Source organism: Equus przewalskii, chromosome 22, assembly GCF_037783145.1.
Source record: "Equus przewalskii isolate Varuska chromosome 22, EquPr2, whole genome shotgun sequence".
In the NCBI taxonomy this organism is placed as follows: Eukaryota; Metazoa; Chordata; class Mammalia; order Perissodactyla; family Equidae; genus Equus; species Equus przewalskii.
Window position 1 is genome coordinate 50,745,906 of NC_091852.1, and position 71,714 is coordinate 50,817,619.

The 71,714-nt window shown below is 49.0% G+C and overlaps 2 long non-coding RNA genes across 3 annotated transcripts; both read left to right on the forward strand.

Annotated features, from left to right (window-relative positions):
- Window positions 1-28,967: 28,967 nt before the first annotated feature.
- LOC139078566 (uncharacterized) lies at window positions 28,968-30,840 on the forward strand. The gene is made up of 3 exons (XR_011531578.1): window positions 28,968-29,212; window positions 29,915-29,970; window positions 30,597-30,840. It is a non-coding gene; the product is annotated as an uncharacterized lncRNA (long non-coding RNA).
- A 7,799-nt stretch (window positions 30,841-38,639) lies between these two features.
- On the forward strand, window positions 38,640-54,173 carry LOC139078442 (uncharacterized). Of its 2 annotated transcripts, none has more exons than XR_011531378.1 (4): window positions 38,640-38,929; window positions 44,424-45,465; window positions 50,994-51,233; window positions 52,360-54,173. It is a non-coding gene; the product is annotated as an uncharacterized lncRNA (long non-coding RNA). The 2 variants fall into 2 exon arrangements; XR_011531377.1 differs by having other exon boundaries at window positions 50,998-51,233.
- Window positions 54,174-71,714: the final 17,541 nt, after the last annotated feature.

Sequence of the window (71,714 nt, forward strand, 5' to 3'; positions counted from 1 at the left end):
TGTTGGATTCAATTTGCTAATATTTTGTTGAAGACTGTTGCATCTATGTGAGAGATATTGGTCTGTAGTTTTCTCTTCTTGCACTATCTTTTTCTGGTTTTGGTATCAGAGTAATGCAGATCTCATAGAATAAGTTAGGAAGTATTTCTTATGCACCCATCCTCTGGAAGAGATTGTAGAGAGCTGGTATAATTTCTTCCTCAAATGTTTGGTAGAACTCACAAGTGAGCCCATTTGGGCTTGGTGCTTTCTGTTTAGAAATTATTAATTGCTGATTCAATGTCTTTAATAGATAAGACTCTTTAAAGTGTTTATTTCTTCTTGTGTGAGTTTTGTCAGGTTGTTTCTTTCAAGGAATTGGTCCATTTCAGCAAGCATATCAAATTTGTAGCCGTAGAGTTGTTCATAGTATTCCTTAGTTAGCTTTTAAATGTCCATGGGATCTGAGTGATGTCCAAGTGACTAGCAATTTATGTCTCCTCTCTTTTCTTTCTTTGTTAGCCTGGCTACAGGCTTATCAATTTTACTGATCTTTTCAAAGAATCATCTTTTGGTTTTGTTGATTTCTCTAGTGATTTCCTGTTTTTAATTTCCTAGATTTCTGCTCTAATTTTTATTATTTCTTTTCTTCTGCTTGCTTTAGATTTAATTTGCTCTTCGTTTCCCAATTTCCTAAACTGGAAGCTTAGGTCATTGGCTTTAAATCTTCTTTTCTAATATCTGCATTCACCACTATAAAATTTTCCTATAAGCACTGCTTTTGGTGCATACCATGAGTTTGGATAAGTTTTATTTTCATTTTCATTTAGTTAAAAATATTTTTAGGGGCTGGCCCCCTGGTCGAGCGGTTGAGTTCGCGCGCTCCGCTGCTGGCGGCCCAGTGTTTCGTTGGTTCGTATCCTGGGCGCGGACATGACACTGCTCGTCGGGCCACGCTGAGGCGGTGTCCCACATGCCACAACTAGAGGGAGCCACAGTGAAGAATATACAACTATGTACCGGGGGGCTTTGGGGAGAAAAAGGAAAAAATAAAATCTTTAAAAAAAAAAAAAATTTTTAGATTTCTGTTGAGGTTTCTTCTTTGATCCATGTGTTATTTAGAAGTCTGTTCTTTGATCTCCACACATTTTTCAGCTGTTTTTCTGTTATAGATTTTTAATTTAATGCCATTGTGGTCTGAGAGCATGCATTGTATGATTTCTATTCTTTTAAATTTGCTAAAATGTGTTTTATGGCCCAGATTTTGGTCTATTTTGGTGAATGCTCCATGGGAGCTTGAGAAGAATGTGTATTCTGCTGTTTTTGGATGAAGTAGTCTGTAGACGTCCATTATATGCAGCTGTTTAATGATGTTGTTGAATTAAACTATGTCCTTACTGATTTTCTGCCTGCTGGATCTGTCACTTATTCAGAGGGGGTGTTGAAGTCTCCAACTATAATAGTAGATTCATTTATTTCTCCTTGGAGGTCTATCTGGTTTTGCCTCACATGATGTTCTGTTGATAGATGCATAAATGTTAAAGATTGTTATTCTTCTTGGAGTATTGACTTCACTAGGTAATGCCCCTTTTTATCTCTGATAACAGTCCTTACTCTGAAGCCTGCTCTGTATGATGTTAACATGGTCACTCACACTTTCTTTTGACTTGTGTTAGCATAGTATATCTTTCTTCATCTCTGTACTTTTAAGCTATATGTGTGTTTATATTTAAAGTGGGTTTTTTGTAGACAACACATAGTTGAGTCTTGTTTTTTGGTCCACTCTGTCTTTTAATTACTGCATTTATAACATTGACATTCAAACTGATTATTGATACAGTTGGATTAATAGCTACCATATTTTTTACCATTTTCTATATGTTACCCTTGTTCTTTGTTCCTGTTTTTGTCTTCTGATCTTTTTCTGCCTTGTGTGGTTTTAATTGAGCCTTTTATATGATTCCATTTTTTCTTTGTTCTTAGGAAATTAGTTATATTTCTTTTTTTCCTTTTTAAAATGGTTGTCCTAGAGTTTGCAATATATGTTTACAACTAATCTTAGTCCACTTTCAAAGAACAGTATACCATTTCATGGATAGTGTGCATATCTTATAATAAGAAAATAGCCCTAATTCCTTCTTCTCATAACTTGTATCATTGCTGTCATTCATTTCAAGTGTATATATAGGCAGACATAAGCATATACACACTCATAAGATACATACATAAGCATACATAATTGAATACATCGTAGCCATTATTACTTTGAACAAACTATTGCCTTGTATCAATTAAGAATAAGAACAATGAAAGTTTTTATTTTACCTTAACTTATTCCTTCTTTGATGCTCTCCCCTTTTTTACATAGATCCAAGTCTCTGACCTATATTATTTTTCTTCTCTCTAAAGAATTTTTTAAACATTTCTTGAAAAGCAGGTCTACTGGCAACAAATTCCCTCAGTTTTTCTTTGTTTGCGAAAGTCTGTTTCTCCTTCACTTCTGAAGGATAAGTTCACAGGGTACAGAATTCTAGGTTGGCAATTTTTTCCCTTAATGCTTTAAATATTTCACTCCACTCTCTTTTCACTTGCACAGTTTCTGAAGTGAAGTTAGATGTGATGTTTATCTTTGATCTTCTATAAGTAAGGTGTTTTTTTCCTTCTGGCTTCTTTCAGGATTTTTCTTTATCTTTGATTTTCTATAATTTGAAAATAATATGCCCAGGTGCAGTTTTTTTGGCATTTATCTGCCACTTAGAGTCTGCTCCCTGACTGATGCCATTCGGCCCACCTTGTGTTTTCAGATGTTGGACTGTCTTCTGGGCTTGGGTTCTCTCGTATGTTGAGACTAGATGGTGTCTCCAGGTCTCTCCCATCTGTGCTTTTCCCCTGGGCACAGACACCCATCCTGTGAAGCGCTGGGAGGGGGAGCATGAGACCCAGGCCATGTGCGCAGCAGCCCCGCAGTCAGCACCCATCCATGTGCAGGGGTGCCATCGCCCCTCCCAGAAGGCTCTGGCTCCCTCATCAGTGTGCACCAACAAGCACTGGCCACTCTCAGAAATGTTTTCATTTTAAGTGCTCACAGATCTGAAATAACAGTGTTAGAACTCCAGACACCACTAATGATCTAATGTGGGATCTAATGCGGAAGATATTTGGTGAAAAGAGGGCTGTGTCAATGACTTTAAAACAATTCTGTGTAACCCGTCAGCTCCTTAGACAGAGATCTCAACAAATGCCCAAAGATCACGGACTCTTCCTGCCACTATTGGCCTGTTTGGTCAAAAAAGTCAGCAGAGTCCACATCTGAAATATCTCCTACCAGAACCTCCTAGGTGTGGACACCTTCATCTCCTGTCAGGGGTGCTACGGTGGCCTCCTGACAGGTTCCCTGGACATGCTTAGCTTCTCTGAACATGTCTCTAAATGCAGAACTGGTCACACCCTTCTTTAAAGTCCTTAAAGTGACTCCCATTGCAACAAATTCCAGACTTCTGAGTGGAGGAAATGAGGCCCTTCAAGTTTCAGCCTGTGTCTGCAGCCCCCCTTTCCTCCACATCAACTGGACCTCAAACTGAATCTTGAGGAACCACCATGTGCCCTAAAACACGCCATGCTCTGGTCCACATCTTCACACACAGTATTCCACAGACTTGGAACCCCCTGACCCCACCTGGCCTTTTGCCCATCTGACTCCTCTTCAGCCTCTGAGAATCAACGCTGCAGCCCGTCTGGAGGAAGCAAATGGGAAGCACAGGAGTCCTGCACTGGTCGACCTTCATCTGTGTTCCTGCAGCTCTCTGTGCAAACTTCCTTCACACCGTTATCACAGCTCACGGATCAAATGGAGATTCCCTGATAGAACAAGGAGCTCAGCAAGGAGAGAAAATGTGGGCTTTCATCTTTCTTTCTCTGGGGCCCAGCATAATACGGGCATATAAGACATACTGGTGGAAGGAAGGAAGGAGGGAGGGAGGAGGAATGGGAGGGGGCATAGGGATAAAAGGAAGAATGGTAGATGGCCTAGGGATGGAGCAAAGATACTAATTTGGTACCTGAGACTACAGCTGACAAATCCCCATTGTCCTAGTGATGGATTTTGGAGCCATTATTTTGTGTATTTTCCAGACCAAATGTTTGAGGCGTGTCTAATTCTCTAATTCTTGCCTAGATGCCAAACAAGGGAAGAACAGCTACCAGTTCAATTGTTGGCCCAACTTAACAAGCAAATTATTCACAGATTCTAGAACGGAACATGTCCCTAGTCTTATTTAGAACCACTGAAGGCTGGTAGGTTTAACTATCGCATTTGGCTTCTTGAATGAGGTGATGCTGCCCTGCACCAGTTCTTCCATGTGGCCACAGCCTCACTGATGCTGTGTTTAGAAAAGAAAGGGAAAATCAGCTGCTTGTGCTCAAAGATTAAGGGCTCCTCCTGCAAACTGACTCCATTCGGGAGACCAAGGCCACACCTGGGAGGATTTTTGGCAGAGTCGGCGTCTACCCTGGAGGACAGCCTCCTAATGGGCTGTGGGTTCACATCTCATGCAGAAAGGCGTGACTGCGATAGCAGTGCCACCCATAACGAGTAGTCCCAGTGGGTCAGCTGCACAACAATGCAAAATGTGTCACCTGTGACCACGGCGGGAGAAATACGGTTCCCACAGCAAAAACCGCAATGGACTCTGCTTTCTCGTTTCAACTAAAATCCAGGCCTAGAATTTAGGATGCTAGAGTGAGGACATGTGTACCGACTTTCCTGTCTTGGCACTGTATGTTGACCATCAGAAAGGTTGGTTTGGCAAGCTTTATCAATAAAACTCTCTGAGACCAACATGGAGGCACTATCTCCCTCCCCAGGCCTCAGGCCAATAGCCACATAAATGGCCTGGGCAGCGTGTAATTGCTGAAAGGAACCCAAGCGGGAAGGCAGGAGGAGGGAGAAAGTGCGGCTTTGAAGCAGGAAGGGGTATAGTCCTGTGTGAGGGCCATTTGGAAAGTGCAACGGAGGGTATTATACAAATCGGAATTTTGCTTTACCAGCCGATGGCCAAGGCCCTGATGCTCCCGACTCTCCTTTCCTCCCCTCTGAGCCAGCTCCTGGCACCCTGCTTCTGTCTGGGCACTGTTCCTGCAGCCCATGTGGCAGCTCCCCATCAGCTCCCCATTGGGACGGAACCATGTAGTGAGGGAGGCAATGCGTCACCTACTCAAGGCAAAACCTCCCAGAATCTTCTAGACTCAAATGAGTGAGATGGGTAAGGAGAGAAGTGGTTTTGCTGGGACAGAGATCTCCAGATGGGACTTTCCTCCTTCCATTCCTCCTTCCACATCAGTGCGGCCACATCACACAACTTAGCAGTGGGACGGCCTTGTTCCAAGCACAGTGTGGTTAGACACCTGAACCCAGGAGACTTACGTGCTCAGCTTGCACCCGAAGGATTTTCACACACCCCAAATACTGGCATGAAACAGAAAGGTAATCTGTCAAATTTGTACGAGTCCAAAAGGAAATGAAATATATAAAACTGAGACTGCAGCCCGTGGGCCTCGACAAAGCGGCACCTTGTCAGCCTGTCTGAACACAGCGTGCTGTCCTCACAGTGACGCTAGAGATTCTCTACCACTTACAGCCCAGGACTCATCGGGAACATGGGAGGAAAGACACCACAGCGAAAGGAGAAAGGAATGCAAGTTAAAGGGGACCAGGAATGCCAGGCACACAGCGAGGGATCGCTCACTGGTCCGTCTACTGTTAGAGTGATTATACTCATTCTTAGTGCTCTAGGTGCCAAGTGGAGAGCTCACGGACTGTCCCAGTCAGCTGGGGCTGCCATAACACAGCACTGCAGAGGGGGCGGATTCAGCAAGACATTTATTCCTCACAATTCTGGAGGCTGAAAGTCTGAGATGAAGGTGCCTTCAAGATTGGTTTCATTCTGAGGCATTTCCTCTTGGATTGTACGAGGCCACCATCCCCGTGTGCTCACATGACCTCCTTTTGTGTGCATAGAAGAGAGAAATACCTCACTAGTGTCTCTTCTTAATGAGGACATGAGTCCTATTGCCTCAGGGTCCCATCCTTATACCTCCTTTAACCTTAAGTACTTCTGGAAAAGCCCCATCACCGGATATAGTCACATTGGGGTTGGGGTTGAACATATGGATGGTGGGACACAAATATTCAGTCTATCACATGTGGCACAGTCCAGGGGCACCATCTAAAGTTATCTGATGATGGGTATCGTTGTCTATATGGTGACATCTCATTGACAACTTATCCCAGGACTCAAGGCCAACTAGGCATGCATTATTGGAAACAATCTGCCTGCTCAGTAAAATCTGAGGATATGACGGGATTCGGTGGGAGCTATCAACTGGATTTTGATTTCAGAGCCATCTTTTAAATTTGTAAAAGGTAGTACAGGAAAAAATGTAGGAAACAATCTTTACATGAACTCAGGGGATCCTTTGGAGACCCAGGTTACAGAGCATGGTTCGTAGACATGACTTCGCTCTGCCCATAGGTGCCCTTGGGGGAGGGGAGTTGGGGAGATTCTCTGTCCTGGGGACACTCAGTACCTGGTCCTCTGGGCCCCATGTCCCCTGCTTGGTCACTGTAACTGGAAATTTCCCGGGAAAGGCAGGGCTGAATGAGGTGTGCCCTGGCTCTTTCTATAGACAGATCTTCAGGTGCCCAGGCCCGTCTGCTGGAAAATATCTCGCCCTTGCCTCTTGGTCATTTGCATCGAGATTGTGTTTTTCTGAGAGTGAAGGCCCAGAGATAGACATTCTGTACTTCAGGTGTGTTTTGTTTTTGTAAGTCCTAGCTGTCCCGGGCCACAGCACAGTGAAACCTTCACCATCTGACTCTGCGAGCGTGCCAGCCGCTGTGAACGCCCCCAGCACGAGGAAGGCAGCAGCTCACTCGCTTCCCTCCCAACGTGTCCCCTGGAGGCAGCTTAGATGAGCGCTGGCCCCTGGCAGGACGGAGACCTGGGAGCATGTGACACCCTAGAGCCTTTCCTCCAAGCCAGAGTCCTTGAGAGAAGAGTAATGCTACTGTTGGCACCTCTCTTGAAATAATGTCCTGGACTGAGGGCCGAGAAGGGCCTGCAGTGCTTTCTACAGCGCAGCACGCTCTCGGGTCATGAGGTGTTCAGAACCGATAGTGTCTCCCCTGTATTCTTAGGGCTGTTTCCATGACCTGGTGAGGGGTCAACGGGCAGCTTCAGTAGGAAACTGCATGTTTTCTTCCTCCGGGGTAATTCTGTTTCCATATTACTTTGGATTTATTTTGATCGCACACGCCTACCTTGAAAGCCTGCTCTGTTGTCCTTCCAGATGGTCACCCTAAAACCCCACTGCTGCGTGGTGCCTCTCTTGCTTCCACGTCTATCCATTTGCCCACCTAAGCAGTTAAAACCTGCAAAAGTTGACAAAAACATAAAAAGGAACAGCAAACATCAAAGGGCAATCTAAAGAGTGAAACCCTCCCGAAAACCATGCAGAACAGAACTCAGTTTTTATTGCGTTTAAGTATAATTATGTCCACGGTTAAGAATGTCTTTCTCCCCCTTTGGGTCTCGATGTTGAATAAACACATTACCAGCAGACCTTTAAGAATTTTTAAAGAATCCTGTTGTTGATTTCCCTAAGCACTCCTGTGAATACTCCTGGTTGACTCTGCTGCCGAGAAACAAACACAAGACACACTTAAAATAGAGGCTCTGGCGAACTGGCGGGGCAGCGTGTACCAGCGACATGTGAGAGCAAGGTCCTCAGAGGTGACAGAACTTCCCGTCACCTGGCGTGACACAGTCACATTTCTCCTTGCCCTTGCAGAGAACACCACTAGGCACACAATTTAACAAAAATCTTTTCACTCTGATTCCTGAAAGGAAGAGCAACAAACCCCAGGAGCCGCAAACTCGGTCTGTGGCAGGAAGTGCGCGTGCGCGGTTACATAACCCTGGGCTCTCCCAGTCACATTCCGGCTGCGCTGTGCTGAGGGTGATCCGAGCTGCCCACAGCGGGCTGCGTACGCGGCTTTGCTGATGCTGCAGCGCTTGCAAAATGAGAAGGAAACGGAGCCACCGCCGGGAGAGGTGCCCTGAGGTCACGGCCCGTCTCCGGAGGCTGCTGCTGAGACTTGAGGAGAGCTCTCAGACGGCCCTGGAGAAGAGCCGACTGCTGCCTGTTAGCAGCATGGCTGAATGTATTTGGACACAGATCCTTCCCTTTCATTTTCTAAAACTCCTGTTGCCTCCTGTGAACTCGAGTCCCTGGGAACACAGAGAGGACTTCTTGCACTTTGTCATCTTGAAATCCTCAAACAATAGTCAAGTTCTCATTGAGCAGGAAGCAAGAGTCCTGAATTTGCCTGTGATTTTTTATTTAGTTTTTTCCTTTTTTAAGGAAAGCACTAAACGTGTGAGGTTTAGTTTTATAGAGGGTGACAATAGAACTTAGAAATTTAAATATTCCCCCTCAAATGTTGTGGGGAGTGAAGTAGGGTCTGGCTGATGCAGGTCTGGTATTACATGCTAACCTCTCAAGCAGCTGCTCTGCTCCTCTGGGAGGCAGGTGCCAGGATGGCATGCGCAGCGCCGCAAATGATCCAGAAGGGCGGCCGCCGTCCACCCAGCACATGACTCAAGTCTATCCAGGGAGACTGGGGAGATGTTGCCTTGGGGACATTACCGGGCAGGATTTATGGCTTCAGTGGGGTTCCCTGGAAAAGAACTCAGAGATGGAGGTTCACATGCAGGCAGTTTATTGAGGAGTCTCCTCGGGAATAGCAACTGTAAGAGAGTGCAGGAAGCAGGACTGGGTGTCTGCACAAAGACCCCGCCAACCGAAAGGGCGTCACGTAACTGACATGGCCCTTTAGAGGCCATCCCAAACAGAAGTCAGGGACTGAGGCACTTTCCTCCTGCATCTAGACTCTGATGTGGGCTGTCTCTGGGGTGCAGGCACCACCGGCTATGTGACCCCTTTCCTGGGAGGGACTCAACTGTGAGCCATCAGCAGCAGGACCACCAGCAGCCAGGGAAGGAGCACCTCAGTCCTGAAGAGGATGTCCGGGTGTCATACCATGGCCCTCCACAGTGTCTCCTCGCTCTGCTCCGATTCACTTGCTTTGTGTAGTAAGCTCACCCCATCCGGGAGCACTGCCTCTGATATTTTGGCTGGTTTTCTTCCTGGGAAAACAAGCAAAGAAAATTGGTGGAAGGTGGTAGAACCCCAGCCTCTTGTCTCCAGGCCACAACTGATACTCGTCATCTCCCTCCCCCATCATCCACCCTAGATTCTCCTCACTCTTGGCGAGCACCTCTGCTGGTCCAGGGGTCACACCTCGTGTGGTGACCCCAGACCCTCCTCCCTGAGGGTGTGCTTCTGCCTGCCAAGCCCTTCTCAGACTATGGTTGCAGCGTTTGTCTATTTACCGTTAAAGTTAGACAAGGGAGTATCAAGTGGTACCCAAGGATTGCCTAGTTGCACACATTCTTACTCCCTGCCCCCTGTTGTGTGAAGCAGACCAGCATCCTCTCTCCAATCAGGGCCAATCACCCTGCCAGGATGCTGACTCCTCTTCTTGCCTCCTGTTCTCTTGGCATGAAGAACTCAAACTGACCAGGCAGAAGCAAAGCTTAAGTTTAATGGGACTCTTACCATGAGCCCTGGTGGAAGCATGCCCTCTGGGAATAAGATCTCTAGATCCACAGAACCTAAAGTTGCTGGAAGGAGAAACAAGACTATTCCCCAAGTAGGCCATTGGAGTAAGGGCAAGCACTTCTCGGTTCCAACACACATATTCCACCTGTTGGGGACCCGGCACCATAAAATGATCGTGCGTCTGGAGGACGGTGCCCCATCCCTGCAGAGAATCATCTTCAAGCTGGCACCACCGCTGGGCTTTCTCAAGACTTTTTAATGGTTCCATCAGGTCATTGGTGATATGGTAAGTGAAAAGACCAGAGGATCTCATGTGCATGTGCCCACTGCCACCAAACATCCTTTGCTGTAAAGTGGGTTCCTTGTAAGTCATTTCCTGTAAGTCATCAAAGGCTGAGACTTTACAGGCAAGAGAGTCAAACCCTCAACTAGAATACAAATCAATTCCAGTTAAGATAAATTTCTTCCCTTCTAGGGTGGAAGGGATCTGATATAATCACTTGCCACCATGTGGCTGGTTGGTCTCTTGAAGGATGCGCTGTGTTCAAGCATCAGGTTGGTGTGTGGGCAGCGATGGAAGCTGGTCAGCCTTGGTTAGTGAAAGTCACTGCCATTAGGCTCATACTCAAGCTCGTTCTTGCCACCACGGCTACTCCCTCTGTGAACTCAGTGTGCCAACACGGGGGTGGCCCATATCAGAGGCTGGCTGATGTCAGCTGGCTAATCCTCTGTCTAATTGGCCATTTATGCCTTTTATGTGATGAGTGCTCTCTGCTGGGTGTTAGCACGGGATTCAGAGATTTTCATACTTCGTGCTTGTACCCACAGATCTGTCCATCTGTCTGTCCTCCAGACCTCCTTGTGCCCAGTGATCTATTCACCCTCCCTCGAGCCTCCTGATCAAAAGCCAGGTCATACAAAACTGCCATGAGTCCATGTATATTTTTATGTTGAGCTACTTCTTTCTCCACACAAGGTTTGATTTCCAAGGAAACCACTCAAAACTCTGACCCCTGGGAGAATTGCCACCCACCATCCACCAGTGTCTTTCAGGGCCACCCTGATGAGGCTGTGGAGCAGCAGTAGCCCAATTTTGGCTTGAACTCACATACCAAGTGAACCTCTTCATGAACCAAGTTCTTCCTCCTGCATCAGCGAATCACAGGAATCTCCCATTCGGTCATGGGCGTGAGCCGAGGAGGAGGTGCGCGTGCAGCAATGAGAGTAACATGGGGGTGAGTCGTGGCAGAGCTTTCCCCTAGGCTTGCCCTACATGGTAGCGCTTATACCACAGGCCAAGGACCTAAGATGAGGATGTGCCAGCCAGCCATCTCAAAACTATACCTTCAGAGGCCTGAGAAATGCCCACCAAAGAGATCTGCAGATGCAGTGGACCCACCATGAGACTGACTTGGGTCAGGAGTCCTTTTATTTACCATATCCTCCCACTCTGATGGGAGGGTCATGAACATGCTTCAGATTTAGGTTATTGGTGTCAACTCAGGTCCCGTGTCCACAAGTCTTTAAAATGACCAGGACTTCTCTTTCCTCAGAGTAGAATAAACTGAGTAAATTGCTGCAGGTCACTTTGGGAAGAACTAGCGCAGGGGTCAGCACCGCTTTTCTGTAAAGGTCTGGAGTGTACTTATTGGCTTTGCCGGCCCCGTGATCTCCGTGGCAACTGTTCACCTCTGCCATCATAGCAGGAGGTGGACGTCGGTGACACGTAAATGGTTGGGAGAGGCTGTGTTCTAGCGTTATCTACAAAAACAGGCAGTGGGCTGGATTTGGCCGCCAGGCCATAGTTTGCCAACCCCCAGACTAGGAGAACAATTACTCCATACACTTGTTGTAGCGTTGTGGGGCCCTTCCGTTAGTGGATGTAGGGTTGCGGTCTGGCTCAGATCCGGAAACCAGACAAGGAATTGTGACTTATTGGTCAGCTGCCTTCAGTCATGTACTTATTCATCCTTGATTTCTTTGGCTTAATGAGGCAATGCATCGTCGGCTGCCCATCTGTCTTGTCCCCAGGAACACTGTGTTTTATGAATCATCTCCACAGTTCTCTGCAGGTCAGGTCCCCCGGCTGCCATTCCAACCTTGTTGTTCATTATGGTAATTGCACCCACTTTGACTTTGGCAGTTCGGCGCCTCCACCTGGTCTCAGTTATTTCTGGATCCTGTCACTTCTATTGCTATCAGAGAGCTCAGTTCTGTAACAGCATCTCCTCTCCTGGGCCCCAGACGACAAGGATGGCCATCTCTGAGCTCCTCGATGATGCCCTTTCACCAGGGCATTTCTTACTGCTTTTGAAAATGGGGTTCTTTCCAGACTTTGCCATGGCACACACTTGGCTGGTGACATTCTCAGCCACATATCCACTGTAGTATGTGACTTCTGCCAGCCCCTTGATCCCTTCTTCTGCTTCCTGTCATGGCAGGTCTGGCATTTCCACTTCTTGTAGTGTGAGCAATCACTTTTTCCAGGCTTCCAAGGGACCTCCTACAGAAGGTCAGCACCATACACCAGTGACCTTTGCCGGGCCATTAGACCCTGGATGTGGGGAGAATATTTCTCTATCAATAAATTCCTTTTATCCAACTTTGTGTGCCTCCTCCTTGAGCCAACACACTCAGGATCCACCTGCGTACTTGCTCTTCCATTCCTGACGGTCCACACTGGCGAGATCCCCAGCTCCTGCAGCTCACAGCCTGTTTCCTCCTTTGCAGCCCAGTACTTCCCCAGCCACAACATTGTGCCCCATTTTTGGTCAGGTGGCCTGGAGGAAGGTGGGGTAGATCTGAAGAACATGTGTTGTCTTGTATTCTCTTCCTCTGGTATCTACATGCTGCTTTGCCACTGGGAAAATTGTTAACAATTGTGCTACTACACATTGTCAAGACCTACTACCAGTGATGGGGTCCTCGCCGCCAGCTGGCTGGCAGGTGGTCTATATCCAAAATACCATTTTAAAACAGCTTCTTAGGACCACTCCTCATATGAATTCTTTTGGGGTGAGTTCCAAGGGAGAAAGATTCTGAAGTAGAGTTTTGTGTATAAGGGATTTATCGGGGAGTGTTTCCAAGAACACATCTGTGAAGTGGTGAGGGAAACAGGATCGGGCAGAGTGGGAAGTTAACTCCACGCTGTTGCAACAGAGATGTCAACCTCTCGCTTGGGGAGCTGGGAGAAGTCACTGGCTGTGGGACGCCCCAGGGCTCAGATCCCAGGGAGCGACAGCCCTTGAGCAAGGTGGCCTCTTTCCGAGGTGTGCAATTCCTGGGGAGGGACTCGGCAGTGGGACATCATCAGGCAGTGCTCCTGGCCACTGGAAGGTGAGGTCTCTATCCTGAAAGGGGACATCTGGGTGGCACACCCCAGTGTCTGCTACAAATTCTTGGCTCTTTAGAGGAAGGTGCAGACGAGAAAGTCCTTTTCTTTCTCTAGAAATTGCTGTGTCTGGAGGTGGTGCCTAGGATGACTTGACCCACGTTGCCCCCATGAGAGAAGCAGCCAAGGGCAAAGCTGAGGATGGCAGCGACAGAGACAATGCGTGTCCTGTGATTGTCTTGAGCTGCTGCATCCACATGGCTGAAGCTCGAAGGTCCTGTTTGAAGTGGTTTCCTCTTCCTTAAAGAGGCTAGCATTGTGAATGCTTCACCCAGTTTCAAAATTGAATTTACAGAAAGTTCAAGTGATCGATGGAGGAAATGGAAAAAAGAATAAGCAAGATTGATTGAATTTTTTTCTGACCATGGTCTTCCTTCAAAAGAAAAAAAAAAGACTATAATGAAATGGAGAACAATATTGTTGAAATATATTAATGTTCTTTTCTTTTTTGCATCTCTCTGCATGGACCTCTCCTAGCTCTGCCAGAGGACTTCATTATTTCAGGATATTTACTTTTGCTACTTTACAAAAAGGAAGAACAATTCAACATTGTGCTCTGACATTCAGAAACGGATTTTCAAATCTGCAGCAAGCCATTCATTTGTAGGCCAAGGATTTTCGATTGTTTTTTAAGTTTCCATTAAGAGCCAGACCCGGGCAATGTGACATTCAAGTTTAGCATTATCCAGGGCTGGAGAGAGAAGGATATGATATAAAGTATCTTTTTCAGGTCTCCTTGAAGAGAGAGGAGAGAGAAAGAGAGAGAGAAGGGAAGCGGGCCGAGAGATGAATGTGTCCTGTCATGCCTCCTGAGGTCCTCAGGGAGATGAGGAGGCCTGGGAGGTGGTTGAAATCAAAGAAACCTTCCCGCTTTTGAGTGCCAGGGCACTGCTCATGCGGCTGTGGCTAGGGCCGAAACGAAATAGGACCATGATGGAGGATGACGGCTGCGTGAATGAGCCTAAAGCTGTGCCCCTGCCTCTCACGTGTGTCCTCTAAGGGACCTAAAAGTCCCCGTGTGCTCTGGAGAGGAGATGCAGTTGGGCTCAGGGGGGTTGTGGGCCACAGACCCAAGAGATCAGCCAGTGGCATTCAAGGATGCCAGGGCCTTGGGACCAGCAACAAAAGGCTGGAACCAAGGACTCGAATGAGAGGTGTGGACACAACAGCCCAGGAAGCCAGATGGGACCAGAGTCCACAGACAAGTCACATAAGAAAGAGAAACCAGGTGGAGTTTCAGGGACACCAGATCTAATACCCTGTCTCCCCTACCAGGAGGAGGCCTCGAAAATGCAGGTCCTCGTTATCACATTGGAGAGAAGGAAGGAGAAGAGAGGAAACCTGGGAGGTAAAACACTTTCTCAAGAGAGACTCTGTCATCAAAAGGACACAATTTAAATGGAAGGAGACAGTGATATTTTCAACTTGCGTTGTAACCTCTGAGTGCAGTAGACTGGGTCAGCACCCCACTCAGTTCCCCTCAGGCCTGTTGGCATCCTGCGGACATCCCCTCGGGGCAGGAGCCCGCTGTGAGCAGGGTGGAGCAGGAGGGAAGTGCCAGAAGGCCAATAGCCTGCAGGAGCAGCCCTCAGCAAGGGTGGTCAGAAGTCCCCGTGTTAATACCCCAGCTTTTCCCCGGGCTGGGTCATTGTTAGCACACAGCCCACATGGGCTCCCAAAGGATGGGGCTCAGCTCCAGTACCCACGATGGTTAAAGTGCTTGTAACACACATTCCACTGGCTGCCTGCCTTCTCAGCTCCCGGGGATCATCTCTCAAATAGCGACCTGCACTCACATTCTTGCTTCTGAGTGTGACTCTGGGGAACCTAAATTATGATGATTGACACCTATTCCCCTTTACCTAGTGAGATGGGAGCCCATGGGGACCATGAGGTCTGCTATTAAAATAAGAAGCTATTATTGGCTTTGCACATCCCAGGCAATGAGAGTGAATTTTTGCAGTATTTTAATAATGGTCACACTTAAAGCAGTTTTTGGTATTCTGGAAGCATCATCATTTAGGCAACAAATGTTGATTCGGTTAAAATTAGGCTGGAAGGAATTATGTAGGCCAATTTGGAATGTTCTGCGGTAACATGAGACTGGGATATGCAAAAATCTCATGGCAGCACTCAAGTGGTATTTCCAACCTTCTTCCCTATCGTCTCCCGAACTAATCATTTGCACTCATCGCTTCTTTCTTTTCCTGTTCACCTCTCATAAAGATACCAGTAAGAAGCTCAATTTTAAAAACGGAGTAAAGAAGAAAAGTAAGAGTATTGAAGATCATTAGTTAATAATACAGCCGTGCAGTACACGGTCATTCATCAAAGATCTACTCTGTGACACACTCTCTGGGTGAATGAATGGATGAATGGTAGGGTCTCCTCGTTGGGCTCTCATCCTAACATAGATGTAAACATTAATTGTAAATTGGACACCACGCGACAGGTGCTCGAACAGGGGGCCACAGCAGGCCTTCTGCTTGGGACTTACCAGATTGTTAAGGAAGAGGAGCCGTCGGTCAGCTGTTTCCCCAGTGACTGCAAATCATCATCCCAAACCCAGCGGCCCACGACAATAAGCACCTATTTTTCTCGCTCCCAGGTAGGTAGGCTGTGGTTTGCTGGCCTTGGCTCTAGGCTACTGCTTGAATCCAGGTCTGTTGTGTGTCTCTCCTGTTCCTTGGATCAGTGACTTCACTGTTTTTTGACAAAATAGTACAGAAACCTGCCATGACTCTTCAGCTGTCAGCTCAGAACTGGCACCGTCACTTCTGCTGACATTTCAATGGCCTAAGCACACGATGGGCAATCCTAAAGTCCCCGAGACAGGAAGGTGAACCCCACACCAAGGGTGGAGCGAGGGCAGGACATCTGTGCACCATAATCCAGTCTATCCCAAGGAGTGAAGGAGGCGGAGAACATTCTGGACAGAGACCACAGGGAAATCCAATGATCCTCAAATGTTCAGGTAAAAGGCTCAGTCAGAACCGAGACAGGCAGTGGCAGCCACACTCAGGCATCCTTCAGCATTGTTGGAGCCAAGAAGGCTTCTAAGTGGCTGCAAAGGTCCCCTGGAGAGTTAGAGCGGCAGAAGCATGGGCCCATCTGTGTGGTCCTGATAACTTAACAAGGGGTATTTCTGTATCAGAGGCCTTGAGGGACTCAGTACTTTCATAGGAGGCCACTGTGATACAATAGGAAATATATGTCTGGTCTTTCTCCTGGCACACAGCTCCTAAAATCCTTGGACTCTGCATTGATAGGCGTGTTGAGATGGCCGGTGGCTGGGCCCGTAGATGGCTTCAGGACAGGGGCTATTCCACGGAAAGACCAAGGGTCATCAGAGGGTTGGAGCTCTTACCCTCACCCCTGACCTCCCTCCAGGGAGGGGAGAAACTGAGTCTAATCACCAACGGCCAAGGCCTAAGCAGTGGACCCTCCATGGGAACCCCTAAACAGAGGGTTCGAGGAGTGCCCAGGTTGGTGAAGCCATCAAGATGCTGGGAGGGGAGAGCACCCAGAGAAAGCAGGTCTTCCATGCTCCTCCCCCATAGCCTGCCCTCCTCTTCTCTTCCGTCTGGCTGTTCCCGAGTTGTATCCTTATTAAAACATTGATAATAGTAAAGGAAACACTTTCCTGAGTTCTGTGAGCTGTTCCAGGAAATTATCAAGGCTGAGGAGGGAGTGGTGGGAGCTCTATGAACATCTAGCCGGTTGGTCAATACAGGTGACAACCTGGGACTTGTCACTGGTGTCTGAAGTGGGAACAGTCTTGTGGGAGGGAGCCTTTAACCCATAGGGTCTGCACCAAGGTAGTTAGTGAAAGAAATGAACCAAAGTGTTGGACACCCAGTTGTGTTTGCAGAGAAGTGTGGAACTGCTTTGGCATGAGGAAAACCTCACACATTCAGTGTCAGGAGTGTTGTGCATAAAAACAGCTCGGAGCCACCTATGAAGGTGAAGGCTCATGAATGCGGCCCCAGAGAGAAGTGGTGGCAGCAAGGCAGAGGGTCCCTATGATGGAGACAGCTCCTGGTGGCTGGTCTTCTTGTTTTCCTCCAAAGGGAGTGCCACCAGCCAACCAGCCAAATCCTGCACATGGGACACAGTCGCAGAGGCATGCAGCCAAGACAGGAGACTGGAAAACCTTCAGTGAACAGCGGCTTTCTCTGGGATGGCTTAGGGTCTGAACTTTCAGCTTCCTGTGTCCTATGCCTGGGCACTACAGCCACAGCAGTCACCTCACAGGAGGACAGAGGCTCAGAGGGAACCGAGGCAAAGGGGAGAGTCAGAGAGCCAAGGAGACAGGAAGGTGTCCGGCTCACTGATGGCAGAGAGGCATGGCCGTGGCAGCGTCATTTCAACCTCTTGGCACCTGTCACCCAGGAGACTGAATGGCTGGGCTCCAAGCCCCCTACTGCTCCCACCCTGGCTGCCCTGAGCATTGCCCTCAACAGCTCTGCAGGAGACCCGCCACGCAGATGTTGGAGCGGCTGCTGGCGTGGGGACGCGCCTTCGGTCCAGGGCGCTTCCTGCTGCTTCTCCCAGGCAGCACACTGTGATGTCAACTCATCTCATGTCAAAATCACACCCTGGTTCCTCTAAAGACATTATTTCCCCTGCGATTCTTACATACTTTTCTCAAATCATAGGGCTTTAATTTGCATGTAATGTGATTAAAATATTTTTAAAAAATATTTCCCTAATGTAAACTTTATTTCAACCCACCAGGTATTTCTTGTTTATTATGAGAATTTGAAATAAATCCTAACAAATATAACTCTGCTAGTGGTGACACGCATGTTTCCAGGTCAGCACAATGATTGAGCACTTACTGTATACCGAATACTTCAGTAGGGGTTTTTCATCAATATTAACCCTCATCCTCAGAAGACCCCAGGCAGCTACCTATTACCAACCTTAGTTTACAAAATAAAAGGAGAGTGTGTAAAGTATTCACGATCGTAGAGCAGGAACACTTGAACAGGGTTCTTCTGATTCAAAAGTGTAGAATTCAGGCAACGTGCATGGAACGAAGCATTAAACCGAGCCCAGACGCAGGGCTGAGATGCGGGGAGGGCTCCGTCCGTGTCCGTGAGGAGGAAACAGCGTGGCTGGAAGCGTTAGGGAAGTCGTGGTGTGGCAGCCTGTGCTGACCCGAGGCCGTCAGCGATGTGCAGGGACAGAACGGGTCCACGTGGCCCCCCAGAATGGCTCCAGTGAAGAACTGGGTAAGGCACGTGAGAACCCCCGCATCTCATTGTCCCTTCTCTGCTGCCCTGGATGCAGTTGCACTCCAACTTACAGAAGTCCCATCAGCAGGCCTGGGAGCCCCGGTATCAAGTGATACCCCAGAAACATAAGGCCGTGTGCCAGAAAGTGAGCTCCCAAAGATGCTGGAAGGACTGATGGTGGCGTGTTTGAAAATACTGCATAATATTCCACCTCCTCAGATATTCATATTGCCCATGTTGCTTTCCACATCTGACAAGTCCTAAGTACAGAAACTTCTCCTGCTTAACCTACAACTTCCCAAACTTCTATAATTCTAGAAACCTTTCATTCTTATAATGCCTGCTCCCAGGTAACAGAATGAGCAGAGCATCCCTCTGGACTAGAGAGGCAAACAGATAGTGGTCCTTGTGCGCCCTGCGCAGCTAAGTGGATTTCCTACCGCCCCAAACCGGTGCTCCTTGTTAAACTGGAAAGAGCACAAGTCTCCACGTGCTGGCCCTCTGTCTCACCAGGAGCTGTGATGGCCTGGACAGCTGGTTCAGAGGACCAGGCATTGCTCTCAACCCTTCCTTGAACTTCGGGCCCTCTTGCTGTGGCTTCAGGCTCTCTCACCCTCCCTAGCCCCAGGCTTCATTCCCTGCCCACCTCTCCAGAGGGAAACCTCGGTGGGACCACCGGCCCAGCTTCCAGTTTGCATCTTTGTCCTTGGTGCCACCTCCTAGATTGTCCCTTGGCCATGTGCCTTTTATCCCCCCGTTCCAGCCTGCCTGATCCACCACAAACTCCCAGTGTACAGTTCAAGGCTCCCCATCCCTGTCGGGAGCCTGTGGACATAGCTTTCCAGTCGTGGCCACTAACGGTGTTCCTCCTATGATCCTGTCTTCTCTAAGGACTGCCCATCTCAGCCTTTGGAACAGAAAACGCGAATTTTAGTTTGTATTCTTCAACTCGTTTTAACTTGTGCACCCTTTGATAATTACAAAACTTCACATCTTTCTTTAATTATTTTTGAAATTTTAAAATTAGCTAAATACAGTGACTGAAAACTAGCTTACTTTTGCAACCGACTCTGAAATATACAACAGCAAATAAGAGGGATTGATGGATAGATAGCGGGACAGACGTGTGACAAAGCAAGGAATGTAGAGCCGAATGTCAACTTTCTTTTTATTAGCAAGATGGGAAAATGGGTGTTCACTGTAAAATTATTTCAACTTTTTGGTAGGTTTGAAAATTCCCATAGTAAAATGTTGGGGGAAATATGAGCAGTAGTAATTTTAGAATACGCTCTGCTCACGGAGGAGAGAGGTGGGATTGTGGGTGCCTGCCTGGCTGGGAGGCACTGCTGCCGCCGTGTCTCTGCTCAACCCATGGATGTGGATGGAGAACACCTGCTGTTTACATAGGGCTGCCCGACCCCAGCCTGAAGCCCCAGGCTCCGCTCCACCTCCTGTGCTGGGAACCCAGGGCATCCGCAGAGGATTTTTCTGGGCTTATCTCCTGGAGACTGGGCTCAGAGCCGAACCCCTCCAGTTTGCCTGGCTGCATTCAGGTCTCCACAGCCCCTCGTCCTCCTGCCCATCCTTCCAGTCCCCTCCCAGGTCCTGCACCAGCCCCAGGGGAAGAAGCCAAGGGCAGTTGCTCCTTGGGACACCTTCCAAATTCATTTCCCATCTGTCTGCCACTGGAAGAGGCAAAGTAAGGTCAACATCCTGTCCCAGAGGAAAAGCTGATTCCTGCGTGCTGAATTTGCTCAGGAAACAAATCGTGCCCGACCTACGCCTGGGTCAATATTGGTACGCTAGAAAAATATGCACAAGAGGGACTATGAGAATTGTTCAAACAATTCCTTCTGTTACTCCCTTCTGCATGAGGAGTGTGAAGACTTGTGGTGTATACGGGGTGGGGGCGGGACGCAGGGAGCCTGCTGTTTACACAGAAGCCTAGTGATCCTTGAAACCATGGGGCCAGTTCCAGAGGGGGTTCCTCTGAAGTGAAGGAAACCCCAAGCGTTGCAAGAAGTAACTGTATTCTGGAAAGTAACAACTCACTCCAGAGATTTATTACTGCAGTAATAAAGGTTCTGCACCCAATTCCACTCCAGGGGGAGGGGCTTCCGTCACACATACAACAAGCAATTCTGCCACTCCTGCTGGGTGTCTTATGACTTGACTCCATTCTGACACCATCTACCTGGAGACCGTGTCAGATCCCACAGGGTACAGGCTCAGTCTTACAAGACTGCCCCCCACCACACACACTTCAGATGGCAGTCACCAGTCCAGGTTGTCACCTGTACTTCTGGTTGACGGGCTGTAGATGGGATATTCCCCAGATCCCCTCCTCGGGTTCAATTAATCAGCTAGAGTGGCTCACAGAACTCAGAGAAACATTGTACTTACTAGATCATCAGTTTATTAAGAAAGGATAAAACTCAGTTACAGCCGGAGGAAGAGATGCACAGGGTGAGGTACAGGAAGGGCACAGAGCTTCCATGCCCTCTCCGGAGGTCCACACATTCACCAGGCTGCCAGCTCTTGGAAACCCATCCTTCTGGGCTTTCACAGAGGCTCCATTACACAGACAAGTTTGACCAAATCATTGGCCATCGGCCATTGACTCAACCTCCAGCTCTTCTCCCCTCCCCAGAGGTCAGGTGTGGACTGAAACTTCCAACCCTCTAATCACATGGCTGGTTCCCCTGGCAACCAGTCCATCCCCCACCCCCCATCTTTAGGAGATTTCAAAAGTCTCCTCATTAAATAAGCTCAGTTGTGGTGTGAAGGGGCTTATTAAAAATAACAAGACCCCCATCTCATCTTTATGGCTCTGAAGTAATTTCAGGAACTGAGGACAAGAGACTAAATATTATAACCAAACATGTTCCTATTGCTCTTACTGCTCAGGAAATCCCCAGAGTTTGAGGAGCCATGAGGCAGGAACTGTGGAGGAAGACCAGATATATATTTGATATTATAAACCACAATATCACAAGAAACAAATCCGTTCCCTAAGTGAAGAGCTAACAGGCAGTCACTGATGCGTCTATTTACAGGAAACAAGACTTTAAATGCCGCTCCACACCCTGGGCCAGAAGCGACCAGGAGTAGAGTGGGAACAGTCAAGAAAGCTGGGAGGACAGCTCAGGAGGAATGTGAACAGGACAACGACCATAAGACCGGAGCCCCATATGGCTTTGAATATCTGACGGGGTTTGTATTAAATTAATATGGCACTCCATGGCTAAGGGGAGTCATTTAAGGTTTTTAAATCATGGAGTATCCAAGGGATAGTTCTGGAATCTGGGAGGAGAGAACCAGTGAGGAGAGATGATGATTGGTCCCTAGGGGTTCCCCATGGCCAGAAAGTGCTGCAGGCCGTGGGGTTTTCCACCCCAGCATAGACGGTGGACATTGACCACAGTGTCACGCTACATGGGCTGGGGATGCCTTGTCCAGGGACAAATGGGAGGACCAGAAACCCAGCGACCAGTGTGGGAGGGTCAGCAGGGCCTGGTCTCTGAGGGGATCAGAGCACAGAACCCCTGCAGAACATGAGAGAACAGAGGAACCCCCGCGGCTGCTCTGTTAGCTCCAGTGTGAGGTCAGCAGCAGCACTAAGTGGAGAAATCGCTGCTGGATTCACCACTGGCCACCTCCAAGCATCGCTGCCCACACTGGACAGAACAGCTCCAGACCCTCAGCCCGCCAGTGGGTGCGATGGGATGCCAGAGCATCCTGTGCAATGCTCCGTGTGGGCGCTCCCCACCCCAAGAGCGATTTCAGATGGCTTACAAATGTGAAGACGGCATTTCCAGCGAGAATAAGATACAAATAAAGGACACAAACCCAGCCGGAGGGAAACGAGCGCAAGGTGTGACATGGCTCGAGGAACCAAGCCAGGACTTGACGCATCAGAAGCAGTGGGTACTTGCCACAAACTCAGATTCCCAGGGGAGTGGACCCCTGGCGCCCCCACCTAAAGCCGAGCGCCACTTCCCTGGGAGCTGAACTTACTCAGCTGCGGGACCTTCTGAAATGAATTTGGAAGGCTGTGTCCACATGCACTTCATTTTCTAGTTAGAGAATTTAAATCCTCATCTGATTATCAAAAGACCTTAAGACGAAAAACCATCGCCAACTCTTCTGCAAAGTCACGGGAAATGGTACCAGGATCAGACAGTATCAGCTTCGAAATAATTAAGAGCCACTAACACTTAGGAGAGATGGGTGCCTGGGCTGGGTGGGTCTCTTCAGTCCTGGAAGCGGGCACTGCAACCGCTGCCACTTTATAGACGAGCAAGCAAAGCCTGGGTGATGAATCTCCCCGAGGTGATGCATTCGGTCAATTGCCAAATTAGTTTCCAGGCAGTCTGGCGCTAAAGTAGCAGATGTGACCACCAAACAGGGGGCTCAGCCGCATTCCGGGACAGACAGAGACAGGTTCTGGATGCACAAACACCCAGGTGGCTCGGGGAAGCGCCACCGTTCCTGACGCTGAGACCAAAGTCAGGCTGAGCCTCTGCCAAGGAAAAGGCTTCTCTCTGGTTTGTGTCATGTTTGCACAATTCTCTGAATGAGTTGGGCTTCGTTCTCTAATTTTACAGCAGCCGGCATGCTTTTTACGTTTCTTAAAAGTCATCTTCAAGGAAAGGCTCATTCCCAGAACAGCTCATTCAAGGAAATAGCTGGGCTGCTGCTCTGCCACTTACGGGCAGCGTGACTGCATGAGTGGCTCAGGTTGGGGGGTCTTTTTCATATTTTTTGTATTATTATTCTTCTTCCAATGCTGTGTGTACACATTTTCCATAATATAAAAATAAAAGAGATGAGCTCATTGCATTTTATGAAGCATGTAACACCCATAAACCAAAATATTTTTTTAATGGGAAGATAAATATAGACCCCCTTTTAGTAAAGAATATACATGCAAGAATCCTACGAAAAAATTAAAGGAGGTCAAACTATGTAGCTCATTATAAGAGTAACCCCTAAGGTTGCATCAAGTTTAATGAAGTCAGATTAAGTTCCAGATTAATCCAGAAATACAAGATCAGGAAATGTATTAATATAATATCCCACATCAATACGTATAATGGCATATTGATAATATTATAAAACCTGAAAAAACAATGCAATTCAATATTCAATCCTAATTTTTTAAAAATGAGTAAATTGTGACTATAAAATCCCTCCCTTAAAATAACAGCAAAATACTTTAGCTCAAACTAGCAGTTTATCCATTCAGTCCGTAAATATGAAGTAACTCCAGGTACTGCTGTAGGTTGCCAGCCCTGGGGGTCTAGTGGTTAAGACTTGGCGCTCACCACCACAGCCTGGTTTCGTTTCCCGGTCAGGGAACCACACCACCCATCTGTTGGTTGTCATACTGTGGCGGCTGTGTGTTGTGTGACACTGAAAGCTATGCCACCAATATTTCAAATACCAGCAGTGTCACTCATGGTGGACAGGTTTCAGCAGAGCTTCCAGACTAAGAGAGACTAGGAAGAAGGACCTGGCCACCTGGTTCCAGAAACATTGGCCATGCAAACCCTAGGAATAGCGGTGGAGCATTGACTGATCCAGCGCCAGAAGTGAGGGATGGCCGGAAAAGACAGAGCAGGGTTCCACTCTGCTGTCCACAGGGCTGCCAATGGCACCAACGAACTGTGGCAGGGGCTCAAGATACATCAGTGAGCGAAACAAAGATGTCTGCCCTGTGGAGATTATGTTCTGGCTATGAGGAGAGTCTCGGGCAGCAGATGATGCACAACAAATATATAGTATTTGTATCAGTTATCTATTGCTGCATAACAAACACCCCAAACGTGGTGGCTTAAAAAGCAGTATTATTACCACTCATGACTGAGTGGATCAGCTGGGCTCAGCTGGGCCGTTCTGCTCCACACTCCATCACTGGTGCCACGGTGTCCAGGGGCTCATGGGATCAGCTGTCCAAGGTGGCCCACTCTCATGGCTGCCAGCTGACATGAGCTGGCAGTTGGGTGCACGGTGGGGGCTGTTGAGCAGAGGCACATATGTGTCCTTTGCATGAGGCTGGAGCTTCCTAAAGAAAGAAGGCTGGGTTCCAGTAGGCAACATCCCTTGAGCAAATTTTCCAAGAGGGAGGAGGCCAAAGCTGCCAGTCCTCTTCAAGGCTTAGCCTGGAACTGGCACAGCATCACTGCTGCCGTCTTTTGTTGGTTAAAGGACTCACAGACCTAACCCGGATCCAAGGACTGCCTCTGGATGGGACGTGGGACACCCTTGTGAGAAGGCGATGGAACCATGGAGAAAAGCAAGAAGAAAGCACAGTTAGAGGAATCAAGGTGAGGGTGTAGTTTTAAATAAGGAGGTCAGAGTTGGGAGGCCACGTTTGAGCAAAGACAGGAAGTGGCGATCCAGGGACCCCTGAGACATCTGGGGAAGAAGCCTCCTGGGAAGGACCAGCAAAGGAGCCCAAGTGGCTGAGTAGGGGGAGAGGGCAAGAGTAACCCATTCTGGGGTCCAGAAGTAGGGAGCCCGACTGTGTGGGTTTTGTTGAACATGATGCTGTTGCAGGATTTTGAGCAGAAGAGTGAAGCGCAGAAATCTAGGCGGACCCCCATGGAGGCGGGCGAGGCGAGGGAAGATGGGCTCTTGATATATTTTGGAGGTAGAGCTGGAAGGATTTAGCGACTTTTAGCTGGGGGTGGGGATAAGGGGGAAAGCCACAGGAAGGATGCAGCTGCCATCCCCAAGGAGGGGACGGCAGAAGATGGCACAGGCTGGGGAGGGGTGTTGGTGGCAAGGAGAGTCAGCACCTAGCCTTGGCCATGTAGACAGATGCCAAATGGAGATCAGCAGAAGGAAGCTGGATGCTGGGCTCTGCAGGGATGGAACGGAACCAGGCTAGAGCTGTAGAGCTGTAGATGGGGCGTCTTGAAGCCCTGAACCTGGTGAGCTTGCCACAGAGTCCAGATGCCACACACACCCCTGTTGGTGAGGGCCCCGTGGGGAGGGTGTAGGGAATTTGGGGCAGCTTTCTCTCTGACAGCTGGTCCCCAAGACCCCAGCTGGCAACGTCCTGAACCCAGAGGGTGCTCCAGCCGTGCCCCCAGCTGCCTGTGGGGTGGGGAGAGTCATCACTGTCCATCTCACAGCCTTCTCATCTCCACCCCACCAAAGGGAGGAGGATGCTGTGAGTGACCGCTTGTTTCTGGTGGAACCCTGGAACCTTTTGAGCTCCAAGAGGAAGGGTGGCCTCTGAGGGTTGGCAGGCTCAGTGACCCCATTCCAGAGTCCCCAAGGGTTTTCTCCCCACTTGCCTGGGAACCAGATACCTCTTCCCAAGTTTTGACTTTTTCTACTCTCCTCTGATAAAAGCAGACTCTTCCAGGACGTGCCATGGCCTCACCCAGCTGCTTGTGAGAATCCCAGCTCAGAGGCCTCTCTCCTCTGACCCCGGCCGTCACTGCAACATGGCCGGAAGTTTCGCCGTGATCCCTAAGTCTCTTCCTGAGAAAAATACGTAGAATCAGTATTTTTATTTTAAATCATTATTTTTAGCTTGATAGATTACATATCAGTTATGCATATTCTTTACTTAATTTCTTTTCTATGCTTTCCTGGTTTTCTATGAATTATGGCATTTGTACATTTGAAAAAGAAAAACATATATTTTGGCATCGCCTGAGGGGCCTGAACTTCCCCCCGTCAAGCAGCCCCAGCAGCAGCTGGGAGCCTGGGTCACAAGAAATGGCCGGGACCTGGCGGAGGAGCCGGCTTTGAGAGGTGGAGACGTTACCAGATGCTGCCTGTTTGCTGTTGAAATGTTGCCCCTTGGCTTAAATATCGTGCTGAATAACAGCCAACTGAGGTTTTTGTTCACCAGAAGTTTCTCCCAGAATAGAAACTGCCCACAGTATTTTTCTTGGGAAGTCCATTTGTCTGGAAACTTTCACTGTTGACATTTTTAAGCTAATGCACCCTGTTATGCAAAGTTTAGCAGAAAAAGCCACATTCTATTTGCCACTTGCGTTTTGTTCCCCGAACTCTGCCACCTGGGGTAAACCCACATCTAGGAGTCAAACACAGCACTTGCGTTCTCAGCTTGTGCATTCCTGAAATGCCAGCAGCCCACATGCTGGCCCAGGAGCTTTGGCATTTTGGTCTCAAAGCTGAGGCAAGTGGCCCAAATCCCTTTCTTGTCCTTCTCTCTGATACTTGAGGCCCACAGCAAAAGGAACGTTCTGACAGTGTTCTTTGGGTGCGGATAAGGTTTCACATGCTGCTCTCTCTCCAGAGGAGCACCCCTCCTCAGAGGAAAACCAGCCAACCAGAAATTAAGCAGCTGGTCCCCCTGTAAATCCAGGTTCGGGGATTTGGGTCTTAAAACACAGCACCTGTTGCGGGTGAGCAGGTGCGGTGGGACCACAGCTGTGGGGGGCTGTGATGTGGCCGGCTCGCATCAGCCAACACAGGGCTCCTTGTCAGTCTAACACGTGGGGAGAGGGTGATAAATGAATTTTGTTACAACTCCTGCCACCCCAGCAGAAAGAAACCCAGTGCAATCTCACAGGATTGCTGCAAGGAATAAGAGAAAAACATTCATTCTCCTGGGTCGGGTCAGCCAGACTCTCGGTTGTCTTTCTTCTGGGTTTCTATGGTAACGATGCGCTCTGTAAGTGCAGAACAGCTACCAATTCAATCTGCGGACCACATCCCCATCAGATGCTGCAAACCCACCCTTCCAGCTTTCCTCTGGCATCAGTGACCACGACGCCAGCAATGCTCCCGGAATGAAACAGCTAAGCGTTTGGGCACGTGGCCTTTGCAATTCCTCCCAGTGAGGAGTATGCAGATACGGAGAGAGGCAGCAGCGAGGGCTGGAGAGGGGCGACGGGTTGGCACTGGATCCAAATCAACGGTAATACCCGGATGTTCAGCTTGTCTTGGGATCCAGAGTAATTATTTTTATCCTTTCCATCATTGTTGGAACTTGGGTTAGATTACTTTGCTAATGAAAAAGTTTTCCTAAAGAACTTCTTATATAACAGAATCTTGGAGCCACTTCTGTGCATATTACAAATAAGTCCACGACAGTGTTGCAAAGATAGACCACGATTCTCCTTGAAGGATACGAGGGTGCGTTATCAGTGACTCATCTGCTACTTGAATGCAGACACTAGAAACCCTGCAGAGCGGCCCTGAGGTCGGAAAGAACCACAGGGCACTGCCCTGCGGGCATGATCCCAACAGCAGCCCCCCCAGGTTCACGGCCATTGCAAAACACCAAAGACCCTCATATCCAGAACGGCAGGGCCTTTGCTCCACTGCCCAGGACCCTCCAGACAGGTCCACGCTCCTCCAGCTTCCACGTTGTCAGAGATGTGTCACCTGGAACAAGTGACAGGGCAGCCTCCCATTTTTACATAGTCCCATCCCTATTGTTGCTATTATTTCATTAACATTAACACTAAAAGGGTCCTGTCTTTTTAGTTAACTTGTTCCCTCTTCCCTGTGTAGCTTTAGTTTCTCATAGAAAAATGACATCTTTTATGATGTGTTCAAGTCTCTATTTTACTCTGCTTCGGTGAAACCAAAATGGAGCGAAGCTCAGCAGGTCACCTGCCAGAACACCCAAGGTTCTGCTCTGGCGCCACGGGCTGAAATAACTGGGGGATGCACCCAACCCTCTCTGACACGGCCCGAGGTCAGCCCAGGGCCTCTGGCGATAGCGAGCCAGGACCATCAGGAGGATTACGAGATGGAGGGCGTGTTGGGCACAATGTTTGATCTTCGAAGGTCAGGCTGTGCGCACGAGGAGGCAGAGGTCAGGCTGACGTTTCTCAGGCTCTTCTGGCCGGCTCTGAGCAAGCCTGTTCCAGGAAGCCGGTTTGTTATTCTGGTCGGGGACTGTTTATCATGATGCCTTTGAGGGGGTCAGGTTTCCTGTTGCAGGGAGTCCTAATAGTTCCTCATATTTACATAAATAGGCCTTCAAATATTGACTAAAGGTGTCTTGTGGGAAAAGTGAATTTCAACCCGGTGGGGTTGGAGGAAACAAGTAATATGCATGGGGACAAAAAGTGGAGGAGAATGCAGTCTCTCTTCTGTGACAATTCTTTGAATCCATGAGTAGGGAATTGCTGTCTGCAGTTTTCTTCCATGCAGAGTCCTTAAAGATCCAGTAGATGCTGGCTAAGCTGTTAGAGACGATCCATAAAGTCGAATACACTTTAAAGGTTCTGACACATCCTGTAACCACAAATCAAGTAAGAAATTACTTTTTATGCAAAAGATAAATTAAGAACTACCATTTTTCTGTCTTTTTTTTTTTTTTTTTTTAACAGAAGTTCCTATATAAAGTGATTAAAGAGGATAATGTGGACACAGCCCCCGGGACAGCCTGGGTACACAGGAGGTGGTCCATAAAAACCCGTTCCCTTCTCTTGCTTCTAAGAACCAAACCAAGCCAAACAAATATCTGGCCAAGACGATGGAGAAATAGCAGAAAATTAGTCACCTTCAGAATTGCAGATAAAATAATCCAGCCAAAAGAAAATTCAAAGAAATGAACTTGTAAATATTGTGGCCTATGAAAAGAACAAAGATGTAATTCACTTCGCCTTCAACAAAAGTCAAAACAAAGCTATCTTGTCCTTCACAAGAACCCTGAGAAGCTGGGGGCACGAATGACAACCCCTTTACAGGAACAGTCAGGAAGAGGGAAACTGCCTTCTCTAAGTTCACATGTGGCTGAAAATAACTCCAGAATTGCTGACGCTGCCCAGAGGCTCTGCCACCTCCGGCTGTGCCCCTGGCGGGAACTTCCAGGGCCCCCAGGTTCTCCCCTTGGGATCCACTGTGATTCCTTGATCTGGTTCTCGTTTAACTTTCCAGCGACTCCTGGCCCTTCTCAGTTGTCTGCACTTTCCAGGTAGGAGAGCAGAATGTCTTCTCAGCCCCGCAGCCACAGCTGTCCGCCCGCCCCACCCCCACGGGGTCCAGAAAGTGAGAGCTTGCTTCTGAGAAGGGTACTTCCCTGAGGAAGGAGCTGGGCGGTTTCCTTGACCCCAGAGCCCTTTACTGGAAAGTGGCTACAGACACGTGTCCCCTGCCACCCTGAGGACCAGAAACCTGGGCAATCAGCCAAGAGCCGCTGCCACAGCCCCCAGCCTGCTCTGCGCACGTTCTAGGAGTTTAGACGCGCCTCCAGGCAGGGCAGTCCCCCCTCAGATGCGCTGGGTCAGAACCCCGGCCAGGGCCACGGCTTGGGAACTCCGCAGGGAGGGGGATGAGACTCTGGGCCACTCCCCATTCTGAGCAGCCCCAGCAGCACCAGGTTGCCCTTGAAAGGAAAGCACTGGGAACCACTCCAGCCCCAGCGGCACCTGCCGGGCCTCACAGGGCCCCTCATTCAAAGGAGGCAGCGAGGACAGCCTGGCAGGGCTGCGAAGAAGAACCGGTCACCCCAGCATGTCTCCGCAGACGAAACTTTTGCCAACTCAGATTAAAAAGAGATTGTGTATATTTATAATGCGTGTGTGTGTGTAGACACACATACACCACACATATATAAATTTAGCCATGTGTTTATATATGAACGTACATATTTACCTTTCTATTGTTGAATACACAGGTGCAGAAGGCTGCGTAGAGCAAACAGGAAGCCTGATGAAGCACTGTAAGGCAAACGTGGGTACCACCACCCACAAACTGTGCTAGAACCTTCCCCAGATGCCCCAGGGGCCCACCCCAAGTCACACCTCCCCCTCCCTCCTGGAGGACCCAGGAGGCTGAGTTTTACGTCCTCACTTCTGTGCTTTTCTCTGCAGTACTGTGACCTGTGTACAACCCCACACAAGGGAATTTCCTTGAGCCTTTTTTCGGTTTTGCTTGTGCCTCACGAGTCCGTAAGCTCCCACCCCTGTTTTTATACATTTTTATACATTTTATAAATTTACATACACGTTTACGTACACATACACACATACAGACATGAGCACATATAGACAGATGCCTTAGTCTTTAGAAAAAAGATTAAGGCTTCCTCCCTTCCCATTATGTCAGCACACTGCACTTTTAATGTCATTAATGGGATAAATGATGGAAAAGCATAAATTAATACTACAATTAAAAAAAAAAAACTGCACGTGGGACCTCAAGTATGAGCCCCTGAGAACAATTCCCCAAATAAGTACTGAGCTGTACCCCAAGCCCCTGGGATCCCCACACGTGCCCCTCATCGCTCCAGTGCAAATTTCACCCGGGGACCCAAAGGAAATAGTGTCGGTCTCCTTCCAACGTCTCATTTTCTTCAGGTCAGAGGCCAGCGTCGAGGGCTCACCACACCGTGGAGCGCAGCCGCTGGAGAGACATCAGGCAGCTTGGGCTGGCTTGTATCCATTTGTTGGAGTCAATCGCCAAATCTTGGTGACTTTGGGGACCAGTTGTCGGGCATGGCCATTACTAAAAATGAAAATGTATACGCTTGCAATTAAGTAAGTTATATTAACATCCAAGGTAGTAAATACCCATAACTCCTCATCTCCTATTTCACCACAACATGCTGTCATCTGTGCTCTTCAGCTTCTCTGGGTCTGTAGCATCTCTCTGTGGAAATGATGGTGACTACCACACACCTCTTCCCAACTCTGAGTTTGGTGATCTCGTGTTGGTGGCTGGAACTTGGCTGTGATGGAGGATTTATACCATGGAAACCAGCAAGTGCCACAAACTGGGTGCCCACCATACACACATGTGCACACACTCAGTACCAGTACACCCCTGGTTTCTCCTCCCAGCCCCCAAAGATTAAGAACTGGAAACCAAGCATCTTTCAAGGCGGCCTCCCCTTTTAGCATGTCTCATCCACCATGCAGAGACGGGAGGCGTGCGCAGGCCCAGAGCCCGATACAGGAGGATTGGTGGCCAAGATGTGGCCAGGCCTACTCGAAGGCTGGCGGGGGGCGAGGTCCTCCTTGGAGGGCTGTAGATGCAGCTACTCACTCCCAGGCTCCCTTGGGAAGGTAGTGGGGCCTTGAAGTCCTCTCAGGCACTCCCAGCCCCTTGGCACGTCTGCTGCCCCTGGAAATGAGGGTGGGTCTGCCCGGCCTCCAAGGCACTCAGCTCACCTGGGCATGACTCAGGCTCTGGGCTCCTGGCACCAGGGCTAAAACCAGAAACTGCCTCCTCCTTATTGATCTCATGATCTTTTTGGGGTCTAGTACTGTGGTGTAATAAGAAATAAGAATAAGAGAGGGGCTGGGTATTGAGTTACGCAACAATGGCCAATGATTTAATCCATCATGTAATGAGAACCCCATAAAAACCCCAAAACGACAGGTTTCAGAAAGCCTCAGGTAGGGGAGCAAATCAACGTGCTGGGAGGGTGGCACATCCAGACAGGGCATGGGGGCTCCACCCCCACCCCACATACCTCGCCCCTGGCATCTCTTCCGTTTGGCTGCTCCTGTAGATCAGAAGACACGTGGCCCCTAGAAAAGTGTGTGGCATCTGAGGTGAGCACGGTCTGTGGGACTCAGCCCTCAGCCTGTGGGATCTGGGCCAACTCTAGTGTCAGAACTGAACTGAATCGTTGGACACCCAGTCGATGTTGGGGAATTGAGAACTGTCGTCTGGCGTGACACCAGACAAGTGTGAAGGCGGAGAAAGTGCTGGGTCTTCCCTAAGAACGCGAGTGTTCGCTAGTCTTTGAGCTCCCATTTGAGGGGCCTGGAGTGTCTCCTGCTTGACTTTGGAAGGCAGTCCTCATCCCACTCCCTTGCCTGGCAGGCCCTGGAAGCTTCCCCTCCCGCCCACCATCACAGCCCAGAAAGCCGAAGCCCACCTCTCCCTGCCCCCAACCTGTGTCCCATCCACCCAGGCCCCAGCCCCTCTCCTGTGTCCCATCCACCCAGGCCCCAGGCCTCTCCTGCGTCCCACCCACATCTCTAGGCCCCAGGCCTCTTCTGCGTCCCACCCACATCTCCAGGCCCCAGGCCCCAGCTCTGGAGCCTCTTCTCACGGTGTCCCAGCCCTGGCCTTAGCATGCTTTCTGCTGTGTCTCTCCAGCTGCCATCCCGTCCATCTCTGCCCTCAGACCACTTCCAGCAAGTTCCTCCTGACTGCAGGCATAGGCTGCATGGGACAGGCCCAGGGCAGAAACGAAGACCCAAGCCTGCAGTCCATCTGCAGAGAGGTCCCACCTGCAGGGAGAGCCAGCAGGGGCGATTCCAGCTGGTTCCAATGGCGGAAAGTGGAGAGCTTGCTTACCCTCCCATCTCCCTGAGCAAAATCCACCTGCGTTCCTTTGAAGTGCTTCTGGATATTCCTGTGTAAGTGTGTCACCCGGCCTCCCATTCCAGCCCTGGGTGGGGACCTCGGCTTGTGTCAGGGGAGGAAAGGACAGCAGGAGAAAAGGTTAAATCAAGGGGTGGAGGGAAAGGAGAATAAAGAAAGACAAAGGCCGATTCTGGGCCAAGATCTGTGGTGGAGGTTGAACTCAGCAGAACCAGCTGTGGAGCCACAGGGAGGTCACTCGACTTCTCAGATACTCTTTACAGTAAAGAAAATGCAAAATCCTTGTTGTTGTGATGATAAAGTGAAGAGAACCCAAGAGGGACCCTCGTAGACATGATGATCACACAGGGCAGGAAAGGTGAGGCCCAGAGGGGAGGCTGAGGCGGCCAGCTGATCAGGACCATGCTGGACCCACGGGACCCCAGCCAACCCCGGCCCTGCGAGGGGACCCATGGGCAGCCAAAGATGGCAGCCAGGAGCCGTGGCCGGCCGGAGCTGGGAGAGGAAACCAGAAATAACCTACAACAAGAAATTGAGAACAACACAAAATGGAGAGGAGGGGTGGGGACAAGGGGGTGTCTTGCACTGGGCAGAATGACCAGGCGTCCCGCCCATTAGAGGCTGCAGCCTGCGGTGTCGGGACCTGGTGTCAGCTGCCCGAGCTGCTCTCTCACCACCTGTAAAGTGGGGACAGAATACACATTGAAAATGCGTGTCTGCCCTGTTGGCTGTTCCCCTGGCCGGGGAAGGCAGCCCTGAAGACATGTTTTCAACCCAGAAGAATGAGGTCGTTTGCACTCAGGACGGAAGCAAAACAGCCCCCGGAAGCCACTCCTCCAGCGTCTGATGCTCAGGAACGGCCTGGTTTGTCTGCAACGATGTCTCTGCCCTACAGGCCCGTCCACCTGGATGTTCTGTTCCTTTCACTCTGAGAACAAAACAAATGGTGTGACCAACTGTTGACAGTTTTCTGCCGCGTGCTCTGTGCACCGGGTCCAAACTGAGCCACTCTCGCAGCTCACCCCGGTTCCTCCTAATTGGTCCGGCACGACTGGGAACGTGTGCAAGGGCACGCGGGTCTCATCAAGGACTTCCCACAACCAAGCAGCCTGCGCAAGAGGAACATTCAGACTGGGACCCCGGGGGAGGCTGAAGAGGCCTGAGGAGGCCCCCCCCGAGGAGCTGCAGGCGGGGGGCTGGGGCGCCTCTGCCGGGCAGGTGGGGTTGGGCGGGACCCCACAGCCTGTGCCCTTGGAAGTCAGGTGCAGACAGCAGGTGTAAAAATACAACTGGATTTCACAATGTAGTGAGCAAGCTCTTTACATAGCAGTGGTTCTCCAGCCGAGGTGTGCAAATGACCCTCTGGGGTGGGGGTTAAAATGCAGATTCCCATCCCCCCACACCTCGCCCCCAGAGGTCTGAATTCAGTAACTCCCGAGTGGGGCCACCCTCAGTCAATTCTTACCTCCCCCACTGACTGCCGTTATTTGTAACTTTGTATGCCTGAGGTTTCCTAAGTCAGGAATGTCAACTGGACCCTGGGGATACTCAGGGCTTTTTTATTAGTTTTCTGGGGGCTGTGCTAGTTTCTGTGATGGAATGGCCCATAGAAGGCACTCAGAATACGTTGCTTTTGTAAATATAAGGCATCATATGCTTCTCAGATCCCACGGAATTCTTTATTTATCCACCCCTCTCCATCCCCACCCTGGTTCTTGGGTTGGTCCAGTACGTAGATTTTGGGGGAAATCTTGTTGAGTCGGTATCCTCGTAGGTTCCGTCTTTTAGCACCAGCCCAGCCCTCTGCTCCTCCCCCAGCTGTGGCTGAGTGACCAACACCTGACCTGGGCTTCGCACAGCCAGGAGTATATTTCGTGAGGGGGTAACAGGGACCCTCTACAATACAGTTATTTAACTGAGTCTGTGTTTGCAGTGAACTCTCCTCACTGCCGCTGACTCATGTGCGAAAAGTGTTTATAAAGTAGCAACAGGAAGCAGGCATCTCAGCAGGGCCTGAGGACCAGACTGGACGGCACTGGACCGTGGCGATACAGGTGAGGCGGGTGGATCAGGTGCGGGATGCAATGCCTCCTCTGGTCTCAGCCTCCACTGCCCCTCAGAGCTTCATGCCTCTCAGCACCCTTCGAGGAGGGCAGGTGCAGACCTGCCTCCACATGGCGCAGGCATCTTGAGAAGCTAGGTTGACCGTGGGCATTGAGGGAGCTGTGAAAGTGTGCTTCCGGTCCCCTGGGGGCAGGGCTCCCAAGGTCGCCAGAGTCCTGAACCTGGAGACAGCGCTGGAATGGAGCCGAGGCTCTGAGGCAGGACGATAGGATGGGAGCACGGGGCTGAGTGCAGGATCTGGCTTCTCCCTGTCCCATCTCATCCCTGCTCTGTCCCCCCACCCAAGGCAGAGAAACCAGCACCCCCCCAGGGGCACAATCCACTGACCCTTAGCCCTCTCAGATGCTGACCACAGCAGAAAGCGTCTCTCAAACAGCAGGTAGCTGTATGAGCCCCAGTTCCTGCGGGAGCCCCGAAGGCCTTGGGAAGCGGCAGACACATCCTGAGCCCCCTTTTAGCAGGACTACAGCTCGCCGCCTGGCACGGGGTCACTGTCCTCTTTCCAAGATGCAACAGCGCTCAGCAGCCCCCAGCACGGCCCCTCCTCCGTCCGCTGAGCAGCAACCCCGCACTATGCTCTGCTTCTCACAGGTCCCCATCCAAGCCCTGCTCCTGTCACCTGTCCCCTGACGGCCATCCCAGGCCCGTGCCCCTTCTCTGCCGGTGGGGTCAGCCCACTTCAGCTGGCAGCTCTGCAGGGACCACACAGGGCGTGAGGGGGACACTCCAAAGAGAAACGGGGTGCTGCTGCTGGAGGAAGGGAAGAGGGCTGAGACCATGCAACATGCATACACTCGCAAACATTCATACACACTCACACATGCACTCACACAACACACTCGCATTTACACACTCACATACGTATATGCACACTCATACACACATAAACACTCGTACACACATTCATGCACACATATGAACTCATTCACAACTCCTCTCACACACACAATACCACACTTGCATATACACACACTCTCACACACATATACACAGATAGTTGTTACACAAACACGTGTATACACATACATATTCACATACACTCAAACACATACACATACCTTCACAAATACACACACATACACACACAATACACATACTCACACACACTCATACACACCCTTGCACACACACACGCACACTCTGACACTTGTCCCAAGCCCAGGGACACCCAGAGGCAGGGCTCCATGGCAGCACTCGGGGCTGGAAGTGGAGGGCCCCGAAGTGGTACTCGCTGTCACGAGGTGCCACCTGTGCCTAGGAAAGGGGAGCAGAGATGGAGAGCAGAGATGGGTCCCGCCTGGTTTGTCTCAGGAGACAAGAGAGTTGCACAGGTGACTATGGAAATCCCAGCTGTGGTTGCAACAGGAGTCGGGGGTTGCAGCCCAATTCTGAGGTCCCCTCCGCTGAATGTGAGGAAGCGGCCGGGGGCGGGAGTAGGGTGGGGCAGCCCTGTTTTCTGCAGGTGGACTGTCTGAGATCTGCTTCCCCTGAAGCGAACCTGGGTCGGGTATGAATATGAGGTTAATTGAGGACAGGCCCCAGGAGGCGCAGGGGGGTAAGAGGGGGAGCAGGGAGGGGAAGGAGGCAGAGCCAGCTTGTTACTGTCAAGGTTCTCTGAGCCAGGTGTTAAGCCTAGCTATGATTAAAAATTAAATTATATCAACAGGCAATTAAATAAATTGTATCAAAACAAAGACACTTGCTCACACCCCTGGCTCCCTACCTATTTCAGCGCATTTCCCATCAGCCGTGCTCCGAGGCTGCCAACTGCTGGCATGGCACTGACACCGTGTGGCGGGGGGCCCCACTCCAAAGTTGGTGACCTGGCGCTGCCAGCACAAATCCAGCCAGGGTGGGCGCGTCTGCACTGTGGAAACCAGCAAACGCTAAAGATTGGGGCTTTTGTGCTTTTCTGGAAAGCCGGTTGTTAAGGCTTTGTCAGCACCTGTCTGCCTGGAAGATGCATCATTGAGCGGGTTACCTGGGGTGCAGTCTCGCTGAGGAACCCCCTAGAACACTTGCCCCTGTGTCATTCCAATCCAGGGCATTTGTCCACCATCTCCTGTTGCTTACAGGCTGAAGTGGTCCCTGGAGTGGGGTGAGGACTAGCTTCTGGGCACTTCCAGCCTTCTCCGAGTGTGGGTCCTGCCGGCCCCAGCGCCCAGAGAAACACAGGCCTGAGTCCGGGGCTGCGGTCAGGCACTGTGGCCTCTGCTACAGAGCGCTCTCCAGCGTGGCCTCCATCGCTCAAGGCTGCCTTTTATCCTGTCCGCGTTTGTCCCACTGCCTACTATTGTAAACATGTCCGGTTTGCCTACTCATAGGATCCCCGACAAGCACTTAGATCTAATTCACTTTGTAAGCCCCCGGCCCACTGGCCTTGTCCCCTCCCTGCTGACTCCAGCACAGCCCTTTCCACCAAGGAAAGTGTGTGACCTGTGGTCCCAGGAGAGCCCGACATCACGTGCAGGCGGCACGGGAAGAAGGAAACTCGGAATTCACAGAGTGGTGCGCCAATCACAGTAGCCCTGACCCCGGATCAGCCAGCTCTTCTTATTGACTGTCCGTCCTTTTGTGTTTAAAAGGTTTGTACCTCAGCGCCCGGGGATGCTGTCCTTTGGGATACACACCCATGGTCGGAAGACAGCAGACAGCATGAGGAAAGAGACTGTGGCCGATCAGGGGGAGGCGACTCTGGGCAGCTGCTGGCCCTTTGCGCTCATTGTGCCTCTTCTCACATCATCTGGGGCCCCAACGACCCAGCCATCCGCCGAGACTGAGAATCAGTCTCTGTGTGTCAAGGTCAAGTGTGTTCTCTTTCTTATGCTTTTCCCCCATCCAAAAGCACAAGTTTAAGATAATTTCCTGACTCATCCATGACTTTTCTTGCAAGCTCCCAGGGTATTGTGTGAGCGAGCTTATTCATCGACTAATTTTCTCTTTTGTAAAGAAATGCAGCAGCTGGGGAAGAGCTGGAAGGATGCAGTGGCTGGCTCAGGAGAACCACACTGGGGCTTCTTTCAATGTAACCGTAGGCAGCACTTAAGGAAAAGGAGGCCTTTGGATAGATTTGCCTGGAAAAAACAAAGTGATTCCAGTTACTTGTGCTGCAGACTTGGTCCCAGCTCTCCTGGCAGGCGGATGAGTCAGACGGGCACGTTAATCAGATGGGGAACGCCCCAAATCCACCTCCGAACTCAGCAACACAAGCTGCCGGGACACTATCATTACGTGCTACAGACCCAAACAGGCCTGAACCCCATCACCCGTCCCAGGCAGGCAGGACCACTGGGGAGTGAGGCTGTCGGAACGTGACCTCCGTGAGTTCACACGCACCGGCCCAGACATGCACCATTCTGCAACAGCACAGCCACAACGGACCTGCCTCTGTGGCTCTCGCTCCACCCAGCGCGACGGACGGACGTGCCTTCAGTCACCAATGCTGGTCCGGCCTCTTTGGGGCACAGCCCAGTGCCTCCGCGGCCCTTTGGCTGATGGGAAAGCAGAGGCTGGGGCTTCAAGCCACAGCTGTTGATTGCACTAGAATGGTGAGAACCTGGCCTGGTGCACCCCCGTCCAGGCTCAGCAGTGGTTTAAAATATTTGGGGAGTAAAGCTTCCTTCTTAGTTTCAAGTGAGGGGCAGTGCTAGCTTTCTATAAGGACTGGCCTAGACACACTGCTCACAGTGGACTGACTCCACTTCAGGCCTGACTCCGGGTTGCAGGTGTCCGTTTCTGTGCCACGTCTCCTTTTTATACAACTATGATATGGTGAGATCTGCAACAATCTTAAGTGATTGATGTAAAAGGCAAACAATTGCTGGCACAGGTGTCGGCTCGTTCAGACCGTCACCCTCGTACGCGGCGCCCCTGCCGTCAGACAGGCCGGGCACTGGTGGTTCCCGCCCCAGGGACACTGGGTTCCTTTCTCTCCCACCAAGACCCAAACCTTCCACTCTAAGCATCTGGTTCTCTGTGTACCTTCCATTCTGTCCTTGTTTCTCTTTCACTTTTCTAAGCGTTTGACCCTTTTAAACCTTCTATATTTTGTTGAAACAGGAACAGGCTTAATTGCAGGATGTTGGTTTCTTGGAAAATCTGAAGGAGATTTCAGAGCCGATTCCAGACATTTGACCTTCCTAGTTGGTGAATTCGGGGAGCTGGTGGCCCTCTCCCGGGAAAGGCTTGTGTGCAAGAGACCCAGATAAAGGAAGAACCTCTTCTTGGGGTGAGCATTCCCTTCCCTAGGCCACCCCACCCTCAGGGAAGAGGCCCCAGTTACGATTGATTCAGGAACCCCTGCCCCCAAGGGTGACAATGCAGGATCCTCCAGGAGGGGAGCGAGAGGTGAGGGGCTGGAGGCATGAAGGCAGAGCGCTGGCCTGGGGATGGGGACACCCCTGATTCTGGGGGACACATGAGCCAGGGGTTCCTGAGGGTGGTGGAGGTCCATGCTGGAGCCCTTGGAAACCCTCGGGGGCTGGCAGGAGCAGAAGGCCTGGCTCTCAGTGCACCCGTGGGGGCTGGATTGGGCTGCCCCGGCTGCATGCCCACCCAAGACCTCAGTGTCCTCACCAGGCCTGGAAGCTCTGGGACCATTTCAACCTCCCTCTGGATGGGCATCTTAACAGCCACCCTGATGAGCCAAATATCAGAAGCCACCATCACGTTTTCTGGGCATAACAGGAAGGCTGAAGGTATACATGAGAGCCCCTGAACCCTGAGAGTGTATTTCTCACCAGTTGGCTTAGTGGGACTCTAAATTCATTTTTCATTGACTTAGAAAAAGAATGTGACTCTTCTTGCACTTGAGTGCAATGGAACATAGCAACGAGCATCAGATTCAACTACATAAAACAGAAGTCATATGTCAGCAGCTTAACGAAGATAGGAATTATTTTTATCTTGCACAAACAAGTCCAAAGAAGGCAGTCCCAGGCTCCTTCTAAAGTTCCATGTCACCAACCTTGATGAGTGATTTCCAACTGCAAGGCTACCTCGTGGTCCAAGATGACTGCTGGAGTACAGCCATTATGTCTGCATTCCAGGCAGGAAGACAGATAAAGGGTAAAGGGCAAGAGAGAGCGTTCCAGTTGCCCTTCCTTCTTTTAAGGTGCTCTCCTGGAAACCCCATCCAGCATCTGGTTGCATAAATCTCAGCGGCCGGCTTTCAGGCACAGCCACACCTGTTTGCCAGGGAGGCTAAACATTCGGATTTTGTAGCTGGGCTCATTGCTATTCCAACAAAATAAGGATTCTGCGGCTAAGGGAAAAAAAGAAGGGCAAGTTCTAATCTCTGCACATACAGGAAAATTAATGATTAATACGTGTACCTACCCTCAAATTTTGCATATAATTTTTCAGATCCCCAAAGTCTATCTGTCTTAGGTTAAAAACTCCTGACTTAGCGATTGATGGTGCTTTACTACCTTACTTGCATTTTTGTTTCAAAACTCCTCAAATTAAGGTGGTACTGTAAAAAAGCGTCATGGCATTTGCTTCGCTGTTGACTGGTGGGACCGACAAACGACTTGTCTGAAGTGTCCCCAGGACTCTTTGTTCTCAGTTAAATGAAGCTGTCCTTTAATCAGCACACAGCCAGCATGGAAAACAAGATCAAGACACATTTTGTACCAACAATACATAAAAGAAGATTCTTTTGATCTCTGACCCTCTTCGAAGGGGTGTATTGGTCTTCTACTTAAACCGTGATAAAAAGTAATGTTTTGATTCACAAATAGAACTGAGAGAGAAAGAGAGGAGAGGTTTCACTGGAGCACTTGCATGAGGCGTCAAGGAGAGAGCAAGAGAGAAGACAAGGATGCAAGAGGGTGTTTCTGCCCAAGCAAACTTTTGGAAGAGAAGTTAATCCAGCTGTGAAGGAGGCACCACGGAGGGTAACAGGGCCTCATTTGTGATGTCTTCGAGGGGAAGAGGGGACGGCCTCCTGGTGTCTGGGCCCCAGAAGGCGGTGTGATCCCCCAGGAAGGCTGGCTGCTCTCCCAGGGGAGAGGGCCGAGGTGGGGCAGGAGAAAGGAAAATTGTCCACATCTTCCCACGCACAGAAAGGGAAAGTCCGGCCAGTTGGTATCTGACCAAACGACTTTCGTCAGCTTAGGCCCTTTGCAGTAATTTTCAGGCATCTCGTCCACTTTTTAAAATTCCCTAATAGATTCAGGGTGGTGCCATCCCTGCCCACTGGGCAATCGTCTCTCCTACTCACACAGAGTGGCCATAGCCTCTTTGTCACTGGGGCCACAGGAGGGTGAGGCACTCCCTACCCTCCCCCATCACCCCGGGATCTTCAGGAGGCTGAAGGCCTTTGTGGGAGGGCGACCCAGGTGGGCGCCTACAAGGAGAGCAAAGCTTCATCATGGAGAAAGACCCTCGGGTCTCACACCGTGAACTGATCCCCCTGAATCCACCTTTCCTCTCGCCTTGACCCGAGATGTGTGTTTTGGGATCCGTGCTCCTTGTCCCGCTGGTTCATTCTAAGTCTGTTTACCGGGGTGATGACATATTCCTGTGAGAATGCAGAAGAATGGTGAGATCAAGACTGATCAGAACATCCCAAAAAGTGCTGACGGGGCAGGAGGGACCAGCCTCATTTGCACTCACCTTAAAAAGAGCAGGTTTGGAATCCGCACGTGGACACAAGGCCAATGGGACCACCTGGTGCAAGCCCACCCCAACCTTCGCTGGGCCCGGTGCAGAAGCACAAACGGAGGCCCACCCATACTAACAAATATGGCTCCATAATGACTCGGAAGGCCAGACCAGAATCTAGAAGTCCCTTTCTCCTTGGAGGCGTGGACGTGGAAAGACGCAGGCCCGGCCCTGGAGCGGGGTCATGGCACCTCCTCTCCCCCTGGCTGACTCTGTCAGCACCACGAGGGCCTCCCGTGCACGTCTGTAGCTATAGAGCCTGTGCATCCACACTCTGTCCACCCCTCCAGCACTCCTTGGCCACCCCCAAGCCTGGTGTGGAGACCCTGGTGGCAAGCTTGCCCTCAGGAGGATGGTACAGGGTGAGAGTCAGGTGCAGGCTAAGGGCTGTCTGGGCAGGCAGAATAGTCTAGAAGGTGAGGCAGTCTCTTGACAGCTCTGTTCCCTTGGCTCTGTGGACTTGCCCCGTGGGGACCCAGAGCGAGGGTCCCTCTTGCCCAGGTCTGGGTGACACTGTCCTGCCAGACAGGAGAATCACAGGGAGGTTTGTGGGCAGTCGCCTGATCTGTGGTGTAGGCAAAAAGTGAGTTCAATATGCTCACATGTATCGCCAAGGGCTGGAGGCACCCAGGAAAACCTCCATAAAGTCTCCATGCGACTGAGCTAGATCTCAGAGGATGGAGAGGGCTGAGCGGGAAGTCGAGGCTCCCAGGCGAGAGCGTGTCTGAGCAGTCTGGCTACGACAGGCACCGTTGGAAAGAGAGCTGGAGTTTGGAACGCAAGATGGCGGGGGAAGGCTGGAAAAGGGGGTGGGCAGCCTGGATTGCTGGCCTAGGGGAGCAGTATATGCTGAACTACGTCCGAGAAAGATATATTGAAGTCCTAACCCCCAGTACCTCAGAATGTGACCTCATTTGGTGATGGGGTCTTTGTAGATGCAGTCGAGTTAAAATGAGGTCGTTAGGGTGGGCCCTCGTCCAGTATGGCTGGTGGTCTTATAAAAAGGGGAAATTTGGACACAGAGACAGGCGCAGAGATGAAAGTCCATGTGATGTTGAAGGCAGAGAACAGGTTGATGTATCTCCAAGCCAAAGATCGCCATCAACCACGGGAAGCTGGGAGAGCAGCCTGGAACTGCTCCTCCCTCATGGCCTCAGGAGGAACCAGCCCTGCCGACACCTTAATCTTGGACTCCAGCCTCCAGATCAGGAGATAATAAACGTTTGTTGGTGAAGCCACCCAGTGTGTGGGGCTTTGCTTCAGCAGCCCCAGCAAACCCCTTCTGGGAATTTGCCCATGTTCTGCGGAGGATGGACAGCCATGGCATATTGTAGAGCCAGGAGGTAACACGAGCACAGCTGTGCTCTGGGGAGATCAATGTGGCAGGTGTGAAATGTGACAGGTGATGGACAGAGCAGGGGTGGTGTTGGCAGTGGCGTCTGGCTGCCCACATAGCTATCAGCTGCCGTGGGGTCCCTCGGTCCTGGCGGGTTGTTGCACGTGCATGTCCGCGGTGGCCGGCGTGGCTCCTGTCTGCTTGTCGCTCTCCATCCTGGCTGTGAGGAGCCTAGAACAGGCAGAGCGGGCACTGAAGATTCATATGCAGCACGAGAAAGTGCTGAGCGGATCAGCACACCAGCGGCATGGCAGCCACCATCCCATCACCCCACACAGCACCCTCTCTGTGCACTTGGTGGTAAGGAGAGCCCCACACCTGCCCGTCATGCTGGCACCGAGGGGGGTCCCATGCCTCCAATGGGAGTGTCCATCCATATTCAGAGATATTCTATTGCAGGGTGAGTGAAATGAGAACAGGGCCAGGCAGCGGAGGACTCAATGGCGATGATATTTTATCTGAACTTACACAGTCACAGGCTACCCAAGGGGGTTAATTTTACTTGTCTCCGTCCAATAACCCAGTCACTTGTGTTGACTCCCAGCTCCCGATGGAAAGTCAGTTTTATTCCCTGTCCCCACGTGGCCTGGGTCCTCCCGAGACTTCAAGAGAGGAGGGTATGTAAAGGCAGAGGGCAGTGTAAGGAGAGAGTTCACAGCCCTCTCCAAAAGACAGGGGAGCAACAGCAACGTCAGCATCTGCGGCCTCCTCCCCTCGGAGCCCCCTGGCAGCTGGGACTCTAGTATGCACCTGACACAGCGGAGGCTCGTCCCGTGGCAACATGCGCCTCAAATCTCGGTGCTTGGTACAGCCAAGGTTTAGCTCCAGCCCACGGGACGTGGGCCACTTAGAGCGGCCAAGCTCTCTGCTCATCTCCGCTGCTCAGAGGCCAGGCCGAGGGGACAGCCACCGACTTCAGAGACGCCAGATGCCACGTGGAGCTCAAAAATCTCTGCGAGGCCTCAGGTTGAAAAGCGAACCTTCAGCGTAGAGGCGACATGAGTTGCTCTGCTCCTAACTCATGGCCCACCCAAACCCGACGGAGCCAGGAAGGCCAAGCGAGGCTGGGACTCTTCAGGATGGAGAGCACGATTCAGTGATTACCATTGGCCACTCTTACATCCCCATAACTCTGCAACTTGGCGTTATCCTCCCATTTCATAGATGAGGCTCAGAGAAGCTGTGTGACTTGTCTGAGGTCACACAGTGAAGATTCGAACTCAGGCCAATGGATTCCAAAGACTATGTCTTTTCACTCTTATTTGCTTCCTTGCTGTTCTCTCTCTCTGACTCTCTCTCTCTCACACACACGCAGCCACACACACACACACACACACATATTTTGTACACATACCTCCTCACATCTAACGCTTTTTTTTTTCCAACTTTTAAAAAAAGACTTCTTGGACAAAAACAGGATTCCTGAGCTTTTGATAATCCTCATTCTGCTGGAGGTTGTTCTGTACTCAGATGTGCATCTTTATAAGTTGAAACTGAATTTAAAATACTCAAAGTTCGGCTCAAAGTGCCGTCAACATAAGAATAATTAAAAGACTAAATTTTGCCGTGTCTACGATTGCCATGATTTTGTGTAACATCGAAAAATTGGGGTGAAAGTAGGACAAAGCTTAACTGTTGTATTTGTTTGTTTTGCGCACAGTGAGAATTCGCGGTTCATGCTTTGCTTCTGGAACGTCCTCGGTGGCGTTGTCTTTATTCCCCCAGCAGCGTCGGATTCCCGTGACGTGTCAGCGGGACGACCTCAGGAGACAGGAGCAGGTTCTAATTTCAAGTGTTTCAGCAAATTGTTACAGGTGATAAAATGCCAGCCCGGGTAGGACATATTAGGAGTACTTATGCTTTAACGTGAACAGCTATTATAGCTCTATCGTGGAGGCACCAAAGGCAGGGAGGGAGGGGGACTCAGAAAATAAATATTCTGAATAATCCCGACATCAGAGACAGCTGACAGGAAAAATGCCTTTGATGACTTGAGACGCTTGGGGAAAGTATCACCAGTTGTCTGCCCTTGCCAGAACTGCAAACGACCTTGAAAAGACCAATTTTGATGGAGTACCGTGAGGGGAAAGAAAGTTGTGCAGGGTTGATGAGATAAACTCTTTTAAGAAGTGCTGCTATGAAATGACAAAGAGAAACGCAGAGTGTGGAGGGAAGGTGGCATTGGGGGGGAGCTCTTGAATGAGTAATTAAACCTCTTGTTTTACCGTCTCAAGTGAGATGTGGACCCCTCCCCTGCATTTAGGCCCTTTTACCGTCTCCATTTTTGACTTTGTCTTGAGTATCAGATGATGCCGTAATGTTTGTTCCGCTCATCAAATGTGATTTAAAGACATCATGAGCAGAAGTCGAGTCTAGCTGGCATGTCCATATTTCTGCTCTTTCCTCATTTCTTCCTCCTTTCTGATGTTCCAAGATTCCCTCTTTTAGCTTCTCCTTTCTGTTTGAAGAACCACATTAGCGATCTTTAGGGGTACATCTCCTGGAGACAAATTCTTTCAGGTCTCCTTCGTAGGAAAAGGTTTGTATTTTTCCCTTCGTTCCTGAAAGATAGTTTCGCTGGATTTAGCCTTCACAGTTGACGGCTGTCTTCCCTCAGCCCTTGAAAAGTGTTAGCCTGCTTCCTCCCGGCCTCCACGGCTTCTGAGAAGTCCACGGTCGTGTGAACAGGCGTTACCAGAAAGGTAATGTGTCATTTATCTATGTCTGCTTTAAAAACCTTTTTCTTTGTGTTTAGATTTCCAAAGCTTAATTGTGATGTCTTGGCACGGGTTTCTTTGGGTTTATCCTAGATGGAATTTGTTCAACTTCTTGAATCGATACGTTTGTGTCTTTTGCCAAGTTTGGGGAGTTTTCAGCTGTTACTGCTTCGCATCCCCTTTCACGTCCATGCCCTCCTCTCCTCCTGGGACTCCAAGAATACGAATGTTGGATCTCGTTATGTAGTTCTACGTAACTGCATCCTGTCACTGAGACTCTGTTCTTTCTGTTGTACAAATGGGGTAAATTATATGGATCTGTCTTCAAGTCAGTTGCCTGGCACACTGGCAAACTGCTGAGGCAAGGAGGAAATAGGGTTGATTCACAGGATTGGTGTCCATCTGAGGTTTGTGGTCATGATTTAAAATGAACTCGTCCGTCCCGTTGAGTGATAGTTTTACAGGCCAGCCCTGCTTGGATGCAGACAGAAAGAAGAAGGACACTTAAGTTGAAGCAAGCCAGGGTCTTGGCAGACAGCCATAACGGAGGACAGGCGGTCAAAGGGGTTCATCGGAATGAAAGCCCCCGGAGAGCCGGTGAAGAGGTCATTGAGTAAAAGGTCTCAGTGCGGTTTAAATTGTTCTGCAACTGAAAGAAAGATGTTGTTTATGCTCATGTTTTGGGATGCTCAAGTTGAAATTTTATATACCGGTGAGCATATTGTCCAGGATATGATGGAGGAGCGACTGGCTGATGTGGGGAAGAGCAGAAAGCGGATGAAGATGAAGAAGTGACAGAAGGGTGAAATGTGGGCCATCCAGAAGATGACTCAAACTGGAGCACTTCTGAGCATGAAAGAGATGTCAATACTAATCACTCCAGCACAATAGGCCTAAACTGGGACTATCCCAGAGAAACCATGATATATGGCCACACTCGTCCCCATGAGGTTGGTGACACCCCTGTGAATGGTGGCCAGAAGAGGGTAGGACACAAAGCTGTGGCCAGACCTGGCGTCTTCAGTGACTGAGGAGGACCAAGGTGGAAGGTCATGGCAATAAGCAAAGGTCGAAGACGGCAGAGACTGGTGGGGCGTATCCTCCAGTGTCGGGAAGTTTTGATTAGGAAAGAGAGAGAGAAAAAGTTTGAAAGGAAACATAAGAGGAAGAGGAATCAGTCCCACTTCCTGGTCCTGAGGCAGGCAGCATGTGAGGAAAAAAACCTGGGTCTTCTTGAGACGTCTGCAGGGAGGCTGGTGTGCCTGGAGGACAGGCAGATGTCCAAAGGTGAGAGGACAGACGAAGGGGAATGTGAGGGTATAGGCCCCGCAAAGGGTGTGGTAGAAGAGGAGACACATGCCATAGGGTCAGATTAGTACGTACAAAGGCACTGGGGCTGAAGGAGCCTTAGACATAGGATCCTTGGATTTCTATTGGTGATGAATGCAAACAGGGATGAGGCATGATGGGCAAAAGACGGGATTAAGCCATTGAAAGCTGAGCTCAATCATGAGGCTCCTTGTTACAACTCATCACAGGGAGGAGGGCCTGGGTGAGGGCAGCGCGTGGGTGGGGAGGCATAGCTCCCACTGCAGGAGCCAGGGTGATGCCAAGGCTTCCAGTGATGTGTTCCAAAATAACCCCCGCCTTGTTAGTGTCGTCCCTTGACCAAGTGCTTCCCCTTATATTCTTTTTTTTTTTTTTTGAGGAAGATTAGCCCTGAGCTAACTACTGCCAATCCCCCTCTTTTTGCTGAGGAAGACTGGCCCAGAGCTAACATCCATGCCCATCCTCTACTTTATATGTGGGACACCTGCCACAGCATGGCTTGCAAAGCGGTGCCGTGTCTGCACCCGGGATCCGAACTGGTGAACCCCGGGCCCCATCATGGGAACTTAACCACTGTGCCACGGGGTGGGCCCCTGTAGGATCCTTATTCTTGATGTTCAGCCTACGTGCGTGGTGGCCTCTGGGGCAATGATCATGAATGAACCTCATTTACGACCCCATGTTGGTCTCAAAACAAGTCATTTTCTCCCTGCTGGTCCTCTCTGCATCACTCCACAGACAGCTTCCAGGACTTCAATAGTCTATTTTCACTCGCAACGCATCTGACACCAAATGTGTGCATCTTTTCACACCAACAGCCATTTTCCAACCCTCCAGTCACCAACTGGGTGTCCTACAATTCAATCCAATTCTGATGCTGACCACCTGGGGTTACTTTAGACCCCATGGGTTTAAGGGCTCAGTCGCACAAGACTGTACTCACTTCAGATGCCAGTCACTAGTTTTGGGCGCCCAGGGTACCCACACTTCTGCCAATTTGTCTATAACACCAGGGGTTCCCACAACGGTCCCTCTTTCAAGTTTGGTAATTTGCTAGAACAGCTCACAGAGCGTAAGAAAATTGTTTACTTACCTGACTATCAGTTTATTGTAGGGGGTATAACTCAGGAACAGCTGAGTGAAGAGATGAGTAGGACAAGATAACAGGGGTGGGGCACGGGGCTTCCAGGCCTCTAGGGGTGCGCCACCCTCCCAGCACCTCCATGTGTTCACCAACCCGGGAGCTCCCCCAAACCCTTTGTTTAGGGTTTTTTACAGAGGTCTCATTACCTAGCCATGATTGATTAAGTCGTTGGCCATTGGTGATTGACTCAGTCTCCACCCTCTCTCCCCTCCCTGGAGGGAGGTCAGGGGTGGGGCTGGATGCTCCAACCCTCTAACCAAGGCTTGGTCTTTCTGGCAACCAGCCCCTATTTTAAAGCTTGGGGGGCCCGAACCCCCAGGCATCTCATTAGCAAACAAGAGACACTCTCAGCACTGCAGAGATTCCAAGGGTCTTAGGAGCTGTGCCAGGAACCGGGACAACAGCCCAACATATATTTCGTAGCATGCCACAACTTCCTAAACCCTGATGCTCTTCTGACAACTGTGTTAAACACAAAATTCAGAGAAACTGGAAAATGTGAATATTTAAGTTCAAAAAAAATTATTTTAGCTAACTTTCCTTTTTCTTCATGTTTATTTTACTGAAAAGACCCTCCTTCACTGTTTTCCCTTCCAGTCAGCTCCAGGAAGCAGGCACTGAGGCCCTTTTAACCCACCAGCAAGGACCTCTCCAGAGCTTTCCAAATGCAAGAGTTACAAAATCAGTTGCCAACTTTTAAAAGCCAGACAAATCTCACATTTAAAATATCGAAGTATTTGTTTCCTCTTGGCGAGCTGTTGAATTTGGCAGCTGCAGGCTCCCCATCTCACACAGGGCACAGACTCTCCGAGTCACCAGGACCTTCTAGGGCCTCACACCTCCTCTCCCTTGTCAGCCTGCCTAACTTCTGTGGAACGATCACTTCCATAGACAGCCGAGTCACAGCCTGCAGATAATGCTCATCCTTCCAAGTGGTCCATGAGTCCCACCCTGTGCTCCCGTTCAGTCTGCACTACCTGAATGAGGCTGCCATTCCCACAAGCGACTATATCTGAGTGTCCACTCCAACGTCCACTTGGTGCCCCCATACCAAGGAGGCCCCAGGCACCAGGGACTCAGAGATGACACAACAGCCCCACCCTCACTGTGTGGTGGAGAAGACGCTCACCTGCCTGTGGTCCCTGATTCTCAGTTTTAAGGGCCACGTGGAGTCCCACAGCCTGTGTGTCTAATTTCCAACGTTCCCCTTTCTCGTGTGGTATAGCTACACTTTGCTTTACTCTGAATGTTATCTACTTCTATGGCTCCACCTTGATTGTATTTTATTTACACCACTTCTTTGTATAAGAAAGTAGAACATCAATAAATAAAATGCAAACAGACACTTCCAACACAGCTCCATCGCTGCTGTGATGCTGTGATGAACGTATGCCCAGAGGGATTTAGAAGCACTGGGGCCTGGACCGGACTCAGGCTGGGGATAAGTGCATGATCTCCCAGACGGTTTGATTTAAATGAAAAATCTGTATAAAGGGCCAGATCCTGATGAAAACCTGCTGTGTGTCAGTAGCTGCCAGCATTTCTGGGTGGGTAATAAATAGGGTCAAGGTGGGCAGATGGCAGAATTGGAGACTGCGCGTGGGCAGATGTGTGACCACGATGGGCCTGAATCCCACTGCTAGAGAATGTAGATGCCACCCAGGGTTGAGGGGAGCCCTGAAAAGACGCAGAGGAGAAGAGGGAAGTCATCAGATTGGTTCTTGGAAAGATCCGTGGTGTGAAAGGTGAAAGGAAGAAAGTCATTCGGAAGGAGAGAGCAACTAATCAAAATTACAAAACTCGCTTCAAAATTCATGGCATACTTCCATGCCAGGTAATCACAGGCTAGGTAATTAGGACAAGTGCCCACCTCACCCTGAGGAACAGACTCTGGGATCCTCGGGCGTGCACACCAAGGGAGCTGCACTGAGTGTGTCTGCAGTGGTGTCGCTGCCATCAGCTCCCAACTAGCATCCGCCAAGTGTCCCCAAGTGAACAACGGGAAAAGCATGCTCTATGCAGGTCATGGAACACTACACAGCACCGAACTGGGTGAGCACCATGGATGAATCTCAACTCACATCAGGAAATGCAAAAGCAACATAAGACGAAAATCAAGGAATAGAAGAACACGCTGCTCACTAACAGGCAAGTCCCAGCTCCATTGTTTGGAGCTGCAGGTATGGGTGGTAAAACTAAGGAGAAGACAAGGAAGTGGTCCCTACAACGAGCCCAGTGGTTGTCCCTAGAAGGAGGAAGGGGACGTCACCCAAAGGAGACAACTCAGGGGCTTCTGGAAGGCTAGAATGTTCCTTTCCTTCACCTGAACACTGGTTACCTGGTTGATTTTGATGTTCTATATATTGGAGTTTTATGACATTTCACAATTATTATAAGTGATTTTTAAGTAGGGTGGGAAGACGTGGTGGGGACCTGGACTAAGGTAGTGGTAGTGACAGCTTTACGAGGGAGGGTCAGATAACGGATGGGAGTGAAAGCCAGGAGCCAGTAGCACCGGGCTGACCCTTAGGTGTGGTGTGGGACAGGGGGTGGGATGCAGCGCCACTCACAACACGGATTCCAGGAGGAAGCGGTCTGTGGGCTTGTGAGAGTGGAGAGACCAAGTTAAGTTTTCAACTCGTTTAAATTGAGATGCCTGGGGCCACTAAGAAATTGGATACTGGGCCAGGGCTCAAAATACAGCTCTGGTTTCAGATTTGAGAATCATCAGCGTCAGCAATTAGATTAGGATGTCAAGTAACGCAAATGCTTAAAATTGTGTGTGGGGGTAGATTTAGTAAAAAATGAAACATAAAGAAGGGCTTCGGAGAACTCCCGGGGTCTAAATTAGTCTTAGTGGAATGGTGGGGACAGAAGCTGTAGATCGGAGAGCTAGAAAGAAAGGATAAAACGGAAAGAGGAAAGCAAGGAGAGTGGGCTGCTTTTGAAGAAGGGTTATTGAGGGAGAGAGGGGGCTCCCGGGGTCTACGGAGCGGCTCGCGTTCTCAGGGGGTTTCCTTCTGGTTTGTTTGTCGCCAAGGTAGACGCTGATCCTGTTAGCAGAGAAGGTACTGATGCAGCACAGTCCTGAGGGGGCCAGAAAAGATGGGGACGCACAGCCACTGCTGGGACCATCTTGACGAGGAAGAGAAGGGCCCTCCCACTGCCAAAGGAGAGCCCTCCAACGGTGGACGCCAGAGCAGGAAATGGAGTCTCTCACAGCTCTGATTGATTCTAGACTGTGATAAAAGCACGGAACTTAGAAGTGCCGGGAGGTAAAGTAAGTGACTTAAATGATCTTTACCTACTTTACCCCCATCTCAGGTCTGTGAGCTTCCAGCCTTACAATTTATGCAGAATTTACACTTTGTAAGGAAACTGAGTATTTGGGAGAAGAAAGAACGCAGCGTCAACTGACTTCTTAATTAGTGTTTCTGTCATTCAAACAGTTTAAGCTTTGCAAACCCGCCAGGGTCTGGTCCAAGAGCACATATCCATTGTGAAAGGCAGGAGGTTTCACTTTAAGAAACGAAACACAGAAGAAGGAACAACGGCATCGCACCTTCTTTTCTTTTTCTTTTATAAAATTGACTTTATTCTCACTTTCTAAAATTTATTCCAAATTTTCCCTTGAGGTCTATCCTTGGGTTTCTAGTTGGCACGTACAGAAAAGGGAATAAAGAACCTCGTGAGACAATGGAAAAGAACACAGCTGCTCATCACCGTCTCATAAGCATGGCTGTCTCCGAATCCACTAGACTAGGAGCGTGATAGACAGACAGCTTGTCTACCTGTCACTTTGGACTGGGGCAAAAACAAAAGCCCTGTGTGAACGCTGCTACGAGGGTTAGAATTCCTCTGAGACGACAGAGTAAGCGTGACTGGGACATATTTCCTATAAGCTACCATTTAATGTGTTATCAAAATCACTTTGTCAACTTTTGAGTAGCCTCAGATGAAGTGTGTTAGAACAGAACACACAAACCTGACTATTAAGAGTCTCTACGGGATTAGGGGCTGACATCTCGTTCACTCATCTGCCATGATACAGAAAAACAAAAGCAAAAAGATCTCTAGTCCCAAATACAATTTAAAAACTAAAATAGATCACATTTTTGAAAAGTGTATCCATGGGGCCAGCCTGGTGGCCTAGTGGTTAAGTTCATGTGCTCTGCTTCAGTGTCCTGGGGTTCACAGGTTCAGACCCGGGCGTGGACATACGCACTGCTCAAGCCATGCTATGGCAGCGTCCCATATACAAAAAGAGGAAGACTGGCACAGATGTTAGCTCAGGGACAATCTTCCTCATCAGAAAAAAAAAAAGCATATCCACTGAGTGATAGAATTAAAAGTAATTTTAACTTTCTTCTTAATGCTCTTCTTTATTATCTGACTTTATTTCACAGCAATCATGCATTGCGTGTATACTGCAAATGAAAAATGAAACAGCTACAGTGGATGGGCTCATAACAGCCTTCCCCTCAACCAGTCATTTGGATAACTGCAGACTCCCCACTGTGCCTGCATTCTTGTGTTCCAACCGCTGGGAAGTTGACATGCACCCAAACTGTGTGGCTCCCACATGCACGAATTAGAGCCAAATGGTTCGCTTAACGTGGAGGATGTCGGTTCAGAGGTGTAGTGGGTGCCAGGAAGGGCCTCAGTCACAGCTAGAAACTCCTGCCAACTGATGACAGCAGACAAGCTGGCAGCCAAGTCACACCGAAAGCCCTGATGGTCCCAGGACGACATTCTCCAGCACTTGCCGCCTCCTTGCATGCCTCTGGTGGTGTCTCGAGAACACTTCTCCAAACGGAGGGCACGTCTGAACACACACAGCTTGCATCTGTGGAGGACTCTTCTAAGACGGGACCCAGTCTGGCCGTGTCTCCACCACGCCCTCCATTGAGGCTTACCAAGGGTCAGCTGTGTTTTTGCCAAACTTGTTTATGCCACTTCTGCTTGTTCTTTTTGTGACTTCAGATAAGCCAATCTTAATGATTACGCACGATTGAGTACGTACTGTGTGCCGGGCACAGCAAGACTCATTGAATGTTCGTAACATTACTATCATCTAAGTACTCTTATCACTTTGGGTTTTTATCGTACGTAACACAGACAGATTAAGTGACATGCCCAAATTCACAGGGGTGCCAGATTTAAAACCCAAGCAGCCTGGTTCTCAGTTGTCCCTCTTAAACACTAGGGAGAAAAGAGTCAGAATACTTGGCCTGTGATGCCTTTTTCTGTCAATTCCTGGGGGTGAAGGAATGTCCCTGGAGGAAAGAAAACAAGGCATGCTACTGGACTTTTGGGCAAACAGACTAGAGTGTTTGCTTGGAGAAGAATCCCCGTGGATGGAACATGGTGAACAAGATGCCCACGGATTACAGCTGCTCGTGTAAACAGTTTACTGTTATGGGGAGACGTCACCGCAGGGATCGGACGCTGTAGAGCCTCAGATGGAGTTGGTTTATCACTTACACGACCCCTGCCATGTGCTCAGATCTGTTTTGCTTTTCAGCAGCTTCCTGCTATTTGTCTTAGTCTTCTTCCCTTGCAGCTTGACAGTTCAGGAAATGCTTCACCTCGCTGTTCTCCTCCCACCCACACTGCTCCCTCCGCAAATCCCCGCTGCCCCGGGAGGCCTGACCTCCAACGCTTCAGTCTCTGGTCTGCGAGGTGTCTCAGCTCCCTGCTGGCCTCTCAGCCTCTCTCTCCACGCCAGAAACTGGAAGATGCTCCAAGACAAGGAGCAGTGGGTGGAAAATTGCCTCACTTCACTGCATTTCTCTTCTCTCCAGGATTTGGACTCATACAATATGGTTCCTCGGGGTGCCTTTATGACTCCCCAGTGCATTTCAAAAGACTTACATTTTATCTTGCTTTTTCAGTTGCTCTTAGCAAGAACAGTGGTCTGCTGCAAACTGTCCCATCGTATCCAGAAGCAGAACTCCTATATTTCAATTTTGAAAAGGAAAAAAGAAAAGAAATGCCTTATAACTACTGTGATATTTCTGCACACATGATCGGTTCCACTCCTGCAAACATATTTAATTTTCACTTTGAGATTTTTGTTGGTAGAGAGTTGTTGCTTGTGTTTTGAAAAACTGATGTTATCTCATTGTGCATAAAAATAGATAATTACTATAAAGGACCTTAAATCGATAGGCTAAAAGGGAATTTGGAAAATTTAATAAAATTTTCTATTTTCAAGATATCTTTATCTTATTATGATATTTATTAAGATATTAAGATAGTTATCTTATTATGGCCCCCAAGAAAGGTATGCAGAGTAAGTTCTCTGGACTTCTAGATCTGGACGTCTGTTTCTCTCCCCATGTGTGGAAAGTTCCCAACCGTTATTTCCTTGAATAAGTTTTCTGCCCTTTCCCTCTCTCTTCTCCTTCTGGGACTCCTATAATGCACATATTGATCTCCTTGATGTTGACCACAAGTCCCTCAAGCTTTCTTCACTCTTTTTCGTTCTTTTTTCTTTTTGGTCCTCTGGCTGGTTGAGCTCTGCTGCCCTGTCTTTGAGTCCACTGATCCTTTTTTTGGCTTTACCTAATACATGTTGAACCCCTCCATTGAGGGTTTCTTAGTTCAGTTATTGTATTCTTCAGCTCTGTGATTTCTATTGGGTACTTTCTCATATTTTCTCTCTTTGTTGAAAGTCTTGCTTTATTCATGCATTCTTCTCCTCACCTCAGTGAGCATCTTTATGATCATTATTTTGAACAATTGATCAGGTAAATCACTTCTCTCTATTCTGGAGCTTTATCCTGTTCTTTTATTTGGGACATATTGCTCTGGTTTTTTTTGTTGTTTTTTTTTGTTTTTTTTTCATTTTCCTTAACTCTCTGTGTTGGTTTCTGTGCATTAGAAAAAACAGCCAGCTCTTTCAGGCTTGACGGAGTCCTCTTGTGTAGAGATGAACCTCATCATTCAGCCTGATCCAAGCTCTTGGTTGTCTCTCAAACCCTTGTGATTTTCCAGCCACCTTCTTTTTTCTCAGTGGCTCCCAGCAGTTGAGATTGTACCAAGATCTGTTTCAATGTGGGTTTTTTCTCTTTTGTCCAGTGTGTAGGAGCCGCTAAACTAGTTTCTGGATTTCTCTCAGGAGGAATTGTTCTATGTGTAGCTGTAGATTTCCTGTGTCCGTAGGTGGAGGTAAGTTCCAGAGTGTCCTACATCACCATCTTGGACCAGAAACCCTGACTGTATCTTCTTTTTTCTGAGGAAGATTAACCCTGAGCTGGCTACTGCCAGTCCTCTTCTTTTTGCTGAGGAAGACTGGCCCTGAGCTAACATCTGTGCCCATCTTCCTCTACTTTATATGTGAGATGCCTACCACAGCATGGCGTGCCAAATGGTGCCATGTCCGCACCCGGGATTTGAACCGGCGAACCCCAGGCCACCGAGAAGCAGAATGTGCAAACTTAACCGGCTGTGCCACTGGGCCGGCCCCACCCTGGCTGTATCTTACAAACCTCTGTCTGTGGTTATATTTGTTTTGCATTTCTACTATCATTTATTTGTGATTTTCCCCTTTTTTAAACTCCATCGTCTTGCGAGAGTTTAGTCCATTGAAGCTTTCAACTAAAATCTTCAACATTTTCTTGCTTCCACTTTTCCTAGGTTTGCTCAGTTGTTCTTCTTCTGATTTTCTGAGTTGAATCTTTCCACTGTGCTTTTTTGGCTATACATTTCCTGTAAATACAACTTTACCTACATCCTGCGTGCTCTGATATGGTAGTATTTTCAGCATCATTCAGTTCTAAATGTTATGCTCTCTTTGGTTATTGCACGGCATTTCTAATTTTTTTGCAATATATTATATATCTGAGAATGTGGACTTTATATGGCGCATCTTATCTGTGGAAACTTCCATGTTTAAACTTCTTCCCTGTGTTAAAGGAAGGCACATTGTCTAAGAATTCAGCCTGTCCCCCTCACTTAATCCTAGCCTTGGGCAGTGTGTTATTTTCTCACACAGATGCCCAGATAGAACCTTGGTGGTGGTATCCCTGGTCCACTGAGCAGAGGTTCCCAGATCTCATCACTGAGGTTGCAGCCATCTACAGCCCCTTGAGTAGGGGGATGTATCTCCCCTTGCTAGACAAAAGGGCCCTGTCCCTCCTTGGAACCTGTGTGCAGCTGGTTCCGTGCCCAACCCTGTGCCCTGGGCTTCGCAGCATCAGCCCTACTTCTCCACTCCAGCTTCAGTTCCCTCGATTCTCTGGCACTGGTGTCTGCGTATATTTTTAATGCCTGGCGTTTTATCCACACCTTGATGAGTTTACAACAGGAGGAAGAGGGCCCATGTGAGCTCCACAGGCCCTTTAGTCCTGGAAACCAAAGCCCTAAAGGTCAACTTCCTTGGCCGGTCTGCTTAAGACAGCACCACGATTGGCAGTGTCTTCCTACACGGGGAAGAGAGTTTCCATCTGATTGGTATTTTTGAAAGATGAAGAGAAAAGAAAAAGATCATAATGTGTGCCTGTGAGAGAGAGAGACACACACACAGTTAGACTAACTAACTCCCAGGGTGTTTGGGGAAAAGTGTAAGGCTGGCAGCACAGAGTAATGAGGCTTAATTCTATCTCCCTCTCTCTTTTTAAAACAGTTTTATTGATATGTAATTGACATACCATAAAGTTCACCCATTTGAAGTATACAGTTCAATGGTTTTTAGTATATTTACAAAGCTGCACAATCATTGCCACACTCTAATTTTAGAACATTTTCATCATCGCCAAAAGAAACCTTGTACCCATTAGGACTCGCTCCCTCTAATTCCTCACCTGTGCCCCTCCCCGCCCCCGGCAACCACTAATCCACTTTCTGTCTCTTTAAATTTGCCTCTTCTGGATATCCATGTAAATGGAATCATACAATAAGTGGCTTTGTGGCTAGCTCTTCCACTTTTTGACTATTATGAATAGTGTGTCTATTCATATTTGTTCACAGGTTTTTGTATCATTCATTCACAGACTTTTCCTTGGACGTATATTTTTATTTCTCTTGCAAATACACTTAAAAGCAGAATTGCTGTGTCATATGGTAACCGTATGTTTAACATTTTGAGGAACTGCCAGACTGTTTTCCGAAGTGGCTTTTTATTTAAGCACTATTTGAGGTGGTACCCTCAGATGCTGCTGCTAGGAATGTAAAAGGATGCGGCTGCTTAGGAAGAACACTCTGGTAGTTCCTAAGATGTTTAATCACAGGGATACCACGTGACTCAGCAATCCCACTCCTAGGTCTACACACGAAAGAAATGAAAACATATGTCCACACAAAAAATTTGTACACGAATGTTCATGGCAGCATTATTCATAACAGCCAAAAAATCAAAACAACTCAAATGTCTATTGGCTGATGAATGGATAAACAAAATCTGATAAATTCACACAACAGGTTATTATTTAACATGGAAAAGCATGAAGCACTGATGTGACCAGGATGGACTGTGGAAACATGATGCCGAGTGAAAGACGTCAGACACAAGGAACCACATACTGCATAACTCCATTTCTGTGAAATCTCTGAAACAGGCAACTTTATAAAGTCAGGAAGGATACGAACGCCGACTTAGGACTGGTGGGAGGATGTAACTGAGGAGAGAGGACTAAGAGGCGTGGGCTTTCATTTTGAAGTAACGCAAATGTTCTACAATTCATTGCAGGGGCCGGCCCGGTGGCACAGCGGTTAAGGGCACACGTTCCACTTCGACGGCCTGGGGTGCACCGATTTGCATCCCGGGTGTGGACATGGCACCGCTTGGCACACCATGCTGTGGTAGGCGTCCCACATATAAAGTAGAGGAAGATGGGCGCGGATGTTAGCTCAGGGCCAGTCTTCCTCAGCAAAAAGAGGAGGATTGGCAGCAGATGTTAGCTCAGGGCTAATCTTCCTCAAAAACAAAATAAAATAAAATAGAATAAAATTCATTGTAATGATGATGCACAATTCTGAATATACTAAAAGCCATTGACTCACACACTTTAAATGGACGAACTGTATTGCACGTGAATTTTATCTCTAAAATGTGGTTAAAAAAAGGAACTCTGTTCTTAAGTACCCTAAGTTCTGGGTCCCACTCGCCTTATGTGGATAAGCTGGCCGGGAGGCACGCTCCTCTCTCCCGCTCCCTCCGTAACGCAGGTGAGCAGAATTGTTTTCTTCATCCTGGGCTTTCTGCCAGCCCTTGCTGGCCTTGCTGGCTGACCTTGAAGATAAATCCAATTTGTCCTGCATGTGAGGAAAACTGACTCTAGCCAAGGCCACGTTAGAGAAAACGAAGCTATTCGTCAGCGAACCCGTCTTAGCAGTCTGACGGATGATCTCACGTGAGCAGGAAGCCTGCCTTGATTTCCCCACATGGTGAGGTGTGCCAGTGTGTGCCCGTGGAATGCGCGGCTTCCTCTTGGTGCCCTGGTGCCGAATGGTGCAGAAGAAGCAGTCTGAAAGTACCCTGGGGGTTAATCAAGGAGATAAACACAGCCAGCCGGGCCGCCGGGGACGGCTCTCTGCTGATGGCTCAGGCCTGTCATCCTTGGGGGCGAAGCTCAAGGCTGGGGTTTCCCTGGTTCTCGGCTGGCTACTGCAACACCAAGTCATGGGGCAGCAGACACCTGTCCCCAGCCTCTAACTTCACGGATGGAGTGACTGAGGCCCTGGGAGGTGACCCGAGGTACTGGACACGCTTTCCACTTCTCTCTGTTTTCCACAGAGGTGGTGGCGAAGGCCAGCTCTGCAGCGCCAGCGAGGTCGTGAGGCCGTCCTTTGTAACTCTGAACGTGCGCATAGGGCTGCTCCTTTTTCCCAACATTTTCAGGGGATGATCACGTTTGCTAAATCTCTCTGCAGGGAAGTTATCAAATCTGCAATGACTCAGAGTTAGTGGCCAGGCCAGATCAACAATAAGTTTTTAAACAGCTTTATTGACAATTAATTCACATACCATACAATTCATCCATTTAAATTGTAAAATTCCGCGGTTTGGGGTATATTATCATTTTTTAAATTGTCATAAAATATATGGAACATAAAATCTGCCATTTGGGCCGTTTTAAGCGTACAGCTCAGTAGCAAGCGCTGACTGCATTCGCGGTGTTGTGCAGCCGTCAGCACCATCCAGTTCCAAGCTTTTTCATCATGCTAAACGGAAACTCTGTAATCATTAAGCAATAATTCCCCATTCCCTCCTCCTCCCAGGCCCTGGGAAACTCTAGTCTACTTTCTGCCTCTACGGATTTACCTATTCTAGATGTTTCACGTAAGTTTTTCTTTCTGTGTCTGGCTTATTTCACTTAATATTATGTTTGCAAGCTTCATCCACGTTGTTGAACATATCAGAATGTCGTTCCTTTGTGGCTGAATAACATTCCATTGTATGGTGAGACCGCATTTTGTTTATCCATTCATCTCTGGATGGACACTTGGGTTGTCCCACCTTTTGGCCGTTGTGAACAATGCCCCTGGGAACACTGACGTGTATGTGTCTGTTAAGTTCCTGCTTTCACTTGCTTTGTGGTACACACCTAGTGAAATGCAGGCGTGATATGGTCATTCTACTTTAAATTTTTGAGGAACTGATAGGTTGTTTTTCACATTAGCTGCACAATTTTACCTTCCCACCAGCAGTGTATGAGGGTTTCAATTTCTTCCCATCTTCACCAACACTTGCTTTTTTCCTTTTTTTGAAAATTGTGGCTATCACAGTAGATGTGAAGTTGTTTCCCATTGTGGTTTCGACTTGAATTTCCCTGATATCTAATGATGTTAAGCATCTTTTCATGGACTCACTGGCCATTTGTGTATCATCCTTGGAGATATCTATGGAAATCCTTTGTCCATTTTTTAATTGGGTTGTTTGTCTTTTGTTGTTGAATTTTAGGAGTTCTCTATACGTTATATATATTAATCTAACATACATGATTTCCAAATGTTTTCTCCCATCCTGTAGGTTATCTTTTCACTTTCTTGATGATGTTCTTTGATGTACAAAAGTTTTTAACTTTTGAGAAGTCCAACTTATGTGTTTTTTCATTTTGCTGCTCATGCTTTGGATGCCACATCTAAGAATCTATTGCTAATCCAACTCATGAAGATTTACCCCATATTATTTTCTTCCAAGAGTTTTATAGTTAGAGCTCTTTTATTTAGAATGTTGATACATTTTGAGTTAGTTTTTGTACATGGTGTGAGGTAAGGGTCAACTTTATTCTTTTACATGTGGACATACAGTTGTGTGAGCATCATTTTTGAAGAAAATACTCTTTCCCCATTGGATGGATGTGGTACCTTTGTTGAAAATCAATTGACCATAGATGTGTGGGTTTCTTTCTGAACTCTCAATTCTATTCTATCAGTCTATGTGTCTATCCTTATGCCAGTACCACACTATTTTTATTACCATAGCTTTGTACTAAGTTTTGGAATCAAGAAATGTGAATCCTCCAACTTTACTCTTTCTTTTTAATATTGTCTTTACTATTTGGGGCCCTTTGCAATATGATATTAATTTGGGGATCACCTTTTCCATTTCTGCAAAAAAGGGCATTGGAATTTTGAGGGAGACTGCACTGAATCTGCAGATTGCCTGGGCAGCACTGACATCTTAACAATATCGAGTGTTCCAGTCCATGAACGTGAAGTGTTTACAGTTATTTAGCTCTTTAATTTCTAATGATTATTTTGTAAACAGCTTTTATGTGTTTAGAAATCAGATACAACACTTCTTCTAATCTCGAATTGGAAGGCTTGCTCATCTCAGTGCTTTTTGTTTTTGAAGGCTCTCACTTTAGATCAACAGTCAACGGTAAACATGGTGCGATGTTTTCACTGGCATTGGAATGGGATTACTTGGACAAGACAATGAGCCTAAAAACAAGTTCTCCCACTAATAAAATGAGTATCCCCAATCAGAAGCCAGCGTGGGAAAGATTAAAAAAATTAGATCATGTGAAAAAAAATTAAATCCTGAATAGGGAAACAAAGTTTAAAAATATGGTGGTCTGGAAAGAAACATCTGACATATTTGACAAGTGGCTATCTTCTTCCTAGAGGCCTTCCATGCATCCCTAAGATGGAGATAAGCAATCGTCAGAAGGTGGACTGTCACCACAGACAGTGACAGTGGTAGTTTCTAGGACAGTATGTACATGAGACGTCAACCTGGCTAATAGCCAAATGAAGAGATTCTAAAGCTCCTGCAGGATTCAATACCAGCACATCTGAACAGGGAGTACCACCTGCCACCTCCCAGATGGGCCTCGATTACAAAGGTGACTGACCCCTGGACGTGGTGATTGTGGGGAATTGGGCCAACTCAGCTGATATGGGGATACGAGTGGGTGAGACTCTCAGGAAGGTGATTTGGAAAAATCCACTACAATTTTTAAAGAAAATATCCTTTGACTCAGCAAGTTCCCTGTTGGGAATTGATCCCACAAGTATGCTCACAAAAATCACGCCTAGAGAGATGTGGAAGGATGGACTTCTCAGCATTGTTTATAATAGCAAAAACAAAGCAAAGCAAAGAAAACACCTGATACCCATCACTCAGGAACCGTTAAACGTTATGCTACATCCACCCAGGAAAGCATTTCCCACATTTTATAAGATGACAATTCAGCCAGGTATCCATTCGTCAGCGTATTCCTTGAGCACTTTGCTCAGTCTGTATGTGAGAATAGAGGAGGACAATGACCTATTAAATGGAAAAAAGCAAGGCCCTGCACCGTGCGAACCAGGGTACAGAATGGCTCACCATGGGCCGGTTTTAAAGCGTGTGTCCCCGGGTATGTGCGTGGTGTTCCTCGGGGAGTTTACTCCGGAGCACGCTCAACGGCAGCACCCTGAGCGGAGGGTCAGCGCCGGGGGGAGGGCAGCGTGCGGGAGACATACACACTTCGCCTCCTTTCCCCTGAGCACTCCGGATTTTTACCATGTATGCCCCTGACACTTTCGTTAAATAAAACTTTGTAAAAAAATTGTCAGCAAACTAGCTAAAAATGAATACTTTCAAAACATTTTGCCGAATAAATATATCTTTGGGTTAATTAGCTCACTTCTTAATACGCAAAACTTCCTGAGATGATTAAGCCCTTAGTATGAATTACTTGAATTATTGAAAGACACACATGCACTCACATCTTTATTGTTTTCTGGTCGTGTTTGATCTGTGACAAGATGAAGGGCGTGAGTGTGTGTGTGTATGTGTGTGCACGTGCCTGTGTGGCTGTGCTCACAGCTGGGGAGGACCAGGGGTCAAGTCAGACCCACAGGGGACGCCACCAGGGACAGCGGCTCCAGAGACAGCGGCTCCCAAGCAAAGTGTCCAGGGAGGCAGGAAGGAGCCTGCCGTGCAAATTCCCAGGGTTCCCTGGGAACCCTGGCATGGCCACCACCATGCTCACCACATGAAAGGAGCTCCATGTCATCACTGGACCTCCGGTGTGGATGCCAAATGCACGGGAGAGCAGTGTGACTGGAGCGTGGCGAGATGACGCACGGCCAGGCCGTAAAAGATGAGGGAGTCATCTTACATCAATCTGTTCTTTCTTCTACCAAAACAAAGAAGTGGAGCCCAAGAATGGGAGTCTTTGCAGAGGCTATCCCGCTCAGAGCTGACTCACGGTTAGAGTTCCATAGTGGTTTTCAATCTTCTTATTAAACGAGGACTTCGACTAGACGATTTCTCAGTCCTTCCAAAATGAAAGGACAGACACACAGACAACGTCACCTGGGACTCCTAAGGAGGACGGGGACCGTTTCACAGTCAGTGAGAGGGCAGGAGGAAGGGCGACAGTCACCCACTGTCTAGGGTGTCTAGGGTGACCTAGAGCACCTGCGTTTGTTCAGCAGCCAATCGGCCCTGGGGTCCGAGTGGAGCCATGACAGATGCTGCCAAGTCCCTGAGCCACAGGCCGGGATGCCAGCGCTTCTCCCTGGGCTGTCACCTCTCCCAGGGCTGCACGGTGGAGAAGCGAATTTGCCTGCAGTAGGGTAGGTGTTAGTTCCTAGGGCTGCCGGGCAACTTAACTGGAGTTTACTGCTCTCACACTCCCACAGGCCGGAAGATCAAGGTGTCCGAGGGGCTGCGCCTCCAGGGGCCTCTCTCCTCTGGGGGCCTCTCTCCTTAGCCGTAGATCTCTCCTTGGCTTGTTCCCCCTGTGTCTTCACATGGTCTCACTCTGTGTGTCTCTCTCTGTGTCCAAATTTCCCCCTTTTCTAAGGCCCCTTATTGGATCAGGCCCACACTAGTGCCCTCATTTTAACTGAATTACCTCTGTGAAGACCTTTTCTCCAAACAAGGTTGCATTCTGAGCTGCTTGGGGTCAGGACTCCAGCATCCTCTTTTTCAAGAGACACAGTTCCACCCCTGACATGGAGAGAGGAGCATCTAGAAGCAGATTAAAACTGTAGAACGGATGTAGCCAGGACAGAGGAGAGGCCTTGCTGCAGATTAGATGAACGGCTCACTCCGATCCCGGGAGGCAGCCGAGCGCGTGGGCCTGAGCCCCGGGGCAGGCACAGGGGAAACCGACTCAGCCAGGAGAGCAGAGGGGAGGAAGCGCAGAACATGCTAGAATACAACAGGCCAACACCTTCTGAGTTCTAGCAACCTCAAGAGCACAGGGCAGGTTACGAGGAGCCCTGCCACGTCCAGCCAACGACCTTGGACAAACATCTGAGCATCTCGGGCGTTTTCCTCAACTTCAAACTGAAGAGGTTAATCTGGGAGTTAACTCAGTCAGCTCTGCTGTGAATCCAGGTATGGGTGTCATTTGTGTCCCTGACATGGCCTGTCACATCGCCCGGTGGAGTGGGCTCGGCCATGGGCATAGACACGGTTCCACACCTGCGTCCACACAAAGACTTGTGCAGGGATGTTCTTAGCGGCTGATTTGAAATAGCCGAGGACTGAAAGCCAGCCGACCGTCCAGCCCCACGGGAACGGGTGGACAGACAGTGGTGTATCCGTAGAATGGAACACTTCTCAACAATCAAGGAACGGACTACTGACAGAAGAGAATGGAGGAATCCCAAATAATTATGCCAAGTGAAAGAAGCCAGATAAAAGAATATATATTATATGATTTTACATATATAAAATTCTAGAAATGGCAAACTAATCTAGAATGATGGGAAGGAGACCAGTGGCCGCCCGGAGGGTGGAGGCGAGGGGTACAGGGAAGTTTTGAGGGTCATGGATGTGCATTATCTTGATTTTGGTGATGGTTGCACAGATGTTCACATACATCAAAACTCACCAAATTGCATACAGTAAATATGTGTGGTTATTTGCATGTCCATTATAGCTCTGCAAGGCTATAAAAGAAGTGCCAGCAGGAGAAATGTGTGGGTGGCTGGGAGCAAGGGGGCACATTGGTTGAATGGAACCCCAATACTCGGTTCCAGTTAACAATTACCATATAAGAAGGTGGGAAGAGTGTTGTGAGAGCTTCTCATTTTTCAAGAAAATCTGAAAGTAGAAAAAAAAATTATATATGCCTCTTTAAAATACTGTTATAATCTAACAATATATAAAAAATATATAAATTTTTTCCAAATACTTTAGGATAAAAAAAAGGAAGAGGGAAAAAAAAAGAAGGCAGCAGGCCACCTGTTTGTGACCTCTGATGTAGTCACGAAAGTACGTAAAACATAGTGATATTACAAATACTGCTCACCTGCCAGAAAGAGACGTACATGTTAACACATGTCTCAGAGAGGTGACTGTCCCTGGAGACTCTGGGAGGCGGAAGGTTAGGATTCAGGCGACAGAGCAGTTGGGCCGCGTGCACACATCCTAATGCCTGGGTTCGAATCCAGTTCTGCTTCTCCACAGCTGGCGACCGTCAGCAGTTACCTAACCTGTCTGTCTCAGTTTTCTTTGTCTGTAAAATGGAAATAAGAGTTCAATCCAACCCATGGAGTGATTGTCGGTTTAGATTGCACAAATGCACATCTATTAGTTGGAAATAGGCCTGAAACAGTCACAAGTTTGATGATTGCTACCTGTTTTTGTTATATTATTATTATTGCTCCTGTTGTTTCTTCCTGTAGGTCTTGCTCCTCGATTTCTCTGCCAAAGACAGACTTGCTCTGGGTCTGAGGATCCACCTCGCTTCTCAGGCCCATCCTGCACTTCCAATAGCTCCCCTAGAAGGGGCCCCACTGTGCTCCCCGAAGCCCGCCTGGACATTGTCAGGGGCACATTCCCTGGCAGTCAAGCATCTGTCTCCGATGGGTCTGAGTTTTCTTTTCAGGCCCCTCCCCATCTGTGACCACATGACAGCGACGGTCCAGCATCCTCCATATGCCAAACGGTGCCCTGAGGAGTCCTGGGTATGCTCCCACCTGACTCAGGTCAGCAGGCAGGTGAACAGCACGTCCTGGTCCATTTGCTTCTGTCTGGATCAGCGCATCCAATAGAGCTCTCTGCGAGGATGGAAGTGTTCTGTATTGGTGATGTTCATCGTGGGACCCACCAGCTGCACGTGGCTATTGCGCACAGAGGAACTCAACTTTCAGGTTAATTTCACTTTAACAAATTTAAATTTACAGGTCAGTGGTCATGAGGCTAGCCACCTTGGTGTAGGGCAGCGTAGGTCCAGGTGTGCACGTGCCGATGGCTCACATGGAGGGAGCACCACGGCGTGTGGGCTCAGGTTCTCGTGTGTGAGGTCTGGCCCAGTAAATGACACCAGCTGATGACATCTGTGAGCGCCCAGTGTGGCTGAAGTCTGAGTAAGCATTTTACGTAACTCAAGCCTCCTAATAATCCTAGGGGTGATCATCTGCATTTTATGGGAGGAGGAAACTGAGGCAGAGTGAGGTCAGGCCACTTTGCCAGTGTCACACAGCTTAGAGGAGGATAGGGAAATCCCGATCTGGCCAGACTAACCTCATTGCTGTAACCGCTGCTCCCTGCTGCTCCTGCGGAGTGAAGCCAGCCAGCCTCGTATTTTCTTTCAGGGCTTCTGCTCCATATGCGAAGCTGCTGCTCCCTCCGAGCTAGCTTCCCTTAGGCATGGCCCAAGCTTATCTGGGCATCATCTGGACACTTCTTTTGCAGCCTACTTTGTCCCCTTGGAAACCGTGGCTTTCACCCAGAAAGTGCCAGCAGAGCTTTTCGAGGGCACGTATTTGGCTCCCAACACAGCCTCGGGGGTGTCCCAGGCCCTTGGAGAAAGACAGCCAGGGCTCTGGCAGCCAGAAGGGTCTGGAAGCATCCTTTCTTCTATTGTTGGGGAAAGCAAGGAGAGGAGGCCTGCAGGGGTGGTGGGCCGGCCCAGAGGACCTCTCGAAAGAGCAGATGTCCAATCTGGGATTTCCCAAGCAGCCCTCTTTGGCTTGGCACCCGTCCCCTGCATGGGGGGACCTAATTATGTGGCAGCACCCCCCGAGCAGATGGACCTGACTCAGGCAGGCTAGCAACTGCAGTTTGTGACTCAGTGCATTGCTGTGCGTGCCACGTCCCATTGGCAGCACTGAGCAGCTGCAGGGCCATAGGCGGGCTGACCACTGACTTGGGACTGTGGTCACGACAGATCCTGGCTGGTACAGATTAGCCTGGAAATCTCTTTTGAGACCATGTTTTCTTTCTCCAAATGGTTTTGGCTGTGGACTGTCTGCCTATGTTTATGTTTGCCTCTGTTTTCTGGCCTGTTGCTTGACACATCCAAACTGTGGGTGCTTTCTAGATTTGGGAGATCAGGCTGATGTGGCAGAAACGGCCAATTCTCACCAGCCCCTGTGCTCTCCGTCCTTGCAGGCACATACCTGTCGGTGGTCTTTACCAGCTTCCTTCAGAGTCAGATGAGGCCCCGTGACTGAGTTCTGGACAATGGCGTGTGAGCAGAGGTGACATGCACCGTCCCTGACCTGCCCATGAATCTCCACGGAATCTCTCTCTTTTCTCCCACCTGCCGGGTGAACGGAGAGAACTCGGAGCCCAGACAGAAAGAGCCTGGAGTCCTGAATGGCCACGTGGACCAGAGCATCCCCTCGACCCACACAGACTGTGCTGTGAGTGAGAAACTTGGATTGCATTAAGCACTGCAGATTGAGAGTGTCTGTCACAGCCTGTCCCCTGCATGGGCTACGTAGCACACTAACAGAGAAGGGCTCATGGCAGATCACCAATGTCAATGTCAGATCAATGCCGGCTAATGCTACTTCTCTTAAACAAAGTTTACGCATACATGATCTTAACGGCAGCCAGTGTTAAAGAACTGGAAAGCACCTCAGCAGCAAATAACAAGGAAGCCATTGGATCCCAGCCAAAGGGAAGCAACGACGTGGGCTCCTAACTCTTAATCCCAGCGCCCATGCAACCTGTGGCGAAAGGCCAGATGTGTTCCTGTTGATGTGGTTTGGGGCAAACACCATGTGGGGACATAATATAAATGAGATTGGGTGGCCTTCCCCTTTGTGAGGATGTCACAGTTATAACATCCATATAAACAGCCTGGGGCAGACTATCTCTGCAGGGAGAATACATGCAAGATGCCTGAGGCAGAAAGGAGTCTGGCGTCTTCAAGATAGCACGGGAGGGTCAGCAGCTGGAAGGGAGCAGTCTCAGGGAAGAGGGTCCCGCAGTGGAGGCGGGGAATAGACGGAACAGGTCATGCCACGCCTCGAAGGTCAGTCATAGGAGTTCAGATTGTTTATCTGAAGTGCAAAGAGAAACTACCGGGAGGTTTAAAACATGATCAATTTAGGGTTACAGGAAGCCACGCGGTGGTGCAGGTGGAGAATGGACTGTGAGCGCGGTAAGGAAGTGGCCCACGCAAGAGGAGCAGGGACGGGGATCCAGCAGCTGGAGAAGCCACAGGTCGGGAACATTGTTGTTTTTAGGGATGGAAGATACTAAAGCACTTTGAAGGGGTTGAGAATGAGCCCATAAGGAGAGAAAATCGGAAATGATGGAGGGAAAGAAAGATGGGGCCCAGGGCACACACTGGGGAACTGCACTTCAGTAAGAGAGAGGGAAAGCTAGTTGTCCCAGGAAAGGGAAAGAGAAGGTGTGTGCAGAAGGATTAAGCTTTGAGGGTCTCGTGAGGAAGGCATGAGGGAACCAGAAAGTCACGGCTGAGTGTGGGCAGGCGAGGTTGGGGAGGAAAGGAGTAAAATAATCAGATACGAGATGGGGAAACCCGGCTTGGTCAGATAACTCCCCAGGCTGCACCCAGGGTTGCTGTAACAGACGCAGTGTCCCCTTACATCCTGTACCATGTGGGTGCACCCAGGCTCCTAGTGTGGCCCCCAGCACCCATCTGAGTCTCTGCAGAAGCTGGCCACAGGCCACCTGAGCCACTCTGCCTACTCCCGCGAGCTGGAGCTGTCTCAAGAATCGGGGTTCCCTGACGCCAGTCCCCTATCCCGCCGATGTGTAAATGTATGTGAGCCTGCAACCCTTTTACAGGAAGATCTCAACACTAAAGTCTAAGCGTATATCAGCTTTAAATTTACTAGAAAAAATTTAGGTGTTGCCAGCTGGAGAACAGGAAAGTATTCAGTGTGGAAATGATTTATATAGTCTATGAAATTCTGAGGTTGTCAAGGCATTATTCCAGAGTCCTTATAGGGAAAAGAAACCCATCTCCAGCAGGTAATTTCACAAAATCGCTAAACACTTTCAAAGACATGCCGAGAAACCCAGAACACACAGGAGGGCCTCGCCTCCCTGCACGTGTTGAGCTGTAGAAATGGAGAATCATTTTCTTAAACCATCTCTTTCATTCACAGCACAGGGTCCTGATGTCAGGAGAGAGGGGACCACTCAGCTGAGCAGATCAGCACTGGGAGTCTGAAGTCAGAAATGCAGAGCCTGGCAAAACTAGGGAGAGACTGTCTCCAACTCTTTAAAATGCTTAAAAAGAAAGGTGTTTACACAACTGCCTTCTATATGTTAACTGTGTCCCACACTCAGAGAGCCCAGGAGCGTACACACCCATTTTACAGATGTAGAGTGTAGGAGGAATTTCTCAAAGTCAATTCAGGCCTCATGGGAGCAGCAGGGAGAAAATCCTCACCATAAACTCACTGTGGTAGATGGTCTATGAGTCCACCCCCCAGCTAAGCTGTGACCTTCCTGGGCAAAGACTGTCCCCATCGGTCCTTGCAGGGCAGGATGTTTTCTGAACAGCAGGAAGGACTCACTAGGAATCCTGGGGAGGCTGTGTCTGTGGGCGGTGGCACGTCCCTCTTGGTTACACGGCATGCGTGGGTGCTCTGTGGCAGAGCCCACTGGAGCACGCTCTGGGATGTGACATCATGTGTGTTTAATCAAGCAGTGTCCCGGAATGAACTTCCTTGGGTTCATCCTATTTGCTGTATTTGGAAAGCTTTCAGCCATTATCCCTTCAAATACTTTTCCGTCTCACTCTCTCTCCTCCTTCCGGCTCCGACGATACACAGCTCCTGCGCTGTCGTCCCACAGGCCCTGAGGTAGTGCTGTCTTTGTTTCTCTCAGTCTATTGTCTCCCTGTTGTTCAGCTTTGGTAAACTCTGTGACTCTGTACTCAGGCTCTCCTGTCATCTCCCTTCTTCTATAGAACCGTTCCAGGGAGCTTGTTGGGGTTTGGTGGCAGGTTTTTTTTGGTTTGGGTTTATTTTTATGATTATAATATAGTTCTATGGTTTTCCTATGATTTGTTTTTATATCATCTATTTCTTTGCTGACAAAGTTTTTTAATTTATTTCAAGAGGATTCACAGTAGCTTGTTGAAGCCGTTTCATAGCGGCCGCTTTAAAACCCTTGTTAGATGATTCCAACAGCTGCTTCATCCCACTGTCATGTCTGTTGACTGTCATTTATCTTTCAAGTTTTGGTTGTCCTTGTTCTTGGATGACAAGCAATTTCCAGTTGTGTTTTCCCAACACAAAAGAGCTTTTTTCCTCAATACAACAAAAACTGAAATCATATGTGTATGGGATAGTAAATAGACAAGTTTTATTTTTTATTTCTACTTGAAGAGTTACATCTCCTATAAAAGTTTACAAATGACAGTTTTATTTTGATTTTTTCAATATAACAAAGTCGCCTTGATGGCATTTTATGGTTTAGTGCTCTTTTTTTTTTTGAGGAAGATTAACCCTCAGCTAACATCCACCATCAATCCCCCTCTTTTTGCTGAGTAAGACTGGCCCTGAGCTAACATCCGTGCCCATCTTCCTCCACTTTATATGTGGGACGCCTGCCACAGCATGGCTTGATGAGCGGTGCACAGATCCGCACCTGGGATCCAAACTGGTGAACCCTGGGCCGCCGAAGTGGAACGTGTGAACTTAACCGCTGTGCACCCGGTTGGCCCCTATGATGTAGTGCTAATTGCTTGTAGAACACTTAAATGTCAGCGTTGAAACCTTCTCCTGAACTGCCATCTGGTAGACAGGGACAAATGTTCACCAAGCATGTATTTTGCGTTTTGTTGCATTGTACGCTGCAGCTAGTAAGCCAAGGAATGGACACACGTTAGGTTCATGTACTGTTTCCAAAAACCACCAAAGAAGAATTATAAATTATCAATACAGTTTAGGGTAGTGTCAGTTTTGCCACACTTGTTCATTATGTACATGTAGGGGAGTCATCGGCACTATAAATTCAATTTGAGTAAACTTTAAAACCATATATATGACAATGAAAGGCCTTTTACTTAAAATGGCCAAAGCACTGACATTCTACACAGGCTGTAAAGAGAAGTGTAAGAGACATTTTTCTAATATTAAAAGTTACTTAATAAAGACTTGTTTCCACTAACTTGAAATTAAAAAACCTGGACCCTGGACCTTTGGGTCTCAGGAGCCTCTGGATCTCTCTGGCTTCTTCTCTCCACAAGCATCCCTGTGGGGAGGTCATGATCTAATGTGTGCAGCTCCCTCTGGACGGTCTCCTCGCACGCATGTGGGGCGGAAGGAACTGCAGCTCTCTCCTCGCCCCGCTGACACCTTTCCTGAGGACATGGGGAGCAAGTGAGCATGTAAGCTCACCCCCCGGTGGGATGCTGCTGACACCTGAGGGTGTGGCGGGCTGGGCACAGAATGCCGACTGTCCCGCCTCGCACCAGCTTGGTCTGGCTCGTGCACACCACGTGGGAGTAGAGAGTCAGCCCCCACAGGGAGACCACCTGGGCTTGAATCCAGCCCTGTGACCTACAAAACCATGAGAAAAATGCCTTCAAGTCTCTGTGCCTCAGTTTCCTTCTCTGAAAAATAAAGGGGGTAACTATTTAATCCGTAGTTCTGTTATGAAGATTATAAGAGTTAGAGTCCGTGGACCCAGGAAGCTTGTTAGAAATGCAGAATTTCAGGCCTGGGGAATGAGACTCTGCATTTTAACAAGATACATAGAGGAGTCAAGGGCATATCAAAGTCAGAATGCCCTGATCTAAAATGTTTACAGCTCTCAGTGGAAACAACAATCTAGTTACAGCCCCTACGCCCCCAGTTGCTGCTCTGCCAACACTACAGGACCCCAGCCTGAGACTGCTCCCGTCCCTAAAGAGACAGGTGTGCTGGGCTGGCCTGGGTGTTGTTTTGAGAAGGCTGCCCTCCATCCTGCTGCCACTCGGGTACCGGAGAGCTGAATGAACTCCTGCTCCTCCCACCCATTATTTCAACGACGGCAATTTTATTCAAGGTGGCATTTCTTTAAGAACCCTTTCTTTGAGGTTTAGTTTTTACTTTTTTTCCTTTAACTTCACATCCATTAACAGAAGAAGAAAGTACTTGAACATAG